The following is a 67,869-nucleotide window of genomic DNA, read 5'->3' on the forward strand; positions in this document are numbered from 1 at the left end:
TGCTGGGCAGCGCGCGCTCTGCCGGCCCCGTCCCGCACATCCGTACTGCCCCGCACGCCCTGCCCTGCCCTGCCCTGCCCTGCCCTGCCCGGGGGCACCGCCTGGCGCTCCCTGCTGCTGCCTCCTCTTGCCCTTCACCACCTGCCGCTGCCGGCCCTGCCCCTGCTCACACGTGCGCGCACACGTGTACAACACACGTGTACCTCAGGCCCTGGGCTTGCGGATGCTCAGTGTGAGCGGGCAGGACTGGGCTGGGGTCCCTACTGGGACACGGGGGTGCAGGCAGGGTGGGCACTGGCACTGCCACGGACCAGGGGTTGACAAATCCTTTATGGACATTCAGTGGTTTGGAATCTGCCCTCCAAGGCACAAGCACTGCTGCCTGCCCTCTGGGGAAACTGAGGCACGGGACAGGTAACTGCAACAGCCCTCCCAATGAAGGACACAGAGGTTGCACACAGGGGAGGTCGCTGGGGGCTCTCCCCACTGTTGGAGGTCCTGGGGACCCCAGGGGGGTAGTCCCAGCACCAACAGCTGCTCTGGAAAGCCATGGCTGGGCTGCACGGACATACAGCAGTGGCACATGGGAGGATCTGCTGCAGCCCCGCGGGCTCAGTCAGCCGAGGCCACTTGTGAAACAAACCAGACCAACTCTGCAGGTTTGGTGAGAAGGCATTAAAATCCGCCACTGCCGAGAGGGGGGATTACACTGGCTGTTCGAGGATCAGCGCTTCTCCAAGAGGGTGCTTTTAACAGTAAACAAACACAAACACATCACTTGCTGCAATGTCAGAAGCTGTTTGTTCAGACACTTGAGCATCTTTCCTTGGCATTCATCACTAATCTGCTAATTAGTCAAGAAAAGCAGCCTCCTCCTTAGACATACGTGAGCAGCAACTGGGAGCAGCACCAAGGTAAAGCCGCTTAACTCTGCTCTGTCCCTTGCACCAGCACTAGAGGGGTCTGGTCATTTCCTGACCTCCTACTGAGCTCCAGGGACAATGGTGGGGCAGAGCATGAGACCACCAGAAGGCAAGAGGACTAGGCTTTTGGTGGGTGAGAGCTCCTACTGGTGCAAGGGCACCATGAGAGAAGCCTTTGTCTGTGCAGGCATTGGGTTGTGCAGGTAACCCACCATCTCTCCTGCTGTCTGGATTTAGGTAAAATCTCTTCTTTAAATGCTTATATTGTTTCTTGTTGACTTGAAAAGGTAGAGCATCAGGTCCTGCTGCAGCTTGCTAACAGAGTCAGTGACTGGGAAGAGAACAGGACAGGCAGTGCCAGGGACAGTGTGAGCAGGGGTTGTGCTGGTGGGAGCTCACCCTGTCACCTGAACACTCCATACTGCCCAGCACCACACTCCAGTGGGAAATTATAGTGTTGAAAAAGACCTGGTGTCTTTTTCTTTGCCTCACTCAGAGATGCTGGGCTGAGTCCTTCCAAAACTGCAGTTCCAGTCGGTTTAAAACAAAACAGCAAAAAGCTTCCCAGAAAAACAAGCCTATAGCGCTGACCTTTATTGGGTATTACAGGTGATCAGCAAAGCCAGGAAGAAAATCCCCCACTTCACATCCGTTCCCTGTCAGAGAGGAGCAGCGAGTCCTCTCTTCCTCTGGAAAGCTGGAGGAGCAGAAGCTCCAGCCAGCAGCCGCAGCACCGGCGCTGACAGGGTGACCTCCAGCGGGGTGAGGAAGACATGACAAATTTCACGTTGCATGAACAGGAAACTTTATTTCAAACCCACTCGTGCGTTATGAAGGAGCAGAAACGGGAAAGAACAGGGTTCTCTGGAGCCTACCAGCACCACCCCAGGCACTTGAGCAGGTACAGAATTTCAGGGTGATTACGACACGACCCGACCCCCTGCCACTCTGGCAGAAAGGGGGACAGAAAGGGAGCTATGTGCACACAGATGGAGCTGTATTCCTGCAGTCCGACATTCAAACTGCCCCACAAGCTCAGCACATGGACTCTGAGGCGGAGAAGCCCCGTGCTCCACTGTTTGGGAATGCACGTCAGGGCCATCTCTCCTCCACACCAGTGAGAGCTTCCTGACTGCACAAACAGTGCTTGGTGTGCACAGCTCCTGTTTGGGCCACTGGACCACCCCCTGTGAGAGACTGATGGCCATTGCTCATGCAGAGAGAACTCCCGTCTTCCCTGAACCTTGCTCAAGCAGAGACACCTCCTGTGATCCGTGAACTGCAGCTAACGTGTACAGCCTGGCAGCCCTTTGACAAGGGAACTTGTCAGAACAGTTTCAGACACCTACAGACATACCCTATTGAAACAGTGAATTCCTCCTGCCCTCCCCTGACCACTCTGCAAGCCCCCGTGTTCAGCAGCAGCTTTCCAGCAGCAGCAGCTGGTTTGTTTCCAACTCTCCCCCCAAACTACACCCAAGCTCAGTGCTGGTGTGTCAAGACTTGGCGCAGGGCTCTCGAGGTGCTCCTCCAGTGAAGGGAGGGTGCTTCCCAGTGCTGCCAGCTCTCCTGCCTCCACCCTGCTTCCTCTTCACCTGGCCCTGGGACTCTGCTTCAAGTGTCTCGATACAGAAGGCATCAAAAGAGCCCGGAGCCTGGTACCCCGGCTCCTGAGGATTGAGGGCGTCTTTGCTGAGTAGGACACATATGGCGGGAATGTTTCTCTTCACTGTCAAGGTATCGAGACCTGCCTCAGGCACAATGGGTTCCCAGATCTCTTCAATCTGTTTGAAGAGCACTTTGGTGATCTGGTGCAGTTCTTTGAGCCTCCTTTTCATGATTTCCACACACGTGATGGTCTTGCTGACGGCCTTGCCTGAGCCAGTGAAAAGAATCTGCCTCACCGAGTCCAGCTCCATCTTGCTGATGGCATAGCCCATCAGATTCCTGATTTTGCTCCCGTCTTTCACCTTCATTTCAATAATGTCAGGGGGCAAATTGGTGAAAGGATGAAGACAAGGTTTCTCCACAATTTTGGTCTTCTTATAGTTCTCCATTCTGCAGTGCTGAAAATGAAAACAGATCTGTTAATACAAACTCCCACTGAGAGGAACCTCATCACAATTAGCTACAACCTCTCCTCTAAAGGGCACTTCGAGCTGTCAGAGAGGGGGATCCTGAAAAGGCACATCCAAAAGATCAGCAGGAATACCATAATCATGCTGGGGAGCCACTTGTCTTCATCAGCACATACCTACAGCACAAACACTGCCAGAGGGCAGCCAGAGTCCTGACAGGCAGCTGGTGACAGGAACAGGGTTGTGGGCCTAACCTGGATGAAGGTACAGGCTATACCCCAGAGCAAAACAAGAGAACAAATGTGTGAGCCGAGACTACTAGGAACAGAAGCCAGGGGTAGACTGACCACGTCTGCACCCTGTGAGACACACCAGAACATGGGCACGATGAACCCAGGCATAGCTCAGCTGCACCAGCTCACTCCTATCGCAGAAACAGGGTCCTGGGGCTCTAAACCCCGTGGCTGGCCAGCCCAGGTGAAAGAGCAGGGACTGGATACTTGATAAAGCTATGCAGGGCAGACAGGCACAGGTCAGGGGCTGCAGGCAGAGACACGTCGCCAGCAAAAAACAAGGCAAAAGAAAATCAGATGATAAACAAAAAATGTGCTTTCTGAGGGAAAGACAGAAAGGTCCAGTCTTATAGCTCCCCTCCCTGCCAGACTGGGTCCCTCTACTGCCAACCCAACCAAAACCTGCCTGAGTAGAACATTCCCACCACAGAAAGCCCAATGTGCCAAAGCACACAGCACTAAGGTTTCAGGGTCATGAGCCCTGTTTCACCCACAACCAGCACGTTGTACCTCACCCCCTGTGGAAACAGGCCTGGCCAACGTCCCCTCTCTGTACATAGGAAGCACACACTCTCCACGAGGCTTTCACCCTTACGACGGCAGTGGGCTGACATCGGGGCTGGGGGATGGAGATGCAGGCTGCCAGAGGATGCCAGGGAAGGTCGCTTGGGTTAGGAAAGACAAGCCTGGAGAACCTACCGCTACTGGGACGTGGGGGCGGGTGGGGTAAGGGGCAGGCCGCTGTGCAGAGAACGCACACTGGGGGAGGAAGGAGGCCAGGCGGCTTCCACGGCTGCTGGAGGGGAGGCCAGGCCGCTGCTGCGGGGCATGAGGCGGGCGGGGAGGGTGGCAGGCCGCACCATGAGGGGCTGCGGGAGGCCGGGCGCCTCTGTGGGGTCCCGGTCGGAGGTCGGGCTGCACCAGAAGCGCCCATGGGGAGGCCGATCGAGCCCGGTGGGCGGACGGACGGACCATGGCAGCGGGACGGGGTGCGGGAACGCGCCTCACCTGCGGACGCCTCAGGGTGCGCCTCACCACAAGATGGCGGCCGTGCGCAGGCGCGGGACGAGCGGAAGGAGGCAGGCGGGGCGCCGCTTCCCGCCTCTTGCAACGTCACCGCGGTGGGCGGGGCGACGGGGTGGGTGCGTGTCTGCCCCCTGCCGGCCCGGGGGTCGAAGATCCCGCCCGCACCGGAGGCCGGGTGCGCACCCGCCGGGAGCGGCCCGCGGTGAGCGTGGGTCCGCCGGGGAGCAGGCTCCAGGGCAAGCTCCAGCCGGGTGCGGCGCACAGGGTCAGCCGAGCTCCTCCGTGCTGGGGTCCTGCACCATCCCTGCTCACACGCAGCTGGTGCGCGTCCCACCGAGGGTGAGGGTTTGGGACCCTTCTAAAAGCGAGACTCGGGAAGAGCTTTGTGGGAGAAGAAACTCCAGGTGATGGCCAGAGCAGGCCAGGCACAGCTCACACCCCTCTCTAAAGGGGAAAGAGCCCACTGTGAGCTCCAGCTTGCAGCAGCAGCTGGGTGAGCAGAGGCAGGGTTAAAGCAAGAGCCACTGCCTGCTCTCAGCTCAGGGATAGGAGGGCCCAAGGGAAGAGCCCCATCAGGCCAGATCCCCCTGGGCACTGGCACTCTCATGAAAGGGGAGAAAGCCGTAAGAGCTTGTGCCACAGCCTGGGGAGGGCTGCAGGGCTGGAAGGGATTTACCTTGGCCCAAGGCTGAGTGAAAGCACTGGCAATTTGCAGGCTGCCACAGGACCTCTGCAGTTCAGAGCCTTGGAAATCCAGGTGGTGGGGGACCGCGGCAGCAGGACGAGTGCTTAGAATCACAGAATCAACCAGGTTAGAAATGACCTTGAAGATCAAGTCCAACCATTACCCCAGCTCTGCCAAGTCCAGCACTAAACCATGTCACTGAGGGCCTCACCTACATGGTTTCTGAACACTTCCAGAGATGGCGATTCCATCACTGCCCTGGGCACCCTGTTCCAGTGCCTGAGCACCCTCTCTGGGGCAGGGATTGTTCCTAATATGAAATCTAAACCTCCTCTGCTGCAGCTTGAAGCCATTACCTCTTGTCCTATCACTTGTTAACTTGGGAAAAAGAGAATGACCCCCATGTCTTTGCACCCAGGGAGGACAAGAACCCAGTCAGTGTTTCAGTACTTTACTACAATTCACAGTACAGCAGAAAGGGATTTTAAAGTATGTTAAAAAACAAAAGGTGTTTCAGGGAAGACTTGCGAACTGTGATATTAGCGTGGCTCATGTTGGAGCTGACAGAGCTTGGCCACAGAGCCGGGGTGACCCTGTGCGCCTGCAGTGTCATTGACAGCATGCTCACACCAAGTGGGAAGAGGCAGATATCTGTGGGGTGGAAGCAGTGCTGCAGCCTCTCCAGAGAGACCAAAGGCCAGCAGGGTCCCCTGGGTTCTCAGTGCTCCTGGGATGCCCATTACTCTGCCACGGGTTTGGCTTCCTTGGCAGTTTCCAGCTGAGTCAGTATTTCATTCCACTGGACAAACTGCTTGGAGAGAAGCAGGGTCTGGATGCAACTCTTTAAGGAAAAAGATGTGGGAATTGGAGGGAAGAAACCAAGCTCAGAGCACCCCAACAGTCCCGGTACAATCCTGATTCCTTGGGTGAAGAAAAGCCTGGGACACCAAGCTGCAGAAAGCCTGCATGGACTCAAACCACCCAGGCACTTACCCACTGCCGAGCACCAAACAACAATGGGAGCTCAGGAGGCACTTCTGAACACTGCATTCTGAGGGTCTTTCTACAGAAAAGAGCAGAGCCTCCCTGTGCTCCGTGGTTTTAGGATGTGTCTCAGAACTGGGATTCTACGCAGATAAGAACAGCCACTGTTTAGCTCATGCAGGTTGCGGAGACCAGCAGTCATCTGGCAGAGATGTCAGCACACTGTGAGCGATCCAGCACAGGAACTCTCGCTCACAGTGGCACCCTGCCTTTCTCTTCTCAGAGACCAGCAGTTTTGGCCCTTAGCTCTGCTCCTGAGAAGGGTATGACAAGGACATGGGGTCACCACATCAGAAAGGACACTGGCCATTGAACCCAGGGGTGTGGATCCAACAACATCTGATGGCGGGAGTCAGCCCAGGAGACAGGCTGACACAGCAGTTCAGCTGTGCATGGCTCAAGGCTCAAAGGATACCATCTTGTTGTAGTCTTCAAGGAGTGTCTTGACACTATCAGTGAGGTGGTGACGCTGTTCCTGCAAAGAGGGGAGCTGCGGTCAGTGAACAACAAATAAACTGAAGGACATCTGCCTGCCCAGTCCCTGCCAACACCCATCCAAGGCCAGGACTGAGATTGCAGCTCAGGCCCTGACTGTGGCCACTCATTACAGCTAGAAGGATTTAAACATCCAAGAGAAAAGTTACGAACACCCATGACTACAACGCAGCAAAGCCCCTGGGCTTGCACTACTGCCTGCCTCTCCTCAGCATCCATGCCTTGCTTTCCCCAGAATGGAAACTTACAGCTAAATGCTCAAAGGGGTGTTAGGCACTACCCAAGCTACTCAGTGCCAGCTTCAGGAGTGCTCAAACGGGGAAGGAAAGGGTGAAGTGACAAGGTGACAGAAGTCAACAGCCTTCCAGAACAAAGACACTGGAAGACTGCAATGCTTTACCTTAGCGCCCCAGTGAAAGGGGAAATGCCAGATGGTTAAACCCACTGCCACTTACTGTCACTCAAACCTCTGGTTTGAGCAATTACAGTAGGCAAAGTGCTTTTCCAGCTCAGACTCAGTTGTTAGAAATCATAAGTACTTCCCCCCCAGGTACTTAAACTTAAGACTGCAGTATGAATATCCTGGGACTGAAAAAAACCTGCTATATATTCAAGCAATTGCACATACAGGAGTGTCAGTACAGCTACTGACAAATGGTTACTCTCCCTGATAGTCAGGACTGTGAAGAACGTTCATGCTACCTGCTGCTGTATGTGGATTTGAGACAGTCGCTGTAGTTTGGCTGCATGGTCAGGAACCGCTGAGAGCACAGAAGAGAAATCCATTTAGTTTGTTTCACAGCACATGGGATTAGTTCTCAAAATAAGACCATTCCTTCTCCACCAGAGCATCACAGTAGAACTCTAGTCACTGAATGCAAGTGCCACACACCACAAACACAACTTTTATGTGATTGAAAAGCACCACTGGCTACCCTCTATATTAAATACCAAGTTTATCTGCTAACTCTTCTGGATGGCATGAGTTTGGGGATGCTTGCAAGTTGAGGGTTAATCAAGAACTGCATCAGAGTAAACTACTTGGATGAATGTTATGGCAAGCAATTAAAAAGGCATCTCCATCTATTCCAGGAACAGGGATAGGTTCACAGGTAGGAATTCCCTGCTTGTCTTCATCCTCTCTGCATGACGCTGTCTCTAACCTGCTTCCTGACCTATTCTATCAGATCCCTGACCTTGCCTGGGATGTCACAGCAGCGTGAGAGAGGAAAAGACATCCTACTAAGTTTATGCCTATTCTACTCACTCTGGATTTTGTGCTTTGCTGTCCTCTAGTTTGAGGCTCATGGAAGAAAAGAAACACAACAACCACAAAACAAAACAGGAGAGGCAACAGCCTGGGGGTGGCATCTGCAGCTCAAACTTGCAGAATATGCGTACCTTGGATACTGGTACTGTCCAAGACGGGCTGAAGGTTCTTCACCTGCTCCAGAAGGGCTGCTCTGGAAGGAATCAGCTGCTCCTCTAGGTGGGAAGGGACAATAAGCAACATCAGTAAGTACAAGATGCTGCTTTGGTTTTTCACAGATACTGGTGAGGTAACTTTTCCAGGTGACCTAGCTGTACATAATGGGGGTGTTTATGATTTTGTTTAGACTTTTGTGTTGTTTATCTCTGGATCTTGGTTCACACCAACTTAAGGCAGGAGAATCTCTACCAAGTTTCATTCGCAGACTTATACCAAGACAAGGCTGAAGCATATTCTTTGGGGCAAAAGAGGACAAGCTTAGAAGGTGTTTAAAATACATCCAAAGGTCCTCCGCTTTTGTTAAAGCCTACAGAGTGCTGGAAGTGAGGTGAGAAAACCTGATCTAGTTACAGTTTTTCCTTCCAACCTTTTATTAATTCACTGTTAAATTGATCAATACTAAAAAGATCCAAACTGATAAAACTGCAGCATGGGAGCACTGTGGGTGACAGACATGCTTGTACAAACCATCTCTCTAACAGCTGTAAAGGGGGTGCCTTACCAGATCTTTAAAACTAAAGAAAAGACATCTATCCCAATCCAGCTTAGGTAAAAGACAACTTTTATAGCACCGAAAAGACTCCCCTGTCTCATTTCACGCCATACCTGCCAAGATGAACTGCAGCTTTATGGTGTCTGGAATAGCCATACGATCAATGTACTGAGGGTCAAGGTATTTTATTACATCTTCAACTAGAGTGAAAAATAGGTTTGGAGACAAAAAGTAGCAGAGATGTTACCGCGTTTACAAGTACAATTTTCCCCCATGCTATGCATCAGGTTACTGTCTACACACAGCACATTTAGGGTCAGGGCTTTTCAGATTACTTTTTATAGCACTTGAAAATAATGTGACTTTGGAGTGCTGTGACCAAGAACTAACAAATGGTTCAAGTCATGTAACTGCTTCATGATGGACACCTGCGACACTTATTTTCATTTGGATTATGACAAATGCCCATAAAGGCAAGTGAAATCTGCTTCTTCCTGCCCTTGAAACACAACCAGCCATTACCCCTTCATCCTGGTCCTCAAAATCATCTACGCATGCACAGTTTACATTTTTATACTGAATGTCCACCACAGCCTTGGCCCACAGTGATCCTCCCTAAGCAGCCTGCTCCTGCTGCGACACCACACAGCAAACCTTGGCCAAGAGACAGATTTCTGGGTCAAAGCACCACTCTGACGTCTGCTCCTGACATCCCCCAGTTCGGAGGCAGGTCCCAGTATCCATCCACCAGTGGCTGTGTGTGACCCTTATTCCTCCCACCACACACAGGAGGGACGGTGTGCCCAGGAAGTCCAAGTGTGCAAGAAGTCATTTCAGGAACTCATGCTCCAACAACCCTCAAAAACTGCACTTCAGGTGGTGCACATCACTGTGCCCATACAGGCAGATATCATGCAAATAACAGGTTGTACAGCCTACAGGGATGCCAGAGAGGGACTGTTCATCAAGGACTGTAGTGACAGGACAAGGGGGAATGATTTTAAACTGAAAGAAGAGAAGCTCAGATTAGATATAAGGAAGAAATTCTTTACTGAGTGGGTGGTGAGGCACTGGACCAGGCTGCCCACAGAAGTGACAAATGCCCCATCTCTGGCAGTGTTCAAGGCAAGGCTGAACAGTGCCTTGAGTGACATGGTCTACTGTGAGGTGTTCCTGCCCATGGCAGGGGGGTTGGAACTCGATGATCTTAAGGTCCTTTCCAACCCATGATTCTGACTTCCCACACCCAACAGCTAAGCTGGAGAATCACAGGCAGAAAGACCCTTATTTCTCCACAAAATATGTGAAACAAGAACCCCGCATCAAAGGCGCCCACATGGGAAGCCATTTTTGTTTAGAGGAGCAGATCGCCACACAGGGGTTTCGAGCTCCTCCACCCCTCTGACTGCTCCCGATACCCCCGTCCAACTCCACTCACTTTTCTTAAACAGGATTTTGATCCTCTCCCTCTTGCTGGCGATATTGTTCAGCGCCACCTGCACCTTCACCAGCTCATCCGCCACCTGCAGAGGCACCGCAAGGGGACGGGCCTGTCACACCTCGCCGGGCCCAGACCTCGACATGGCCCCGGCGGGCAGACAGAGCCATCCCCTGACCAACGGAGGCCCTCCCCCAAGCCCCGGCACCTTGCGCGTTCCGGAAGCCCCATCGCCGACACCGATGCGCTGCTCCACCTCCTCCAAGCGCCACTGCAGCCGCTGCAACTCCACCGCCCCTGCCGCCATCTTGCCGCCGGCCGGAAGCACTCGCGCGTCGCTTCCGCTCCGCACCGCTGCACGGAGGTGCGTTGCTAGGGCCGCCGTTGCCACGGAGACGGGAAGGGAGGGGAGGGGAGGGGAGGGGAGGGGAGGGGAGGGGAGGGGAGGGGAGGGGAGGGGAGGGGAGGGGAGGGAGGGGAGGGGAACAAAGGGAAGGGAGGGGAACGAAAGGGAAGGGAAGGGAAGGGAAGGCAAGGCAAAGGCAAAGGCAAAGGCAAAGGCAAAGGCAAAGGCAAAGGCAAGGCAAGGCAAGGCAAGGCAAGGCAAGGCAAGGCAAGGCAAGGCAAGGCAAGGCAAGGCAAGGCAAGGCAAGGCAAGGAAAGGAAAGGAAAGGAAAGGGGGGAAGGGAGAAGGAGGAGAAAAGGAAAGGAAAAGGAGGGGAGAGAAGGGAAGGGAGAAGGAGGGGAGAGAAGGGAAGGGAAGGGAAGGGAAGGGAAGGGAAGGGAAGGGAAGGGAAGGGAAGGGAAGGGAAGGGAAGGGAAGGGAAGGGAAGGGAAGGGAAGGGAAGGGAAGGGAAGGGAAGGGAAGGGGAAGGGAAGGGAAGGGAAGGGAGGGGAAGGGGAAAGGGGAAAGGGAAAGGAAAGGGAAGGGGAAGGGGAAAGGAAAGGGAAGGGGAAGGGGAAAGGAAAGGGAAGGGGAAGGGGAAAGGGGGAAAGGGAAAGGGAAGGGGAAGGGGAAAGGGAAAGGGAAGGGGAAGGGGAAAGGGAAAGGAAAGGAAGGGAAGGGGAAAGGGAAAGGAAAGGAAGGGAAGGGAGGGGAAGGGGAAAGGGAAGGGGGAAGGAAGGGAAGTGAATGGAAGGGCAAGGAGGGAAGGGGAAGAAGGGAAGGGGATGGCGGGAAGGGGAAGGGGGAAGGAGGGGGAGCGGAAAGGGAAGGGAAAAGAGGGAAGGGGAAGGGGGGAGAAGAGGTAGGGGGAGGGGGAAGGGAAAGGAAGGGAAGGGAAGGAGAAGGGAAGGGAAGGGGAAGGGTGCGAGGCCCCTTTCGGTGTGGAAGAGGGGTGGCTGCGGTTGGTCGATGGTGATTTGCACTGCAGAGGGAGGCACGGCGGCTGCTGGCGGTCGATGTCTGCTTCATTCCGGAGTGGTCCTCCAGGAAAGAGACACTTGGATATATTAAAAGAAATTGATAATAGTGATCTATGGGCAAGTGGAATCAAGGGCCTTTGAAATCCAGGAGTCTGCTGCGGGCTTTCCCCCAGGCCTCAGCCTGCCCGGGTTCACCTTTATCCTATCGACCAGTGCAGGGATGCTCATAAGAAGGGATGTGCTAATGAAGGCAGCAGCCAGCCCCAGTCCCACCGCTGCCTGCAACCAGCACTTGCAATGACAGGGCTCTCTCAGAGACATGGGATGAATTCATGGTGCCAGCATCCACCACAGAGGAAAACCCGGAGCCTTTCCAAACTGCAGAGGAAGAAGCTTGTGAGCCTTCAGAACACCTTCAAAGTGATGTTCCCTGCACACGAGGGCTCAGCTTGACCGTGTAGCTTTAGCCCTGCACTAGGCTGGAGTGTTGAGTCTCTGTTCCTTGTGGCTGTGAGCATGGAGCTGGGTGTTGCATTTGCCATGCCACAGGGAGCACCCAGCCTAAGTCCCAAGCCAGGTTATTTGGTCAAAACCATCTGCTAACAGCAAATGCTTTGTTAGTATGGCTGACAATGAAAGGCTGGATGGCTTTGGGGACCCTTTCAGTGCCCTTTGCTGAGAACAAAACCCACTGTGCCTTACAAATGCTTTGTCCTAAGTGTGTTCCTACAGGGAGCTGTACAGGGCTGGCAGGTTGTAGGAGGGAGCTGTGGGGTGGCCCAGGGCCCCAGCAACACCTATGGCCTCCCAAATCTCCCTGGGGGAGCTGTGGGGAGCACTCAGGCAGCAGGAGCAGGCAGAGGCTCTGTGCACTCCACCTTTTTTCCCAGGAATCAATAGCTGGGCTGTTGAAGTGGGATCTTCAGAGAGGAAGAGCTGTGCTTTGTTCCACAAAAGTGACAAATAGAAACAGCTTCATTAGCAGAAGTGACTGCGGGCTGCACAAAGGGCTGAGAGCTGCTTACATAGTGCTGGTCTGTGTTTAGAGGTACTGGATGTGCCCAGCATGATGGACAGTGCCCACAGATACACAGTTGACCATTATAGAGGGTCTCAGATCACCCACTTCCTCAAGGTGGGAAATTCAGGCAGCCCTTACCTGGGACTTGGGCACTGGGGGTATTTGGGATTGGAGGACATCCAACCTTTAGAGTCCTATCCAGCCTGTGAGGAGCCTTGAAATGGGGCTGAAAGCACAGCACTGACTGCCCACAGCCCAGGACAGTCCACAGATCTGCCCCACGCTCCTTGGGGCTGGGAGAAGGAATTCAACCCTGTCTCTATCCCTACAGTGATACTGATACCACAGCCACCTGCCCCCAACCCAGCTCTGAAGCCAGATCCAGCACTCCTGCTAATCTGGATCATCCCTGCATCCTCCGTCTCTTGCTTCCCGCTCAATTACAGTCCCTGCGGGACATGGGATGCGGGCATCAATCAGGGCTGGTTACTCAGGTGACAGCAGCTGTGTCTCCGAGCCCCCCAGGGAGAGTGGCAATACACATCGCCCCCTGAGCTGTGTAATGAGTGGAGATGCGGGCCTTCGTGTGCCCTCCAGGCTCCCCAGGGCCCTGGCGCTCGATGAGCTGTGGCCAGCACTGCCTGCCAGTGACAGGGGACATGAGACCCCAATTAAGGCTGCATCGATTCCACTCCGGCTCTGCTCCCCGTGCTGTGCCAGGCTGTGCCGTGGCTGCAGGAGCTCTGTGCCAGCTCTTAGCTGTCTCACAGCCCTACAGCAAACACCCTGGGACCAGCCTGGGGCACGCACAGACACACAAATACACACACACAGAGGGGAACCCCACTGCAGCCCCGTGTACACTCAAACACACACACTCTGCTGTTCACAGACCCCCTCACCTTCATACCCATCTACAGGGCTCCTCTGGAAGACCCGGAAAGGGGCAGGCATAGGATCCTCTTCAGGGGTCCCGTGTCCCCATCCGTGTTCCCATCAGTGTCCCCTTCCGTGTCCCCAAGTGCCGCTACCCCGAGGTCCGGGGCGGGCAGCGCCGCTGCAGCACCATGGACAGCGCCCGCACCACCCTGTGGGGCCCGGGGGTGTCCTCACAGGTATTGGGGGGTGTCCCTGAGTGTCTGGGGGGTCTCCCCAGGGGTGACCCGTGAACCAGGAGGTTTTGTCCCCTTGGGTGATAGGAACCTGGCTTCATGGCTGCCAGGTATGGCTGGGATTGGCAGAGTCCTCATGGGAGCCCCCCACTGTGCTCCTTGAAATACAAAGGTGCACGTGTGAGCCTGTGCATTTCCACACAGATGTGCAAGTATGAATCTGTGTATGCCGCTGAATCTGTATGAGTGTGGTGACTTATAACGTCTCCACGCTTTCCCATGTGCACCCATATATGCACCCATGAGCACCCATGTGTGTGAGTCCATGTCTTCCAGCTCCAGCTGGGTCACCCATGCCCTTTGTGGGCACTACCCATGTGCCAGGCTGGCCCACCGCGGCTTGCATCTCACCTGGTGCCACCTCACAGACCCATGGCGATGGCTTGAGCAGCCCCAAAGCCATGCTCCTTATCTCACACAGGCAGCCTAATGGTGATCCCTCCCACGGGTGAGCTGCCTCTGGGCAGCTTATGGGGCCAAGAAGCCCCACAGCCTGACTAGCATGGCTGGGGTTGGTGCTCAGTCTGATCCAGCCCATGCTTGAGGGCTCTGGTGGCACCTTTTCCCAACTCAAAGCCCCAGAAACAGAGGCAACCCTCTGCTGGAGGCAAAGGTGATGTGGGCTGTGAAGCCTCAGGCACTATAGCTGGGCTGTGCGGGTGTCCTGCACCCCCAAACTGTCCCCATCCTGTGCTCTGGACCTTGGCGGGTAGCACCATGTCATGCATATGCATACCATCACGTCCACACTGGTTTGGTTCAGCAGTTCATTTCCTTTAATAGATACACAGAGTCGCGTGGCTGCGGTGGGAGTGCCGTGGGGAGCCCGGCGGCACCAAGCACCGGCCCCCCGCGCTGAGGTAGAGGTGAACGTTGCTCCACGCTCGCCTGCTTTGGCACCCAGGGGTGCGAGAGGGTGGAGGAGGCGCCCGCCTGGCCCCAACGAGGTAGTTCGGAGTGCCCTCTGTCTCCTCGCCCCCCAACTGGGGACCCCAGCAACTGGGTGGTCTTTGGTGGTGGGGGGCACTTCTGGGCCTCCCTGCCCTGTCTGTTCCCCCCAACAAGCTCCTTCCAGTGCACAATCCCCACTCCCACTCCAATAATCCCCATTTCCACCTGTCACATCTCACCACCACCAGTCCCACCGGTTTCCCCAGGATCTGCCCCCCAAGGTGAACCCTTAGCTGAGGGAGGACTTGGGGGGCTGAGATGCTACCACCCTGGGGTGGCCAGCGGGCACCCAGGGCCCTGGGGGTGCCTCAGGATGAGGGCAGCAAGTCCAGGCAGCGCAGGAGGGCTGGGTAGGAGGGTCTGCAGAGGGTAAGGGGTGGAGTATATAGGGGATGCAGTATATAAGGGATGCAGTGTATAGGGGATGCAATGTATAGGGGATGCAGAGTATAGGGGATGAAGCGTTTGCACCGAGGTTGTGCACGGATGAGGTAATACGGGCACCAAGGGTGCATATAGGGGATGCAGTGTGGGCACCAAGGGTGCATACAGGGGATGCAGTGTGTGCACTGGGAATGTGTGTAGGGGATCTAATGTACAGGTGATGCAGTGTATGCATCAAGGGTGTGTATAATGAACACAGTGTGCATAGAGATGTGTGTAACAGAGACAGTATATAAGAGATGCCCTAAGTGTGGCAACATGGAGGATGCAGTGTACCCATTAAGACATGTACAGAGGCTGCAGCTGCATGCAGTGATGTGGGCACAGGGGCTGCAGTGTGTAGGGGATGCAGCATGCGGGGCCTGGGGTGCCCCAGGCAGCAGGGAAGGCAGGAGCTGTATGGGGTGTGTTACCTGGGGGCAGCACTAAGGAAGGAAGATGCGTATGTCCAAGGGCATGCGCATGGGAGGGACCCCAATCATGGGGATAAGGGACAAAAGGGACCATGTGGGTGCTCACGGCCTTGCACGGACACAGCTCAGTACTGCAGCAAGAGGCACCTTTGGGTCCCCCATCCCACCTTGGTGTCCCAGCTGGTTCCCACAGCTCAGCCCCCAACAAGGCTCTGGGGACCCCCCATTGGGTGAGGGGCATCTCTCCTTATGGTGAGGTGCTGCTGGGAGTGTGGTTGTGCGAGGGGGCTTGGAGCAGTGGGTTCGGGGCAGACATGGGGTTCGGTCGGGTCTGGGTGCTCCCTCCAACGGGTGCTGGGGGTGCTGGGGGCCGGCGGGCAAACAGGACGCCTGCAGAGCAAGAGCAAGGGGTTAGGGCAAGCCATGGGTTGGAGGCCCTGCTCTCCTGGTCCCCAGCATCCCTGGGGTCTCCATTCCTCCCATCACCTTTGGTGTCTATCCCATCCCAGCCACCCTCACCCACATGGGGCAGCCTGTGGGGTGGCGCAGGGCCGTTTGGCTGGCAGCCCTACATGCTGATGAGACCCTGGCCTTTCAGCCCCTTAAATATTTAAGTCCTGAAGGAAAAGCCATAGATTTTAGTTGGGGGTGCTTCAGCTGGGCAGGCAGGGAGCAGGCTGGTATGGGATAAACTGCCTACCCAGGTAGGTGCACAATGTTGCCCCAAAGCCTCCGTGCTGGCAAAGCACCCCGACATCTTCCCCTGCACCCAACACCATGCTCTACAACCAGTCAACCCCTGCACCCAGTCACTCTCTGTGCATACCAGCATTTGGTGACCCCAAATCCAAGCCCTGCCTGCAGGACCCCACAGTCGGGGTGCCTTTTTTGTACTTTAACAGCCAAGTACATACATCCGTTCATCCATCCATCTGTTCATCCATCCATTCATCCACCCATCCATCCATCCATCCATCCATCCATCCATCCATCCATCCACTCATCCATCCATTCCCCAGTTTCACCTTCCATTGCTAGCCCCTGCTGGGGGCCAATTTCCATCCTCACTGACCCCCTCCTTCTCCTGCCCCCTCTCCCCAGGCCCCACCACTTCATTACAATGGATTTTATAGTAAAGACATCAGATTGAAGGAAGGACTTGCTGGCCAGGCAGTGGCTATAAGTTATTGGATTTCCCGGCCGCAATTACACAGGCCAAGCGGCCCTTCTATTTACCTGTGTAGACAACTCCATTTATTTCTATTGACATGTTGATACTGCTAATGCCGTTGGTGGACAGGTTCAATGCGGTCTCCTGTCTGTCATCTGGGGAAAGGAAATACCAATATGAGTGTTAAGAGAAACAGAAACAAGAACCTGCCCAAGAGAGAGAAGAGGGGCTCTGGCCCCTTCAGGCATCCATGCTCCCCTTCAGCCTCTGCTGCTCCCCGCAGGGATGCCAGGGGATGGGGTGACCCAAGCTGAGGTGTTGCACCTCGCTACCTCGGTTGGAGATCTTGATGTTCATGGGGAACTGGGAAGCCACGGCCAGGAGGTTGTGCTGCAGCGCGTGCTGCACCAGCCGCTGCTGCTCCTCCACTGTCAGGGCCACCTTCTTCTCCGGAGGCTCCCCCGTCTCCAGCTTCTCCCGTAGCTGCTCCAGCACCACTGCCTGTGAGGCAGCTGCTGCTTGGGCTGCTGCGAGGTGGTGGCCGGACAGTCCCACCGGGATAGCGATGCGCCCCGGCACTGCTGCTGCCAACATGCCGTCCTCTGCAATGACCAAGAGACCTCAGTGCGTCCCACACATCCACCCCATTCACCGTCCCCGCTGGTACCACCTCCATCCCTTTAACATGGGGCAAGCAGGCCACCACTCTGGGCTTGGTCCTTCTCCAAAGACAGGAAAAATATAAACCCTTCTCAGTCCCAGAAAGGGATTTATGTTTTCTCCAAGCAATAACAGCAAGAGCAGACATGGCACATCCCTGCTGCTGGAGTTGTGTCCATCCCTGGAGAGAGATATGTGCCAGGGGGAATATGTGCTCCTCACCTACCTTTCTTAACTGCATGCAGTTGGCCAAGCTGGCCACAGCTGTGTGTGGAGATGCTAAGAGCTGGCAGAGGCAATTTTGGGGAGCCCAGCAGGGTTGGGGTGCTGACTGGTGAGTAGTTGAAGAGTGCTGTGCCGAAAGTCTGCCTCCGTCCCTCCCGACGGTTGCTGTCAATGGCAGCTTGGAGCTCACCCGGAGAGCTGAGCGCTCGCTTCTCACATTCATAGGGGTACAGGTACTTCATGTATCTGCATGAGGAGAGAGCCAGGATGAGACCCACACCATGCGCCTCCCAGCCAGCCCTAGGGTGAGCAGGGACCATGGTGGTGGTGGCACCTGCTAAGGGTCAGAGCCCTTCATCCGCTTTTGGGACACCCCATGAAGGACCCCACTTGGGGCTGTGGGACACTGGAGGCAGTAGGTGCCCCTGCGTGGGTGCTCACTGTGTGCGGAGGGTGAAGGCAGCGCTGGTGATGGAGGTAGGTAGGTTGAGGCCCTTGGTGATCTCCCGCCAGATCTTCTTGTTGATGACTTCGACCAGGCCACCCTTGTCCGTCACCAGCTGGTACAGCGTGTACAGGTCCAACACTTGCTTGGCCATGATGGGGATGCGGTTCACAGGCGTCCCTTACAGCCGCACATAGAAGAGAGGAAAGGGTCTTGGGTGAGCCTACGGGGACCCATACTCCCTGGGGACATGGTCCCCACCTTGTCCCCACTGCTAGTGTGGGTATCAGCTGCCCCACAAGGGGAGACACATATGAGGGTGAGCACCCATAAGCATGGAGAGAAGCACCATGTCCATAAGCAGGGCAGACCCCAGCATGCTGGCACATGGTCCCTATTGATGAAGCTGCTGGTGGGGATGGGTACACTCTCATCTGGAAAGTGTGGGATGAGTAAGTGCCTCTTCCAGAGCCCCTTAGAGAGAGTTATCCTCTACAAATCTTAGAGCTCCCAATAGAGCATCTCCCCCAAATACCTCTCAGAGCATCCTAGAAGGACTGTCTCTGTATCCCTTTCAGAGCCACATAAAGAGAGACTCCATCAAATTTTATACAGGGTCTCTGAAGAGAGACTGCTCCCCTCCCTTCTGGAGGGACTCATCCCGTAATCGCCCTATAGAGAGGTTTTCTCTCTTAAAACTCCTCTCCAAGCTCCATTGAGAGGGAGTTCCCTAAGAGTCCAGAGGGGGTCCCCACCTACAGATCCTTCCCCAAAAGCCTCCCCGACTGCTTAAAGGCCTTCAGTGCCCTGCCTCAAGAGACCTGACCCCAAATCCCCTTTAGATGCCCTCAGTAGAGATCATGATCCTGGTCCCTCAACATCACCCCCCTCCCTGAGGCCATGGGGCAAAGGGACATTAGGTTACCAGGGCTCTGTGAATCCAGCATTGGGCCAGAATGGTCCACATAGCCATCATGTCTGGTTACACCTCCTTCACCCCCCACTTTCCCAGCACCCTCAAATAGTCCCATAGCCTTACTCTACCCCACTGCACCTCAGGGCAATGGTCCAGGCAGCGGTTCAGGGCTGCAGTAGGGTAGAGGAAGGATAAGCATCCCATCCCATCCTGTCCCATCCCACCCCATATTTATTCCTCCTGCGGGGTGTCGGGGCTCAGGCAATATCGGAAAGCCATCCATTTGGCCAGGGGAGGCTGTCACGGCTGTGCTTCGCCCCTCAAACGAAACCGTCACTCACCGCCATCCTCCAGCATCCCTAATTTATGGCCTCGATATTGGCTTGGCTTCTTCACATAAGCCTGAAAAATGAGCTCTTTTTATTCCTTTACTGAGTTCATTTAACTTATTTTTTTGTGTGTGTGTGTCTCTGTTGTTCGGCTGCTCAGGAAGAGGGAGAGGAGTTTATCCCCCTGGGAAAGAGGCAGAGATATTGACTTGATACCTGCCAGCACTCTGTTGCCAGCCCTGCCTGGGGGCTGCTCGCACCATCCCCATCACCTCATGGGGGCTCCACTTGAGGGCTCCCCATCACCCCAACATGCCAACGAGTGTGCTGGGTCTCACCCCAATCGATGGATTTCTTCCTTCTTCCCCCATCCCCACGCATGGTGGCTATCCAAAGGAGCTCATCATTAATCTCAGCGCTGCACGGGGCGGGCGGCCGGTGCCCATCCCGCTGACAAAGGGACCTGTCTGCATCCCTGGAGAGTGATGGCCCCAGCCCCGGCCGGGGAGAGCGGCACAAAAGCTCAGGGAGGTGATGCGGCCATTGTGGTGCTGCAATTAATTCCTTGATTGATTAATGGCCCCGTGTTATCAGCAGGGCCCTCAGCTTGGCAAGGAGATGGCGGACCCTTGCTGAGCAAATGCAGGATTATTCCCTCCATTTCCCAGTTGGCCATTTCTGGAGGGCCACAGGGGCTGGGGCATGGGGATGAGGTGCTCTGCAGCCTATATCCCATGTCTGGTGGGGGTGATACCATCACCTCCCTGTGCCACTGGGGCTGGGTGTCCCTGCCTTGAGCCATGAAGTCCCCACTCATCAGGGCTGTCCCTAACCCATTTTTCAGCCCCTCTGACAAATACCAGTGCCAAAAATGCCCTGTCAGACATCAGGGGGACATGGCCCATTTCATTAGGGCTCACCCTGTGGTCATTATTCCCATTGTCCCACTGCCACCTTTGGGATGCAGTCTGGGGGGTGACAGCTGCCTTCCCATGCACCCCTGTGTGCTCCTGCAAGCACTTACGCTGGTATCATGGGTGCTGCTTCTCATCCCGCTCCTGATGACCCCTGTGATGCTCTCCCTGCCCTGCTGCCCTCTGTCCCTTTTCTCTTTGCTACCTGGCTGTAAAATCCAGCCCTCTAACACATGCATTCACACTTGCCTGCCTTTCTGAGGGGGAGGTCACCCCCTCGGAGGAGATGCAGGACAGATAAGACAGGAGCAGGACAGCCGGACACACAGGGATGAGGAGCCGGGAAGCATCGGGCTTCCTCCCTCCTCCCCGCACCACCATGCGGTTGCTTAATTAGCCCCAGCCCCAGTGGTGAGGGAGTTAATTAGCTCTGGAGAGAGAGATAATGAAGCCACAGAACAGCCTATGAATCTTGTGTCTGATGGATGCTGGGAGGGGGGCAAGGCAGTGCCGATGCTCCCACTTGCTCCCCAAAGCCCTGCACTAGGGCCAGAGCGACTTGGGAGGCACTCATGGGGTAGTACCCATATCCCCATCCTCACCTCCAGTGTAAGCCCCATGGCTGTGCCAGCCCTGAGTGAAACGAATTTGTGGGGTCTCTGCGTGACCCACAAGTTGACCACTGCTGCCCCCCCAAGCGGGCAGATGTCCTCACTACCCTCCCCATGCGCACTGATTGGGGACAACAGCCCCTTTCAGCTCACCCTTGTCCCACACACAGCCAGCCCCACTGCTTCCACACAACCCCCCCAAGCCTTCCCCCGTTAATTAGCCCGGCATTAACCTCTGCCTGGGGTTTACTGGCTATTGAGCGGCATGTTCATTAATCCACACACCAGCAAAAGGCTCTAATTAATACGGCTGGCCACACGCCCGCGCTCGGCAACTTTTAATTGTCACAGGCCCGGACGGGGAGGGCGAAGGTTAAAGCATTTATCGAGTCCCCAGGAGCCAGCTCGGCCCCCCAAGCCGATAGCAAAGATTTCCAATGCGGCAGGGATGAATGGTGAGCCCTTAACCCCTAGGTGCCTGGCGCTGCCAGGAACACTGCCTGCACTCCTGCAGTGCAGCTTTGTGGGCATCCCTAAGGATGCTGGTGATGAGCATCCTCACTGGGCACTGCTGATGGGCATCACCAATGGGCACTGCCTAGTGCATCCCCAGCAGGCAGCACTAAAATGTCCTACTAATGGGCATCTTTAGCTTCTGATGGGGACAAGGTAGTGCTGATGCTCCCACTTGCTCCCCATAGCCCTGCACTAGGACTAGGGGGACTCGGGGAACATTCACAAGGTGATGTCCAGATCCCCATCCTCACCTCCAGCCCACCTCAATGGGTGTTGCTAATGGTTGTCACCAAGGGGTATCCCTGTTGGGCATTGCTAACAGGCATTGCTATCAGGCATCTGCATTGGCATTACCACCATCCCCAGCCCTGGGGCCCAAGGGAGAACCTTTTGCCAGCAGGCACCCCATGGTGGGTGCTGCCTATAGAAACGGGGCCAAATCTGGTGGGTATTAGCTAACACATGTGCATGTGTAGATGAGGATGGGAGGCACTGCCGGACCTACCTGAGGGGCTCGCAGAGACTGGGAGTGGATCAGAGCACTGCGAGCCCCCCCAAGCAGCCAAGGCAGGGGTGCCAGTGGTGCCCACCCCTGCCACCCACCTTTACCTCTCTTCTGCATGAAGCTGAAGAGGTCATCCAGGAATTCCTTGCGCTTCGGGTCCTCATCCAGTTCATAGAGCTGGGGGCAGGAAAGAGAGCAGTCAGTGCTGCTGGTACCAGGACCAGGCATCACCCCTGGCCCTGCCAGACTCCTCTGCCAGCAATAAGAGACAATCCTTTATCATGGACAGGACACCCCAGTGCACCCTGCATGCTTGCAGCACTGTATTCTCCCTGTGCCTGGCATGGGCAGCCCACACACCACTGATTATTCTAGACCCTTGCTGCAGAGATGCTGCATCTGTGCCTCAGTTTCCCCTGCCCTCACTTCCCTAGGTGGAGGGATGACTGTTTCCCCCTGGGAAGATGATGCCAGTATAGACAGGACAGCAGCAAATCCCAGGTTCTCCCCAGGCAGGTCCCTGGGACTTGGACACTCAGCCCTGCTCTGGGCTCAGCATCCTGATGGCACCGTCCAGTGCTTGCGCTCACTATGTCCCACATGGGATCAGCATCCTCACTGAAGGGACACAGTGCACCTGCACAGTGGGGATGCTGGACCCATCCCAGGGTGAGCCAGCAGGACCATGTCATGGGTGCCAGTGTGGGAGCTGCCAGCACTAAAGGCTGCCATACTGAACCGGGGTGACAGGGCTATTGACAACATGATTAGCACAGCCTGGGCTGTGTCACCCTGATGCGGGGCCTGATCGATGGCCAAGGACAGCAATAGGTGCCTCTTCAAAGGGCCATGATGCCAAATCCTCCTCCTTTTCTTGGGCATGGGGACCCCAAACCCATCTTCCTCAGCTGTGCATGGGGACCATGGTGTGAGCATGGCAGTGACACGTCCCCACAAAGCACACGGACTTCCTGCAGTGTGTGTGTGTGTGCAAAGCCAGATGTGTGTGCACTGTTTGCCAGTGCATGAGCATGAAGTGATGAGCGCAGCACCAGCACTGGTGCTTGTGTGTGTCCCATCAACTTTGTGGGTGCGCTGATGTGTGTGCAAGCTACTGTGTGTGCACATGGTTACACAGATGCACACATTCAGCTGTGAGGATGCTTATGGGTATTGGATGGATGCGGGTCCGGAAACACAGACACAGACCACAAGGCTGGGCTGATGGAGGACACCGCAGAGGCAAGTGAAGCCCTTACATCAGGGACATGAAGCACCGGCTCCGTGCAGAAGCCAGTGCTCGCCTGATTCCAGCACAGTGCCTAGGTGACCATGACAAATTGGAGCCCGCCAGATCGATGGCCCAGCAGTAAAAGTCAGAGCACATGAAGGAAAAATTAGCACCAATCGAAGGCGCTATAGACACCAATTCCTCCCAGCAAGCCCGGTAAGAATTTAAAGCCATTGAAAAGAAACAAAACTCAGCAGTCCAGAATGGATTTCCAAAACATATACAAAGAAATGCAAGCTGGAAAACAAAGTCAGGCACAAAATTGAGTCGTTTAAAAAACAATTGTGCTGGAAAAGGCCGTTAAAAACCAATAGAGCAGGAGCACTCCCCCCCTCCACACAGCACATCATTCACTGGACAGATAAAGGGAGCTTTGCTGTGGGGATGTCAGGCTATAAGGATGTGGGGATGTGAGGGGGGGGGGGGTATGCAGAGACATGGTGGGGACACGTGAATGCGAGGATTTGGGGATGCAGGGGCATGGGAAGGTAGGGAGGTGAGAATGCAGGGACCTGGAGGACTTGGGGGGACACAGATGCAGGGATGCTCCTACACACACCCCACAGTTCCCATCACTGAACAGACACATCTAACACAGACCCCCATCTAACCCATGGGGATAGGTGTTAAATGTCTGTCCCTAACTTAGTCTAATGCCATTCTCCTACCAGGCCCATGGGTGCTGATGGTCTGGCTCTGAGTCCCTCTCTGCCCCTTCCTCACCCTCTGGGTGCTGTTCATCTGTGCCCCCTCCTTGCAGCAGAGTGCTCTCAGGATGCCCTGACCCCTGAGTGCTATCACCCTGTGCCTCCCCTGCACCGTGGTCCTCCCTGCTCTGCTCTGTGCCCACTCCTCATTGCCTGCCCTTTCCCCGGAGCTCCTCAAGCCATCGATTACAGTAACTAGGTCAGGCTCAGAGAAGAGCTCCAGGGGGGCTCCTTTGATTTCTGCCCAGGGAGGCTGTGTGAGCCAGGCTTTGCATGCATCTCCCTGCCTGCAGCAGGGCTCTTACCCCCAAGGCTCCACAAGAACCCTGTTTCCATCCCTGAAGTCTCCTGGCTTGTCAAAGCAGGAGCAAACACCCCAAACCAGCAACCACTCCCTATCCCATAGCAGGGAGAAGCCACTGACTTCAACCCAGCCGGTGGCCCCCTACATCCTTGTCACTTGTGTTTCTCCTCTCACCACAAAAGGCAGGATCCCACCCGTGCTGCCGCTGCCTCCAACCCGCAAAACGTGTGATTTCTAAGTGTGGAATCTATTTTTACACCATTTATTAACCTCTAACCTTTTATCTGCAGAGTACAGGGATGCAAAGACACATTACATCAAACAGGGAGCAAAGGTCGGCTTTTAAGTGGAGATGAGAGCAGACCTAAGTAGCAGGGAGCAGCCAGCAGCCTTTGGTGTGCCGGGGATGCACTGGGCATCCCATCGGGTTTGGGGATGCTCAGGTGGAAGAGGAGGTGGTTTGGGGGAATTCTTGCTGATGAGGGGTGGGCTGGGTCCCAGTTAAGGCTGGCTATGGGATCCAAGCACCACTTTGAAGAATTGGCACATGGGTGGTGGCATGGGTAGTGGTCTGCTGGTCTGCTACAGCTATCAGGCCAGGAGGGACCCCAAAAGAGCCCCAACCCCTTGGAAGAAGCCAACTCCATCCCATACCCAGGGCTCTGAGCCCTGCCACTCACCCTGCTTCTTCTCCTGCAGGGTGAGTACTGTGGTTCCCTCCTGCCTGACTTGGGGACTGACCATCTAAGGGGCACATCACAACTGCCCAGCCTCACACACAAGTTTGCATGGGCATGTACAAACCTCCACAAGCATGCACAGCCCTGCATGGGCACACAGAACATCACACGAGTGTGCACAACCATGTATATACATACGCAACCTGCACAGGTACAAATCCATACACAGGAATTTGGCTATTCACAGCCTCCTATGGGCAGGTACAACCCCAGGTGGGCAGGCACAAGCCTGGGTGAGCATACAAAGCCTTTCATAGGTGCACACAACTCTGCATGAACATCCACAGCATCAGATGTGCATGCACAGCCCTGCATGGGCACGCACCCCAGATGTGCATGCACAGCCCTGCATAGGCATGCACCCCAGATGTGCATGCACAACCTTGGATGGACACACACGACCTCAGACAAGCACTCACAACCCCAGCTGGGTACTCACAATGCCATGGGCATGTACAACCCCACACATGCATGCACAACTCTAGACAGGCAGGCACAACCCTGGATGGGCACGCACAGCCCCAGATGTGGCATGCACAACCCCAAACAGGCAAACCCCCCGAGACAGACACCCCAAACCCTGCATGCAGGGGCACACATCATCTGAGAGCCCCCCCTGCACCTCAGAGCAGTCCAGCAGGCCTTGCCCCAGAGCAGTTGTGCAACATGAGCAGTGGCTCCTGCCTGCGGTGACCTATGAGCAAGGACCCTTTTAATCATGTTTGTATTGATATAATTAGTAACTCATTTAACGCCATCGATGTAACTATATTCCTCTATAAACAGAAGTATTAAACTGTCAAGCCGTGGGATCAATATACCACCGATGCGCACCACGGCTCTGCTCTGCTGACCTCGGGGACCCCAAACACAGTGCTTCGCACCCCCAAAAACCACAGCACCCCCAGCACTATCCTACTTCCACCCAACACCACCGCTTGGTTGCTGGTGCAGGACCAGAGGGGGATGTCCTCATACCCATACTCAGGTCCAGGGACCCCGCTCCCTCCCATCATCCCATTGCCATGGCGACATCTTTATTCCTTAAGGGATGGGGATAACGGGGCTTGTCAGGCAGGTTAGAGGTCAGCGGGTCGAACATGCTTTATTAAAGGGATACGAATAGACCTTGTTCCTGCCCCTCCTCCTCGCTGCGATTAAATAACATCATTAGCACCTCTCACTCACTCACCCAGAAGATGCCTCTCATGGAGCTGGGACCCCATAGCCCAGCTGATCCCTTAGAGAAAGGATGCAGTGAGGTGATAACGCACCCTCAAGCCTCTCAGGGCTGCCCTGTCCCCCTGGACCCTCAGCACCCTGCCACCAAGGAGAGCAATAGCAGCGGGACCCCCCGCAGCTCCTGCTCAGCTGCCACCTCCCGCTGGCAACAGGGGCTCAGATCGGCAGCCAGGATTTAATCCACTTAATACGAGCTGTATCGATCCCCGACCCTGCTTGGTTCCCCCCCTGCTTTGCATCCCTCCCCCCCCCCCCCAGCCCTGAGCCGCTTAATATGCACCACATTGATTAGCGTGCTGCTAATTTTTCTATCTGGCTGCTGTTCACGCAGGGAGCTCAGTTGATGCTCATCCCCCCCCACACCTCACCACACCATGACTGGTTTGGGGTCCTTGCACCCCTCCTGAGCACCACTGTCACCTCTGAGCTGGGGTCCCTGGCTCCTATCCCACGGAGATGGCGCACAGCCAGACATTGGGGTGTCCTCTCTGTCTTGATAGCATAGAATCATGGAATGGTCAGGGTTGGAAAGTACCTTAAAACCCGCTGCCATGGGCAGGGACACCTCACACCTTGTCACCAAGGCTTTGTCCAATCTGAAGGCTGGACACAGAGGGAGACAGGAAAGCCACCCATGCCTCAGTTTACCCTTCATGCTTACAATCACAAGAACTGGCTATTCCCAATGCATGCCCAGCCCTGTGCACGCTGCGGTGCAGGGACCCCCAACAGTGTCCACAGTCAGAGCCCCCCCCAGCCACGGGACACACACAAAGGAGCCGAGGGTTTGTGGATGCCCTCCCTCCTCTCCCCAGTACTAGAGCTGGGGGGCAGTTCATTCCCCGCCGGGCACAAACCACCCCCTGACCTTGTGAGCCACCACTCGCCTCCGCCACCAGTCGTTAATAAGTTAATGGTTATGGGATGGCTTTGCTGGGACACCGGCTGCATTCGAAGGTGCTGCCAGCTCCAGGGGAAGGGGGCTGCTCTCCTGATCCCACAGCCCTGATGGGTCCAGGGGTGCTTGCTCACCCCAACAACCCCAGCCTCAGCAGTCAACCCCACTGCTGTGGCTGGACCACTCCATCCAGAGCCCTGTCCCAGCGCCGCGGCTCTCCCTCAAAGCCTTTCATCATGCTTAATATTTAACGGCGCTTTATAGAGCAGCAGGTTTAATCAGCACTGATAATGTGGCGGATCCAGCAGGTCATTAAAACCCCCCTTCCCCACCGCAGCGGGCATTGCCGCTGCTGGGAGAGCTGCCTGCTGCAAACATTAACCCGGCTTCGCTCAAGGCTGGGGACTGTTTGATGGCAGCGTTGGCCTTGGGACAGCAGTCCCCGTACCTACAGCCTGGCCCAGGGGTGAAGGAGGAGCTCGCAGGGTCCCTAATCTTCTCCTCAACACACTTTGCAGGAGGGGAAACCGAGGCACGGGGCACTGGCATTGCTTCCCTAAGGGCCGGAGCCAGAGGAAACACACCGCATGGTGCCACCGCAGGTACCATCGGGCCCACATCGGTCTGTCTGGGGGCTGTGGCACAGGGGAGGGAGGGTCCTGCCTCCCAGCGAGCTTCTGTCCCCCGCGATCGGCCCCTTGTTACTCGTTCATGGCTGAGCAGGCAGGGAGTCAATGAGGGGATTTGTTCGGGTTAACCTCGCTGACCCGTGGTGCTTGCCATGCCACCGCCTCCTCCTCCACCCTTGCTTTCCCCTCCATCCCTGCCTCTCCCTCCTCATCCTTCCTCAATCCATCCCAGGGTGACCAAGGACGGGGACACCCCCCAGCACCAGCACCCCACACAGACATAGATGTGCTCTTTCTCTTCATAGAGACTCCTGTGCACACTTATGCACCACTTACTTCTCCTGCACATACACATTTATCCTGTGCACATTCCCACAACATGTGCACCCACACACACCTTTTATACACCCCCCCCCCACCCTGTGCACACTCACACATCCCCTATACACTCTATGCACACATACACACCTCCAGTGCATGCTCACACATCCCCTGTATATGTTCCTCCTGTGCACAGGTCACCGTGTACATGCTCATACATCTCCTATGCATTCCCCCGTACATCCTTCGCACACTCATGCAGCCCCTGAGCACACCTTCCCAGCACACACTCACCCCTGTGCATGTTCATGCGTTCCTTATACACTCTCTCCCTGTTGCACACTCATGCACCTCTATGCACATGTACCCCACACACAGCTGAGCTTGCTCCCATACCCTCATGAACCTGCAAAAATCCATGGGCAGTGTTGTGGGGCCAGATCCCATGTCCCCACCACAGTGCTTAAGGCACAGGGTATTTACCTCCAGTATTAACCCAATCAGTGGATTAGCAGAGGCAAAGTCAGTGAAGGGGTGCCTCTCCCCAGGTTCCTCACATCCGATTCTGGGGCAGTAGCTGGGAGGCAGCCACGGTGGAGCTTCTGTCAATGCTCCTCTCTCTGGTTAGTTTTTACACTTCCTATTTGGAGGTCCCAAGAGCTTGGGATTGAGACCGTTTGGGAGATGGTGTCGCAGCAGCCAGTGAGGTACTCAGCATCCCCAGGGCTGCAGTGGGGCTGGGAACAGCCCTGGGGGCACCCACCAGGACTGCTCAGCACTGTGGGCTGGGGCAGGGGGCATAGGGATGGCCTTGAAGGGGCCATCAGCCCCCAAACCCTGACTCAAACACCCATGGATCCACATGCGGAGACACTGGTCCATGCACATACAGGAGTGCCCACACACACTGGGACACTACATGTGTCCCTGTACATACACACAGGTATGCTCAGACATGCATGCACACACCATATGCATGTGGGCACATGCATGGTGCATACATACCCCTTCATGCACACACATAGAACACCTCCATATGCACCCCCAGCCATACACCAGCAGCTCCTGCCTTGTGCCCCTGCACTCACTGCGCTGCCAGCGCTGCCGGAGCTGCCGCTGCAGGGGATTAGCACACTGACCCTTGCCGCCTCCACCACCTCCCCGATGCAGGTGGTCCCAGAGCTCTGCCTGCACGTTTGCTGGTGAGAAACCTCCGGGGAGACACAGACAAGAGCAAACACCACGTCCATCATCCCCCAGCTCTGCGCTGTAACCAGAGACCCTCTAATTTAGCTCTGGGAGTCCTTCGGTTGTTAACTGCTGCAGCTGGGTTGAAGATGCACTGGCGGGGGTGGGGGTCTGGAGCAGGGAGACCACCTCCCTCTCCCAGGATCCCCCTCCTGAGCCACCTCCATTTCCTGCAGGCAGGGACAGCCCTACAGGAGAAAGGAATGGGGACAGAGGCAGGATGGTGTGGAACGCACCCTGCCACCCCATTTTGGGATGGCCCCAAAGCATAGGGCTGAGGTCTGTGGCACAAGGAGGGCTGCAGCCAACTCAAAGCACTTTCCTCCAGGCTTTGAAAGGCACAGCCAATGAGCCTCACTAAATATATATAAAGGGTGAGTGGGTGCAAGAGATGACTGCCAGCATCGGGGGCAGACAGGCCAGGAGCAGCACCATGGCAAGAGGAGGAGCAGCCACACCAGGGCTGGCAGAAGATGTTGGCAAACCGCTGCGTCTCTGTATTAAACACTGAGGCTACCCAAAGCACTGGCTGGGGCTCCTCCCCGTCCCCCTCCTGCTCCCAAACAGGGAGGAAGGAGCTCCAGGGGGGTACTGATGCACCCCAACTGCAACCAGATGGGTCTGAATGTGCCGGAGGGGCTCTGGCAGGGATGGCACCCTCCTGCCAGCAAACACTCTGCTGCCAGAAAGATGGACACAAACCCAGATGTCTGAGATGCTCCTGCCCTGAGCCTTCCCGCAGTGCTACCTCTGGGAAGAGCAGGGGGATAAAAAAAGGAAGAGCTGGGTGCTGCTGTTCCATCACTTGGAGGAAAACAGGGCACACATCCCTATGTATGTGCATGATTTCCAGTGAGAAAAGCTGAATATATGGGGCTGAGCTGGCACCAGCAGTGCCAGTCTCTTCCTGGTGCCCTCCGAGTCAAACATGATGCAGCACGGCAGCATCCCCATCCCCATGGAAGGGGTATTCATGGGTAGTGCACAGTCAGACCCCATTCGGTCCTGGGGACAGGTCTGCCTTGTAGCCTGAGTGCAGACCTCCTGGACCTTTGCCCAGGGCTCTACCCATATGTCCTTATCAAGTGTACATAGCCCGGCGCCGGGGGCTGTTGCAAGAGGCAGGGGTGAGGGGGTCTTACAACCCCCTAATATCACAGCAGCCCTCCCAGATCAGAGCAAAGGTCTTGCCAGTCCCCCCAAACCGGCGCCACAGGAAATATATAACACAAGGGCAAACACAAGGGATATTTCCCCAAAATGCTCCTCTGGGTTGAAGCCGTGTTTGCCTATTAACCCTCAATGGGTTTCTGCGCTGCAACCTTACCCTCTGCTCCCATTTTTAGCACCACCGCACTGCGTGTAAAACCCTGAGCAGCTGGTCCTGCACCAACCTCCCACCCTATCCTCATCACAGCCCCCTCCTTGCTGCGGAGAACCCACCCTCTGCAAACCAGCCTGCATTTGGTGGTCCCCATTCCCTTAACTGTTGCCCCCCAGCAGATGACAGACCCCAGACCCATCCCAGGTGATGCCAGCAGTGCCATCCAGGGTGTCCCTGTGGGAAACACAGCCCCATGCCCACACTATCTGTGCCTCGTAAGCTTGTGACGGGGCATGTGCTGCCCTCCGTGCCCCACACATCACAGCCCCTGCGAAAGCTGGGCGCGGACACCCTCCCAACACAGCCCCTGCGGAGAGCAGAGAACCTGTTCCCCAGGCTGGGCAAGGCACAGCCCTGCAGCCTGGGGGAAGCCAGGGGAGACACACGTCCCTCCCAGGCAGGGGTATGTCCCCTCCCAGATGATCACAGGGCAGAGATAGGAGTGACAGACACCCTGCAGACCCCAAGGCAAGCCAGCACCGGAGCCTGATCCAAACTGCTGCTCCAGACGAGGCAGCCCCACGCAAAGGCAAGGAAGGGCTGGTCCTAGAAACTCCTTTCCCCTCTCTCTGTCCCATCCCATATAAGCCATCCAGAGGCACTCGGGCCTCTTGTCCCTAGAGTATTGAACATAAGGGACATCCCACTGTCACCTGCGATACACCACCATGTAGGAAGCCCACAGTGTGGGTCTTTGGGATACAGATACATCACTTTGCCAAGCAGGGTTGGAGAAAAAGTAGAGCAAGCAATGAAGAAGCCAGCTCTCACCCTGGGAAGTGAGGGCAGGGTTTATCCCCTGCCATCCACCTCCCGATATTCACACCGCACTGCCGGCTTTGCTCCTGCCCCGCATGGAGAGCCAGGGCAGCCCCCGCCAGGGCCAGGGCGTGAGGCTTAGGGACGAGAAATGCCGGGGATGCTTTCACCTCGTAAAGCCGGGGAGGGAGGAGCCGCTTCCCACCTCCGGGCTGACCCGGGAACCGGACAGTCCGCCTTTCTCGGTGCGGCGGGGTGTAACGCAGCACTTCCCGGACGAGATACTGGGGCTGGGAGGCTCACACAGCCCGCACCTCCCCGGCTTGATTGCGGGGAAACGGCTTACCCCTAGCACAGCTACAGGGCACATGCTGCCCATGCCCTGCCTGCACCCCTGCCTGCTGCCTCGCAGCACAGCGGAATGAGCCCTGGCCCCTCTGAATAACACAATAGGCAGCGGCATGGACCCGAAGCACCCCCCGAAAGTCGGGTCCCTGCTGCTGTCTTCATCCCTTCCTGCCAGAAACACTGTGGATGAGCCAGGAAGTCCCCTCACCTCACTGCCCTCTGAGAGCGCCATCCTAAAAAGCCACACATCAGCTGCTCAGGGACATCTCTGTCACTGCTCTCTCCCTCCACAACCAAGCTGAGCACACGGGAAGCGTAAACCCGACCTGGTGCCGTGCTGTCCACACTCACACCCTGTACAGAGAAGCACCCACTGCATGCAAACCAGGGCAGCACGGATGGGATAAACACACATTAAATACAGACAGGCCTTTCCTTCACCCTATATGCAAGTCCCCAGAGCCTTTTCCCTGCACCAGATCTCAATGGCACGGGAGCCTTCCCTACACCCACCATGAGTGAGGTGACAGGGTCGACACACGGCTTCCTCCAGCCAATATGAGAAATCAATGTGCCACACTGACCAACCGTAATATACCCTGGTCCTCTCAGAAACACAGAGGAACTTGGCTCATTGGCCCGCCAGCTTCTTGGGGTAACCATGCATTAGAGCCTTTGCCCTTGTTTGTCTCTGAAAAACCTCCATGAACAGGGAACACTGTTTTACCCATTACAAAAAGCACCAGGGATGGAGCCTGCATGGGTCAGAGTGGGCACAGGGTACCAGGGGGCTGGACACTGGGCACACTGTCACGCTGTGGGGCATGGGGACAGGCACAGGGGACACCAAAGAGATGGAGGACATGAAGTACGCGTGAGATGGAGGAGACGGTGGCAGGGAGATGGAGAGCACATGAAGATGACTGTTGGATAGGGACACGGCTCAGGGACAGGGGTAATGAGGAATATCATGCGGGTACCCATGTGGGGCAGAAAAGGGCTCTGGGACAGGGATGCTGGGTTTCACTGATGTACTTGCCTGGGATGAGAACTGGGGGGTAGTGGAGGGAGACTGGGTGGTTCACATTTAGGGTGGCAAACGTCTGAGGAAACAGATGCCTGGGGTGGGACAGGGATGAAGCTTGCGACAGTGGGGTTGCACATTTAGGGTGGGACACAAACAGGGGGTAGTGGGGGGTATAAGCAGCATCCATTCAGGGAGGGCTGAACCCTGAGCTCGTGGGAGACACCAGGGATGCCTGCCTGGAGCAGCCTATGCTGGGGTGGCAGATGCCTCCTACCTGCTTGAACTGCTCCTCGTAGGTCCACTCGTGGTGTGGGGGAGGCGGAGGCTCCCGGGGCTCCCCTTCTTCCTCCTCCTCCTCTTCTTCTTCCTCCTCCTCCTCTTCCTCCTCCTCCTCCCCAGCAGCGGCGGGCGGCGGGCGCTGGTCGGGGGCCGGGCGGCGGCGAGGGGCGGCAGGCAGCAGCCCGGGGCCAGGACCGGGCTCAGCGGGAGGCCGTCGGGGAGCGCCGTCGGGGCCGCGGGCCAGGCGGGCCGCCTGCTGCCGCTGAAGGCTCTCCATCACCGCCGCCAAGCGCAGCCCCCCCGCCGGCCCCGGCCCCCGCGGAGGGGCGGCCGGCTGCGGGCACAGGGCACGGCCTCAGCGCTGCCGCCGCCGCCGGAGGAGGAGGAGGAGGGAAGGGAGGAAGCACCCCCCACTCCACCCGCTCTTCCCCCACGCTCCCGGGGGCCCTGCCCAAAAGTTGGCGGCGGAGCCGCCGGCGCACCGGGCGCGGTACCCGCAGCCGGAGGGGCTGCCCGTCCCGCCGGGACCGCCCGGCACTCTGCCCTACTGGGGACCCGGTCCTCCGGGACCCCATCCCCGCTCGGCGGGGGGGACACCCTCCCCGCTCCCACAGGGAATAGTTCCGACGCGGGACCCCCGTCGCTGTCTTGCGGGGAGCCCCCCTCCGCGTTCCGCATGGGAACCCGTGCTCTGCTGGTACCCCCCGCCGCGGTTCCACCGAGGACCGAGTCTTACCGGGGACTCCCCCCCCGGTCCCAATGGAGACCTCCGCCCCGACGGTCCCACCGGGAACCGTCTCCTGTCGAGCGCGCGCAGCCCCGGCCCCTCCGGGAACCCCGTCCCGCTCCCACCGGAGATTCTCCCCTCGGTGCCCTCTCCTCCCGGGACCCTCCTCTCGCTCCGTCCGGGGACCCCGCTCCCCGTTCAACCGGGGGTGCCCCCACCCCGCTCCCACCTCGCACCCCCGCGCTACCGGGGCCCCTCCGCTGGGTCCCGTCCCTCACCAGGGCGGGTTTGGCCGCCAGGCTGGGGTTTTCCACCATGCCGCCGGCTCCGAGCGCCGCCCGGGGCTCGCCCCGCCGTCCCGGGGGGCACGGCCGGCTGCTCCGCCCGGTCCCGGCCCGCCGCTCACATGGCGCTGCGCCCGCCGATATTTCTTTTATTCCGCAGCAGATGAGGGTGGGTGGGATTTTTTCCTCTTTTCTTTCTTTCTCTCTTTCTTCCTTTTTTTTTTTTTTTTTCCTTTTTTTTTTTTTTTCTCTCTCTCTTTTGCAACAAGTGGCACGCAGGCAGCAACACCCCTCCCCGCTCCCATTTGCTAGCGCACGTCAAGGGAGTCATCCGGGGAGGGCTGGGCTTGCGGCAGCCCCGCGGGATCGCCTCGGGGACCGGTCTGCCGAGAGCCGCCGGGTCGGGCAGCCCTGACCGGGGCCGCGGGAGGGGCTGGGGCCGGGGGTGCAGGGGGCTGAGTGGAAGCGGTTTGTGTATGCGAGGGGAGTTCATAGTGGGGTGCTCGGAGGTGAATATATGGGGAGAGCGGAGAGCATAGGGGGGGTGTGCGGGGTGTCCAAGGGTGTATACATGTATGCATGGGGAGAGGGAAGTGCATTTGGGGTGTGTAGGGTGTCCAGGGGTGCATGCATGTATGTATGGGGAGAGAGGATTGTGTAAGGTCTTGTGCAAGGGATCTGTAGATGCGTATACAAGAGCTGAACCCATTGCACACATACACAGAGGGTTTGTCTGTGTGTGGATACCTGTGAGTGCTGGGAGAAAATAGTGCAGTGTGTGTGTTTGTGCAGCCAGTATATGCTTGCATAGGTAAATGTGTGCACACTGGGCAGCCCAGCATGACCACATGCGTGTGTGCAGACTGTCTGAGCTTGCATGTGTCCGTGTATGCTGGGAGAGGTGAACATTATGGATATGTGTCTGCAGGGGAACCTGTGCACATGCACCAGGAGCGTGCAGTGCTTGTGTGTCTGTACATGTTGTCTATGTGTCCAGGTATCTACAGAGGCATCCTTCCCCCCAAAGGGCTGCATTATGGTCACTTTTCCTGAGTAACAAGTGATGGGACAAGAGGAAATGGCCTCAAGCTGTGCCAGGGGAGGTTTGGACTGGATATTAGGAGCAATTTCTTCACCGAGAGGGTGCTCAGGCATTGGAACAGGCTGCCCAGGGCAGTGGTGGGGTCACCGTCTCTGGAAGTGTTCACTAAAGGTGTAGATGAGGCCCTCGGTGACATGGGTTAGTGGTGGACTTGACAGTGCTGAGGTGACAATTAGGCTTCATGATCTTAAAGGTCTTTCCCAAAGTAGTTGATTCTATAATTCTATGATCTGTACAGCTATGTGCATTGTCAGAGGGGACGAACGCATGCAGTGTGTGCATGTGCATGTATGCATGCTGTTGAGACAGCAATAAGTGCTTGTACGAACACACAGATCATGGCAGCACACCCCATGCTGGGGCTTCTGAGGGGTCCTCCTGAGGGGTGCTGTGTGTGCCTGTACCTTGGTTGGGGTCAGACTGCAAAAGAAAACAGTGTCCCAGAGCCCTGGCCCCTGCCTGGCATGGCCAGGATGAGGCCATGCATCTCCTCTGGCACTGGAGAGGCTGAGTGCTGCTGTTTTGCCCTTGCAGCGGGGTAAACTGAGGCACCAGGTACCATCAAGCATGCCTCCAGACATCAGATGAGGGTGTAAGCTGGGATGAGCATGGGATGAGCCTGACCACTGATGCACCCACAGCACCTCACAGCCCCAGGAGGGCCAAAGCCCCTGGGTAAGCACAGGGCTTTAGCCACAGTCACATCCCCATGGTGTCCCCACACTCTGTTTCCACCTGCCTGCCTCCCAGTTTTCTCCTGACCCCTTTTTCTATGCAGGCAACTTTGGCAGAGGGTAAAGGAGCTGCCTGTTCTTCCCTGAGCTTTTTATGCGAGTGCAGCTGTAGGACTTGCATAGATCCCTGTGGATGAGCATCATCATCATCATCCTGCAACACTGGGACACAAGGGACAGAAGCTTTAGCCCTTTCCCACCATCAGCTTGACACCAAGACCTCATGCTGCTGTGCTGGGTGTTAGAGGCATAGGGTGATGGAGGCTTTGGGTGCCAAGAGCTGCTGGCTCTGTCCCCACTGGGACCACTTGCATGCTGCAGGGGCAGCTGGTGAGCTGAGTCCTTCGTTTTCCTTGGGACATCTTATGGAAACAGCCGCTGGCCACAGCTACAGCAGGAGCTGGCTTTGCTCTTGGGGTCCACAGCCCGGGATGAGCCTCAGCCCCATTCACTGCACCCCTCTGTGGGGAAAGGTCGTGGCTTTTGAACATCTGTGGAGAAGCTGCCCCTCATCCTGCCATGGTGCCGGTGACTCCTGGTGCTCCTTGAGCTCATGGCAATGCAGCAGCACCAGGCATGGAGCAGCATCCTCGCCAGAGAGGCTCTTGTGGAAAAATGAGCCTCTTTCCTGGGACTCAGTGCAGCTCCCGGCCCCGCGGGGCCCCTGGGCTCTGTTTATCTTTGTGCAGGAGATAAATTAGCTGTCAGCCATCCCATTTCGGGGCTGGGCAGCTGTAGTTCGCACTGGCCCATCTCGTTTAGGCAGGGCTAAGGACCTCCCAGTGCTTGGCAGCCCCTCTGAGCGTGTTTGCTGGTGGCTGGACAACCTTCCTGCTGAGTTGCCCCTGGGAAGATAGGACCTGGCCCTGCTTCAGAGGACCAGCTGCTCCCTGGCTCCCCAGAATTTTCCCAGGGGATCCCATCACACCTGGCTCCAGTGTTGCTGTGTTGCCCCTCAGGGTGCTGTCATCCCCTTCTCTGCCCCATCCCTTGCACAATGGGGTGAGGAGGGAGCTGGGGCCGGAAGCTGAGCAGGTTGAGTCAAGTGTGGTGATGGTGATGGGACTTCCATGGTCCAACAGGAACCCAGGCATCTGGGGGATCTCCCCTTCTCCAAGGCAGAGGGGTTTGGATGCTTGGATCAATGTGGAGGATGTGGCTAGGCTGGCTAGTGACAGCACTGGGGTCTGCATAGCGTACAGTCTGTCCCATTGCCATGTGCACGGCCACCAAGGGAGCTGGCAATGCTGGACCAGCATGACTTGCTTCCTCCCTAGAGCATCCAGAGTGACAGCAGTGGCTTTGGGGCTCTGGATGTGTGCCATGAAGTGTGTCCATGCTCAGGCTCTGCCTTGGGAAGCAAGCAGGACCATCCGTATTCTCTCCACTCTTCGCTCAGCGTCTTTGTACCACTGTGATCTGGTGATGCTCCTGGCTGGAAAGAAAGAGAAATCCCCCAAATGGCTATCAGTGGCTGTGGTGGAGATGGCACAGATAGATACTGGAGGCATAGACAGGCACAGCAAACAGCAGAGCAGAGAGATACTAGGAGCAGAGAGATACTGCAGGAGGAACTGGGAGATAGATCCTGTGGGCTGATCAATACCCACTGCATGTGGAGGGACAGCAAGATAGAGTGAGCTGCAGGAGGAAAGTGTTTGCTGGGCAGTGATGTGCATTTGTCCTGATGATGGCTCCAGGAAGATGCCACTCATGGTCACTTCAGCAGTGGCTGGGACAGAAGTGGACCCATGGTGCAGGTGCCTGTGGCTATATCCCTACCCATTTGGTATCCCCTGAGGTGCCTTGGGGTCACACCTGTGTGCCAAAGGATGCGTATCTCCCACCAACCTGGTCACATCCTCTGGTCCAGCAGGGATGCTCCTGCCATCTGTGGGCATCTTGGAGGGTGCTGGGTACCTGTGTGTCAACAGCAGGGAGCTGGGTCAGTCCAGCATGGATGAGATGGAATGGGGAGAAAGGGCCAGAGATAGCAAAAGCCTGCTGTGTTAAAGACCCATTTATCTGCTAGTCACTGGGCTGTCTTACACGATCCTTTACAAGCTGCAATCACCCACCCTGAAGGGAAAGGCTGCTTTTTGGGACCTTTGGTTACACTGTTCCTGCTTGGTGCTGGGATGGGGACAACCCCTCCTGCTGCAGCAAAGCAGCTGGGACTCCTGCATCCCAGCCCAGCTTCACCCTCGTAGCACTTGCCAGAGCCACCCCATGCCAGCTGGTTTCTCTGCTGTGCACATCCCAGCTTAGCTGGGGATGGTGAGGTATCCCTGGAGAAGCCCTCTGCCTGGACAGCTGCCCTCGCAGCCAGGCTGGGGGGGATCCCCCACCAGTGATGGAGTTATTGACACGGGCGCTACAGAAAACACAGCTGAGATTGTTCACACTAATGTTATTTAGCAGCAATATTTCCGTAATAAAAGAAATCAATGGGCAAGAGAAAAGACCTGTCCAGACCTTTGATTTTCTCATTTTAATGGCATACTTATTTACTCCCACCAGCGTGCCCATCGGATTTTCATTACGCGGCCTTCGCTGTAAGTGGAGCAGTATTGATACGAGCTGCTGAGTTAGCTCCTTCCTGTGTGGGCCAGAGTGGGATTGCTTGTGTTCCTCGACAGTGCCCTGCTAAACCCTGGGAATGGGCATGGCATGGGGCTAGGGGTCCTTGCAGCCCATGGGAACACACATACGTGTGCACATGGAGCCTGCCCAAACGCACGTGTGCACACACGGTTTGCTCATGGAGACACACGTGCACACACGTATGTCCTTACAGTCTGTATGCTGTGGGCCCTGTGCGTACACGTGTGCACTCACTTGTATCACCTGCATGGGCACACATGCATGCACATGACTGTTCTGCCCACACACATGTGCACACACAATTGTCCTACACACTTGTACCCAAGCACTCACACACGTGCAACTGATTTGACTGTATGGACAGATGCCCAATTCTTCTACATATGTACACACATGGGCAATCCCCACCTGTCCTACCTATACGCATAACACACACTTGTGCATGCCCAATACACATGCACACACAAAATCATCCTGCTTGCACCTATACACACACGTGCAAGTGTGACCTGTCTGCATGTATGTACGCATACACACACACACACACACATATAGCCTATATACCCTGTGTTTTCCTCACATGCACCCCTCATGCTGGGAGGTGGTGAACCCCTGTAGGTGTCTACATACACCCCTTGGAACCGCCAACCTGCCAAATGTGGCTCCATCCACCCCTACGGCCACATGCCCAGTACTGGAGCAGGATGGAACCCCCCTACTCTGGGGTCCCCCATGGAAGCAGAGGCCTGGCAACCTTGCAGGCTTTTGATCCCCAGCAATTCCAGTGGAGAGAGGAGTAACAGCACCATCTCCTGCCAGTCTCTGGGAGCAGAGATGGGGTTGATCCTGCCCAACACCATACCCCCAGCTCCCAGGACCCCAGGTGGGATGCTGATGGCTTCCCCACGCACACCCAGCAGGACCCCCGTTGAGCTGACAGCTGGCTGCTATTCCCCATGGCAGGGGCTCAGCGCACTCCACACACTATCTCAGGGACCCAAGCAATTGGGATGAACAATTTTATTACTGATACTTCTTTCCAGGTGGCAAATTAAATGTAGCCCGTGTGGAGGGCTGCAAGTCAGCAGGACAGGGACAGTCTGGGGAGCAGGAAGAGTGACATGCTACAGGACTGGTGGCCAGAGACACACACGTGTTTGGCAACAGCATGGAGGTGAAAGCCCTCCGCCAAGCAGTGAACCTACACAGGTCTGGCTGCAGGGCTGCAATCAGGGTCTGCAGACAGACTTGGTCAGGGACTGCAGCGTTCCCTTGGCTGGGACCCCACAACAGCAGCCAATAGGGGTGGCTGTCCCAGGAGGGTCTCACAGACAGGGGAAGCATTTTGAGGGTCAAAATCCTATCCTGAGCAACGACAGGTTTGGGCACATGCAGACACTAGGTATGTGCATAGCCCCGAGGCCACACAGAATGGGCTCTCCATTAAGGCGACAGACGGTGGCTTTCCACCTTGGGAGGGGGACTGCAGGGAGGGGACTATGGGAAGGGGACCCCCTTCCAGCTCTGGCTATCCCCTGGGACAGGTAACACACAAAAGCCCAGGAGGGACCTCCAGCACAGAGGCTGGGCATCCCCCCCACTGCTGAAGGGTCTCAGTGCAGATCCTGCCCCGTGCCAGAGTGACACTGTGTGCTGCCAACCTACATCAGCAGGGATGGAGCCATGGGGGATGCTGCCAGCTGGACACAGCATCCTGTGCTACCCGCAGCCCCGGCAGACTGCCAGGGAGATGGGAACTTCTCAGCTGACCTTTACAGTGGGTGCTCCGGATCACCTGGTGCACCCTGTCCTGAGGGTGGCATCCTCCTCCTGATATCTCAGGAGCAGCAACCTTGTGGAACCTGGGGACAGCCAGCTCCAGCCCCATGCCAAGGGCACACAGGGGTGTTTGCATCCCACAAGGCCACTCCAGCTGCAAGAGATGGAAAAGCAGGACACAGCTCCAATTGAAAGGAGGGGAAGAGGTGGGTAGTGAGGAGAACTGGTGGTCTGTATTGCTGTGACCACCACAGTCCCTCTGTCCTGGCGTCCAGCTGGCCCACGGGGAACAACAGAGCAATGTAGGGAAGGCACAGGGGGGGTCTCCTGCTGCCTCTGTTAGAGCCTGGGCTCAGGGAGGAAGAGGAGGAGAGGAAGGTTGGGAGGAGAGGAGCCAGCTGTGCACAGCAGGGCACCCTGGCAGCTGAGCTCAGCAGCCCATGGTGCTGAAGAAGGCACTGGCTTCCAGGAGCAGGCCCTTGGCGTAGACACGCAGGGTGTAGAAGAGGGTGACGAAGTCCTGAGTGCTGAAGAGGGTGTCAGCCAGGGCGAAGGCAAGCGTGGAGGGGATGAAGCCCCGGCCATACTCCACCATCCAGGTGCCTGCGCTCCACTGCACCGACGTGGCCTCTCCTGCCTGGTGCACGATGGTGTCCCCTGCCAACACACAAAATCAGCACGGCTCCCAGCAGCTCCCCTGCATCATGCCCAAAGAGGAGATGTCTTGGATCACGACCTGCAGGGCTGAGCACCCCAACCTCTCCCCAGTCTTGTTTTTCTCTTACTGGCACTCACTGAGATGCTGGGATGTGCCTCTGGGGACATAAACTGCCCCATCCTGAGCTCTTGGCTTATGCCGGCTGGAAGGAAGAGGCTCAGTGACAGTGGAGTTGCTGTTCCCCAGGATGTGGATGCTGCTCAGAGGGCTGCTGCACTTACCTGGATAGTAGATCTCACTTCTGGTGGTCCCCTCCTTCCACTGCCGAAAGGTCCCCGAGATGACAGTGTCAGAGATATCTGCCCAGTACCGACCTGCAGGAGGACAGACAGCACTGGCTCAGTGCATCCATGCCTGGGACAGCTTCAGAGCCCAGGGCTGAACTACAGAGCAGCCCTCCAGGGAGAAGGATGCCCAGGGCCTTGACTTAGTGAGGAGTACAGCTGGGTCTGGTACCCAGGCTGCCTGTCTGACTGGTCACATACCACCAGCTCAGGCTGTTTGCTGTCCTTAAGCCCCACCATTTCCAGTGTTTGGCATTTCCTTCCCGCTGAAGTGCTGGGAGATGTAATGCCTGCCCCTGCTTGCCAGCTGGATGCGGAGAGTCCTGGCCAGCCAGCATGACATGGACAGGCACCTGCACGTGCTGCAGGACACCACGGGGGATGGTCTCCATATAAAGAGTGTTTTCCAGCATCCGCACCCCATAGAAGGACCAGTGGGCTCCATGCACTGGGTACCCCATGGCCAAGGCAGATGTATCTGAATAAGTGGAGAGAGCTCAGAGAAACCCCTTGCCCACCATCCCTGTCCCCCTGCTTACCTGAGTGGCCCCCGGTGTCAACAGCCGTTCCGAAGAGCAGCACATACTCAGTGAGAGAGGCGTGCAGGAGACACATGGAGCCCATCCACCCACCCGCGTTCACAAACACCCACTGCAAGTCCTCGTCTGGCAGGATGTGGCCTGGGTGCTTCTTCCGTAGCTCTACGATGATCTTTGAGAAAGCCAGCTCATGGTCCAGCCCTGCAGCACCCGGGGTCACCGTGAGTGTCTGGCACAGAGCTCTACCAGCACCCCCCCTCACTCCCCTCCATAGCCACAGGGTCCCAACACATCCTTAGAGGGGTCTGCCTAGGGAAGATATCCCTGTGGCTGCTCCCTAGGCAGTGATGGAGGACATGCAGTACAAAGCGCTCCAGTCCTATGGCCCACCCCAGGTACTGGGCAACATGGGGAACCCAAGCAAGGTGACAGTGGCCCTGCCCTGGTGACATGCAGCCCCACCGCTGCCACTGTACACCTAGTGTCCTACGGGGTCAGCCCTCTCCTCCTAGTTGGAGATGAGTCCTGCCCCAGCACCGAGAGCCCCTTTACCCGCGATCCCCCCCTGTCCAGGGTGAGTGATGCTGCGAACCTCCAGTCCCTATTCCCCCACCCCACTCTCTGTCCCTGTGCCCCGGTACTGATTCCTTCCCAATACCCATGCTGCTGCCCCAGCCCCAGCCCCTCTCTGATTCCGGTCCCATCCCCGCCATGATCCCAGTCCCCCCGCACCGGAACCTCCTCAATCCCCGTCCGCTCTACACCTCCCTTCCCCAGCGCCGCCACGTTCCCCCGCACTCCCGGTGCCGCTCCCCGCTCCCCGCTCCCCCTCCACGGCCGATGGGCCCCGTCGAGGGGCGGCGCGTACCCGCGTGGTGCCGTGCGAGCTGCGCGATCTCGGCGGGGGTGAACTCGTACCGCTTGGAGGCCAACCAGCCCCGCAGCCCCTGCAGCAACAGCGCCAGCGCGCCCAGCGCCAGCCCGGCCCGCAGCGCCCGCCGCCCCGCCGCCGCCACCACCATGCTGCCCGCTCCGCTCCGCTCCGCCCCGCCGGCAGCGGGACGGGCACCGGCACCGGCACCGCCCCCACGCCATGGCCGGGCACCAGCGGCCCTGCGCCGGCGCGCCGGGGCGGAGCGCAGCGGGGCCGATGCGGAGGGAAGGGGCCGGGGCCGAGGGGCGGTGCTGCCGTCGGGGCTTCCGGGAGCGCTGAGGCATGGACCCGTCGGCGGCGGGGGAGGAGGAGGAGAAGAAGGGGGGTGGCAGCTTCAGTGCCAGCGGTACGGACGGGGCCGGCGCATCCGGACCCCAGCGCATCCTCGGGAGGCGGGGCTGGGGGTACCCTCCCTGCGCTGGGGTGGCAGCGGGGACCCCCCCCGGACTGAGAGAGGGAGGAAGGGGTGAAGCTGATGGGGGCATAACGCGGGGTGCAGACCCACTTGGTTGGGGGGAGGGGGGGGGTGCACCCTGAGTTTCTCCTTCCCTGGCGCCGCACTGGTGTCTCCCCGCAGAGCACCAGCACGCTCGTTACAACCCCCTGCGGGATGACTGGGTGCTGGTATCGGCCCACCGGGTGAAGCGGCCGTGGCAGGGGCAGCTGGAGAAGCCGCCCCCCGAGGATGTGCCCCGCTGGGACCCCAACAACCCTCTGTGCCCTGGGGCGACGCGGGCCAATGGCGAGGTACCACCAAACACCCAGGCATCCGGGCTCCCCCCACTTACCTGGCCCTCTCTAATCCCATCTCTTGCCCTGGCAGGTGAACCCCCAGTACGAGGGCACCTTCGTGTTCCCAAATGACTTTCCAGCCCTACAGCCTGATGCTCCAGAGCCTGGTAAATTCTGGGGGGAGAGCAGGTTGATGGAGACCCCCAGGCTGAGATCCCTGTGGGAGGGCTCTGGGGTGGCCTGGAGGGACACGGGTGCTCCTTCAGCATCTTCTCCTTCCCCGCTCTCTGTCCTTCCCCAGGTGACAGTGATCATCCCTTGTTTCGAGCTGCAGCAGCCCGGGGGGTGTGGTAAGTACCTCTGAGGGGTCCGGTCTGTGATGTCAGCCAGGATCAATGGGTTGAAGTTGTAGTGAGCTTCTTCCTCTCCTTGTGCTGCCTGTTCTGCACACACCTGCATTTTGGGGGTCTCATCCCTGTCCCTGGTTCCACTGCACCCAACAGGACTGTGGGGATCCCCAGAGATGCCCCGCAGTCCCAGCCGTGTGTGTGTTTCCTCTGCAGCAAGGTGATGTGCTTCCACCCCTGGTCGGACCTGACACTGCCTCTCATGTCCCTGGCAGAGATCCGGGCTGTCATCGATGCATGGGCAGAGCTGGCGGCCGAGCTGGGTGCCTCCTACCCCTGGGTCCAGGTCCGGGGTTGGTGGGGGCTGCCCTTCTCTCCCTGCCCTGGGTGGCTTGGGTGGAGGCAGGGGGCCAGCAATGGGTGCTCTGGCAGTATTTGAGGTTGGGACAATCCCTATCCCTGCCTTGTGCCTTTTTGGATGAATGTGAGTCTCCGCTCTCCTTTGGGATGCTCTCCTGGTGTGCGGGGACACTATGGACCCTGGGGCTGGGACCTGCTGGCTGCACCTCTTCTTCCACAGATCTTCGAGAACAAGGGAGCGATGATGGGGTGCTCCAACCCTCACCCCCACTGCCAGGTGAGCCTGTCGCACCCTGACCTGCCTTAACTGCGAGTACCTGCAGGCCGCCCTACAATAAACCAAAGGACAAGATGTGAACGAGAATCCCCCCGCGCTGGTCCCAGGGCTTTTTGCAGGATACCCTCATACCTGTCTTGTCACCTTCCCTCCTTATGACTGTCCCTTGTTGGTACCACATGTCAGACTCTCCACCTGGTGGCAGCACGGACCAGCAGATGGGCAGCGTGTCTGGGGCACCCTTGTAAATGCAGGGTGCAGGTAACCTGTGTCCCCATGTACCCCCTAGGTATGGGCCAGCAGCTTCCTCCCGAATGAGGCGCGCCTGGAGGACCGGACCCAGCAGCAGCACCTGAGCCAGCACGGTGTGCCCATGCTGCTGGAGTATGCTGAGCAGGAGGCTCGTCGGAAGGTGAGGATGTGCCTGTTGTCCGTATCCCTTCCCTGGGAGCTGGATACGTGCTGGAGTAGGACCCTGGAAGTGCCCATCCCTGGGGCTTTGGGGCTGCCTGTGTCCCCATGGAGTTCCATGTCCTGCAGGAGCGGCTGGTGGTGGAGAACAGGGACTGGCTGGTGGTGGTGCCGTACTGGGCTACCTGGCCTTACCAGACCCTGCTGCTGCCGCGTCGCCATGTCTGCCGCCTCCAGGACCTCCACGAGGGCGAGAGGGACAGTGAGTGGTTCTTATCCCCTATCCCATGTCCTTTGGGATTGGCCTTCATTAGGAGGCAGCTTTGGGGTCCATGTAACCTCTAGCTGCTGGGTTTGGCTTGGGGGTAGAACTGGCACCCCCGTCTTGCTAGGATAAGGGTCGGGTATCCAGGTGCAGCCAATACTGGTGGAGGGACTAGTTTGCTGTTGGGGGAGATGAAGCACATGGTGCTCCCTACTTTTGGGGCAGTGGCTGTTGAGGATTGGGGACTCCCACCATGTTGCTTGGGTTGTCTGCATGGATGGAGAGGGGCGGAACTGCCAAGTGCATCCCTTTCTCTTGTCACCAATGTCCGCTATGGTGAGGGGTGCTGAGGCTGACCCCTGCAGCCTGGTGTGCTGTCTGCCCTTGGAGGGGGCTGGCCAGCTTGGGTTGTGATTCCCCAGCACTCCTTTGCAGGCCTGGCTTCCATCATGAAGAGGCTGCTCACCAAATATGACAACCTCTTTGAAGTCTCCTTCCCCTACTCGATGGGCTGGCACGGTGAGTGACATGGTTGGGGACCCCCACAATCCTCTTATCCACGGGGCTTATCCATGGGGCTCATGGAGTGGCTGCATCCCTGCCAGGAGCTCCCACAGGTCCCTACCTGAAGGAGGACTGCAGGCACTGGCAGCTCCATGCCCACTACTACCCCCCTCTGCTCCGCTCTGCCACTGTCCGCAAGTTCATGGTGGGCTATGAGATGCTGGCACAGGCACAGCGGGATCTCACCCCGGAGCAGGTGAGCACAGCTCGGGGGGGATTGTGGGGAACAGGGGGTCCTCTGACAGGGCCAGCCTCAGGACCCTTGTGTTGTGTCTCACAGGCAGCTGAGCGCCTGAGGAGCCTCCCCGAGGTGCACTACAAGCAGAGGGCTGAGGAGAGGTCATGATGGGGAGCAGCAGAGTCAGCCCTCACTGTGCATGATGAGGCCAGGAGGAGGAATCAGCTGAGGGTGGTGAGAGTTGAGGCCTGGCAACTCATGTCACTTGTGAGCCCTCTGATCTCCAGCTTCTCCTGAGCCTTGTCATGGCTTGTCCTCACTTAGGAACTGGTTTTGCCTGTTGGGATGCTCCAGTCCTAATCTTGTGGCATCATCACACAGGTGGTGCTGTTCTGTCTCTTTCCCTATCTCTTCTGCCTCCACAGCATGCTCCTACCACCACTAAAGGTCTTTCCCTCCTTATTATTCCACTCTTACTGGTGGGACTGGGAGTGCTGCCTGTCTGTGGAGGAGCACAGATCCCCCTAGTCAATAAAACCTGGAAGCAAAGTGCCTCTGCCTGTACCCTTGTGGCTCTTGGCCTTAGGTGGGAAGTTTGGGGGTCTCTGGTAGGGACCGCAAGTGCTGGGGGATATAACACTGGGGCTGCAGGGGATGTGCTGGCAGCCCCATTCTGCTTGCCGCTGTCCTTATCTCTGCGTTGCCTCCTCTTCCTCCCTGGGGGGAGCTCTCAGCCTGTCTCTGAGCACTGCAGGCTTGGGTGGAGTGGGAAGCAGGGAGGAATTGATGCTGCCAAGGCTTAACCAGCTTCTGGAGAGGGCTGAGGCCTGGCAGACTTGCTGCATGGATGCTTCTGGGGAGAATGCTTGGCTCCAGAGCTGCTCCTCTTCCTCCTCCCTGCCTGAGGCTGCCGGGGTTCAGCCCTTGTCCTGCCTGCTGCAGGTTCTGTGGCTGCTGTGCAGCGCTGTGGGGATGCAGCAAGGAGCTGTCCTCTTTTCCCTTCCCTGTGCCCACCAGTGGTGTGGGACAGCAGCAGCCTCGTCCCTAGACTGAGCTGAGGGATGCTGCAACCAGCTCTGTGCTGTCCCCCACTGCGGCCCCTTCCCCTAGGGAAGCCCCAGGACTGTCCTGGGGTAGGTCCTGGACAGCAATGCCCCACAGCTGATGTTGGGGGATGCACAGTGCCATTTGCCATCGTTTTCTTTGCAGAAATAATCTTTTATTTGTCACTAAAGAGCCATTCTCATAACTCTTTAATGAAGCCTTGTCAAATCTGTGAGTGGGCTCCTGGGGGCTGGAAGTACCTTACAAAGAGAGAAACGCTTTCTGCCTCCCCACAATGTGACAATTTTTGGGGAGGGCCCCTTGCTCTATCTGTGCATCATTTCCCCATCCCTACACATGGGGCGGGGGCAGAAAAAAGGGTTGGGCCAGTGTGGGGGTCAGAGCCGGGCTGGATGTGTCCTTCCTGCATGCTGGCCTCATCCTCTTCCCCAGTCACCCTGTCCCAGAGCCCATAAGCCATCTCACCACTCAGCCTCCCCACGTGCCCAAGGGGTTTGGGGAGGGGATGGTGGGTTTTGGGGAGACCCTTGATCTTGGAGCCATCACTGTACACAACGTACCCCCTGCATAGCATGGTGGGGTGCCCAGCTCAGAGTCTGGGCTCTTGCAAACAGTTTTCTTCCCTCCTGCTATAAGCAGAGTTGGTCTGGGCTCTGCAGCCATCCCCATCACAGCTCTCAGCCTTTCTCATCACAACAAGTGCCTTCACTCCAACCTCCGAACTTCCGCGTTTTTCCCCAGGGCCCTGGAAAAGCGGCAACGAATTGACTTAAATGTGTGAATCCAGATTGGGATAATTAGCCGCTGAACCAGTTGTAACGAAGCTAGTCATCTCCTTGCATGCACAGTTAGCTGTGATTTAATAGCCCACCGGCTCTGAGCCTTGGCTGCATCGCCTCGGCCCGGGGCCGTAAATGAAACTCGCAGTAAGTCAAGCGGTATTAAACTTTACAGTCGCCATCTTTTAAAAACGAGACTCTCTCTCTCTAATAAATCAGAGCAAGTGGGATTGTAAATATCGAGGCAGGATCCATATTGCTTAATTAAACAGCGCCTAATGAACAGCCTGTTTGTTGTGTTGTGATTTAGGATGGAGGCTGGGGATGTGGCGCGTGCCGAGGAGCGCTGCTACCCGTGCTGGGATGCTCTCCCCAGCAGGTAGCGGCTGCTGGAGTTCAGCTGCTGCTGAAATAAGATTGGAGGTGGACTGAGAATTAATTACCTCTTTTATTTTTTGATAAAAATTAGATTTCCCCCTCCTCAAAAAGCATCTGAAACATCCAGGGTGCACTCGGCAGCAGGTGAAGGAGGAGCAGAGATACATCAGGGGCGGTGTGGGAACGGGACCCTGGCTATGCTGAGTTCCCCATTCCTCATGATGGATCCACCCTGTCCTGCCCCAGTGTTTTCAGCTTCTGGGAGGGGTGTGAAAGGCTGGAAGGGAGCAATGAGCCTTCCCTGTGGCATGGGGAGGCATTGGATTGGTGTGAACAGGGCAGGTGTGAATGGAGCCACTGGGAATGTAAAGTCATTGCAATCCGTAGACCTGTCCTCGCATGCTGTAAAGCCCTGAAGCCTTTTATGTTTTAGTACTTGAAGTCCAGTTATCATCAAAAAAGTTATTTATGATAAGGACATCAAAAACATCTACCTGGGTGTGGGATGGTGATATAGAGGGACTGGTGTACCCAGGTGTTGCTCCTGACTTGTCAGCATCAAAGGGAAACTGAGGCCTGTTGGGACGTACCTTGATGTTTAACTTTTGCCTGGGAGCTGTTGGAAATCCCAGGAAAAGTGTCCCTGCAATGGGATCACCCTTGTTCTGAGCTCCAGTTCCTCAGCATCAGGGTGAATACATCCTTCACAATCCATGTCCTGAGCTGTTTTGAAAGGATGAGCAGAACAGCCAATAAGGGGAGTGAGAGGAGCTGTGTTTAAGCTTAAGTGTGGAATTACTACATTAAAAATGCACTGAGATCCAATGGAGGCGTTTGCTCCCTCTATGGGGTGTTAATAGGGATATGAGTAATCAGCAAAGGGCTGTGGTGCTTCTGCTCCAGGCTGGCACGTCCTGTGCTCCTCAAGGAGCCAGTGACAAGCCCAGTGGGAGAGGAGGAGATTTACAGATGCCTTAGGGGAGATGGCCAGGATTTTAGCCTTATTTCCATCCTTTTTTCTGATGCCACTGAAAAAAAAAAGGGTCAGTCTTCCAAGGGATGTGGTTTTCCCAGTGTTGCTGGGGCTTTGGCTCAAGTGAGACAAACCAGTATGCTCGACTGTGTTGTATCAGTGCCTGTCTCCATCACTGCCCCTGTCCTGAATGCCTGGGAGACACAGAGCATCTCCAGCTCTGACACTGACTCCTTCTGCAGCCATTGCCAAGTCTTGGGATGCTACTCTGGGATGCTGCCCTGTTGCACAGAGACTGTTGGTGTGATCATCATTGTTGGTGTGGTGGTGTGCCATCATTACTGGTGGTATTCAATGATGGAGGGTAACTGCTGGAGGTGCGTTCATCACCTTTGATTATGTGTCCATGTCCTAGGCAGCTACCAATGGCTGCAGAGCTGCATGCAGACCTGCTGCAGATCCCCAGTCCCCAATCCTTCCCACCCCTCTTCCTCTCTTCCCTGCCTCTCAGTGCAGGTGAGACAATAAATATTGAGCAAAGGAAGTTAATCTGTGACCAGAGTGTTTTAATCAGGAAAAAAAAAGTTATTAGTGCAGGCCTGCTGGCTCCTGCCAAACTGCAGTTTTACTGTCCCTCCTGGTACTGGGTTTATGGTGTCATTTCATTCCAGTTTTACTGTTGTTTTTGCCCTTATAGTTGAGTTTCTCCTTGCCTGCTGCCGCCTTTAACTGAATGGGGCTTTTAGGAATGTAATAAGGAAGAAATTAGTAAATTTTTAGGGAGGGAGAACAGAAGCAAGTGAGGGAGGCAGGGAGGAAGGGTGGATGAAAAGGAAGGAAGAAATGGAGGAAGAGAGGGAGGAAGGAGGAGAAGGAGGGAAGCAGGGAGGGAGGGATGGCTAAATCCCTCCCGTTTCTATCTAAAAAGACAGCATCAGGCACTGAACATGAAAACAATTAGAAATGTTAAGCAGATGCTAAACACCCTGGTGCCCTGCAGCAGACGGCTCCATGCTGCGGGGAGATCTGCTATGCCACGAGAATGAGAAACAAAACCCAAACCCCTTCTAGTTCTTGGCTTAGACACACACACAGGAGCATGGGAGCAGATCCTTGGCCAGCAAACAGCACCCGGTTTGCCCTGGGCTGCTCGGAGCATCTCCTCGGAGCTTGGCAGCTGCTTTGGAAGGGGCTTTCCAAAAGGCTGAGAGCAGCAGGAAGCAATTTTGGAGGTGACTTACCCATGCCTCTGCCAGCTGCTGTTTTCTTCCTCTGCTGATGGTCACTGAGACCTCCCTGCAAGGCATTTTCAGAGCTCTCAGGACCATGTTTCGTGAGAGGGCTGCTGATCCCTGGTGGACACAGTGGGATGCCTGGATGCTTCCTGCCAGCACCAGAGAGCCGTGGGCTCCGCATGGGCTTTAGGAAGGGTGGAATTTAATTTGTTTATTGTTTGGATCATGAAATATCATCACGCTGCAGCGTCCATGTGGTCATGGAGCGGTGGATTCCCTCAGCTCCAGCTTAATTTTCTGCACTCCCAATGCTGTGAAGGCTTGGCTCCCAGCAATGGAGACCTGCCATTGCATGTGATTTTGAGCCTCTCTCCTATCATGGGACCCCACCGTGGGGCTAGAGTCTCTGTTTAAAGCAAGAGAAATTCCAGAAGGGTCTGGATTCCTGCTGGATTCGCCTAAAATTCTACTCTGCCCTGGTGAGACCGCATTTGGAATATTGTGTCCAGTTCTGGGCCCCTCAGTTTAAGAAGATGGAGAGAGTCCAGCGCAGGGCAGCTAAGATGATTAAGGGAGTGGAGCATCTCCCTTATGAGGAAAGACTGAGGGAGCTGGGTCTCTATAGTTTGGAGAAGAGGAGACTGAGGGGTGACCTTATTAGTGTATATAAATATATAAAGGGGGAGTGTCACGAGGATGGAGCCAGGCTCTTCTCAGTGGCAAGCAATGATAGGACAAGGGGAAATGGGTACAAACTGGAACACAAGAGGTTCCACTTAAACTTGAGAAGAAACTTCTTCTCAGTGAGGGTGACGGAACACTGGAACAGGCTGCCCAGGGAGGTTGTGGAGTCTCCTTCTCTGGAGACATTCAAAACCCGCCTGGACACGTTCCTGTGTAACCTTGTCTAGGTGCTCCTGCTCCGGCAGGGGGATTGGACTAGATGATCTTTTGAGGTCCCTTCCAATCTCTAACATACTGTGATACTGTGTGATACTGTGAAAACCCAGGGGAGGGAGGGAGGGAGGGAAGCAGGTATAGATGGGAGGGCAGGGGGCTGCACAGCTGACATAATGAGGGTTATCCCTCAGTAGGAAAGATGCTGGGAGAAGGCAGGAGCCCTTGCAGGACCCAGAATCATTGTCAAATCCAGTTGGATCCTGGCATGGGCTGTATCAGGCATCCCAGCTGTCCCTGGTACCCCCTGCTGCTGGAGCCAGCTGTGAGAGCTCACAGACATCTGCGCCTGCCCAGTGGCCACTGGGAAGGGGAATCCCCTTCATCCTGATGTTCCAGAGAAGGAAACTGTATGTGTTTGCTAGTTATCTTCAGCAATGCTGAGGAGTCAGTAACAAAGACCTGGGAGCAGCGAGACATGGCAATGTCAGCATGGATGGTGCAAAGTCACCCCCTGAGCTTTACCTGGGCACAAGTTGACTCCTGGCAGAGCCCTTGGGAGAGTGGAGGGGGTGGTCGTATTCTAATTAGATGCTAATGAGAAAGCAATTAGTAGGTTTTCAGCATGCCCAGTGCCCTCAGGCTCCTTTGCTCAGCTCCAAGCCAAACCACCCGCTTCAGTGCACCCAAACTGGATTAAGCCTGCAGGGTATGACTGGAGCTGGGATGAACCAGCTGCTGCTCCCCACGCTCAATTGCAATAAATCCTCATAAATTACCCCCACAAAACAAAATGTGACAGATAAAAAACAAAAGTGCATTTGCAGCCTGTTTGCTTTTGGTGTTTAAACCCTTGCTTATTTTGCTCACAATCGTCTATAACTCATGGCAGCTTGTCTGCTCCCTCTGGGTTATATGCTTGGGCTGGAAGGCAGTAATCCTCTGGGTGGCTTTGTTGTCCCTGTGGGCAAGTTAATGCCCTTCCCTATGCTTCAGTTTCCCTAGGGCTCAAATAGGATCAATAACACAGAGGACAGATCGTGTCCACCTCGGCTGACAGGGCAGTAGGAACCCTTGTGCCAGCTCTGCAGATGCTCCTGGGCTGTATGAGGACCTGTGACACCCCTGATTTGGGACTCTTGTGGTACCTCTGGCTTGGACCTGACTCCATACCACCTGGCATGGGTTGTGAGGATATGAGGAAAACCTTTTCCAGCCCTTGGTCTGGCTGCTGCCCTGAAACTGTGCTGTCTTGCAAACTACTGGGTTTGTGCACCCGAACTGCCACTGCAATACTTAATTCACACAATGTCCTGCACAAAATCCTTGTCTCTAAACTGGAGAGACATGGATTCCAGTGGACCGCACAGTGGATTGGCTGAACGTTTGCATACAGAGCACTGTGGTCAATGGCTTGCAGTCCAGGTGGAGACACCAAGCTGTGTAGCGGAGTCACAACGTGGAAGGAAGGGATGCCATCCAGAGGGATCTGGACAGGCTTGAGATGTGGGTCAGTACAAGACTCATGAAGTTCAAGAAACCCAAGTGCAAGGTCCTGCACGTGGGTCAGGACAATCCCAAACACAACTACACGCTGGGTGCAGAATGAGAGCAGCCCTGAGGAGAAGGACTTGGGGATGTTGGTTGATAAAAAGCTGTACACGACTATGCAGTGTGCGCTTGGAGCCCAGAAAGCCAACTGCATCCTGGGCTGCATCAAAAGGAGTGTGACCAGGTCATCCCTGCTCTTGTGAGAGCAGACCTGCAGTCCTGTGTCCATCTCTGGAGCTACCAACGTCAGAAGAATGTGGACCTATTGGAACGAGTCAGAGAAGGCCATGGAGATGCTCCAAGAGCTGGAGCACCTCTCTTATGGAGACAGGTTGAAAGAGCTGGGCTTCTTCAGCCTGGAGAAGAGAAGGCTCTGGGGAGATCTTAGAGTAGCTCCAGTGCCTAAAAGGGGATGACAAGAAATCTGGAGAGGGGCTTTGGACAAGAGCCCATAGTGACAGGACAAGGGGACAGGCTTTAACCTGTCAGAGGGGAGATTTAGCTTGGATATAAGGCAGAAGTTCTTTCCTGTGAGGGTGCTGAGGTGCTGGCACAGGGTGCCCAGAGAAGCTGTGGCTGCCCCATCCCTGGCAGTGCTCGAGGACAGGTTGGACACAGGGGCTTGGAGCAACCTGGTCTAGTGGAAGGTGTCCCTGCTCATGGCAGGGATTGGAAATGGATGAGCTTTAAGGTCCCTTCCAACCCAAACCGTTCTGTGATTCTATGATTCTAAAATTCTATGACTGAATGATTTAAATTAAATAAAATCAAATAATTAAAAAAAATATTTTGAATTCTCACATGAACAATAAACAGAGCAAGAGTGAAGCCAGAATGGATGCCCAGCATGTCACCTTGCTTTTTAACCCTTCCTGCTTTTGAATTCCCCGGAGGATCAGAGATGCTCGGAAAGCACCTGGCTGGCTCCAGCTGCTTCCACCATGCTTCTGTAACAGCAGAACCCTGCTCCATCACACTCCCAGCAGGCACCCTCAGAAGTAGCCAATACATTGGCACTAGAGAAAAGAAATGACCCTCAGCCCCTGCGAGGGTCTAAAATTCTGCCCCCTGAGGACTAGCTGATGCATTGGGGACTGGGGATGATTATGATAAAACCTGTGGGACACCAAGGGCATCGCTATGATTTGTGCTGTCTAAACGTTAATCAGAATAATAATGCCTATTGAGACAGCTGTTTTAAAAGGCTGTGATGTCGGAGTAAAAATTCCAATAAAACTCTATTAGCCCTTCCTCGTTACACTAATGGTGCCTGCTGCTAAAAGCCCCCTGCTATAGACACCCGTATTAATGGGCTTATTACAGGAAATAAAATCCGAGGCTGAACATTACAGTGAAGCCTGATTAATTCAGCAAGGTAATCTTTTTTTTTTTTACCTTCCCCCTCCTCTCTCCCTTTTCTTTTCCTCCACCTCTCCCTCTCCCCTTTATTTAATGAACACGCTTCTTGAAGTACCAACTTCGGAGCTTCGTTTGGAGTTTGGTGATGATTTTGAACTGATTCTGTTCATGAAAGGATGAATCTCTGTGCTGGCTCCTGGTGCAAATGACGGGAAAGGCTTCTCAGATGTCTCCATCAAACCAGGGATGACAGGAAAAGCCGTCAGGCCAGGAGTGAAGATACTAGGGAGGGAGGGATAGTCAATATTCTATGGATGGTGCTGCTGTGGTGGCTCTCAGGCTGGAACAGCCTGTTGCTTGTCCCCATTCAGGGCACATTGGCCAAGACAAAGCTGCTGAGAGGCAAGCAGCCACCGTTAGCTGCTCCTTCACACCCTTTTTTCTCCAGATTTCTCCTATTTTGATCCCCTTAGGAAGGGCTGGACAGGGCTTTCCCTTTCAGGTTTGCTGGTGCTGTCCTAAACCAAGCATGGTGGTACCCGGCAAGGCTGGCACCCCTTGATCATCCCAACCTCAGCACAGGATGAGATGTAGAAACCCACCGACACGCACACTGCTATTCACCCAGGCTATAAATAACTCCCATAAAAATCCTCTTCCCAGCCTTTTTTTGTGCTCTGCCAAACCCTGCCAATGGGAAAGGAGACGGCTTCTGTTTTATGGGCGGCTGGAAGCCGGCTTTGCATTTTTCTGGCTCACGTAATCCCACAGGTACCCTTGTTTCTTTTCTTTTTTAACAGCATTTGATTCACATTCTTCCCAGCCAAGTTTAATTACAGCTTCAGCTCCTGCTGCCCAGGGATAGGGAGGGTAGAGGGCAGCTCTGCCTGCCTGCAAGCATGGGGCATGGGGTGAGAGGGAAGGAAGGAGGGAAGAGAGGAAAGAGGGATGCGGAGTAAAAGTAAGGAGCTGGCAGGCAGTAGTAAAGGAGGAAGGAAAAGGAAGAGGAAGATGAAGAAAGAGGGAGGGGGAAAGAGAGAGGGATAAGGAGAGAGACAGGGAGAAGGAAAGGAGAACAAAATGGAAAAGGAAAAGGAAAAAAAAAGAAGGAAAGTGCAGCACAGGTCTATGCCCATCCTGGGAAGCCCAGAGTAATGTCCAGGTCCTAGTTTGGGTAGCGGCTGTGTTTATCAGCCTAATTTTGTTTTAATTAACCACAGCAAGAAGCTGTGAACACTGAGTTTTCAGAGTGTTCTGGGGGTACTGAGCAATGGGCTAGCAAACCCTGATCTTCCTTGCTCTTGATTTCTTGAGGACCTGTTGCAGTCATAGACTTCAAGTTAAACACCCAGCTCATGGGGCCAATGTGCTACGGGCTTGTAAATCGAATTATAGTGTAGGGAAGTTGAACTGCACTGGAAAGAAAAAGATGGTGGGATTGCACAAACTCTACCAAGCAATCCTTGGGGATCTGCAGGTAGAGCTGGGGCTGGGGTTTCCCTTTGGCTACCTGTGGGCACATTGCCTTGGAAAATGCAGTGTGCTTGGACTGGCTTTGGCTGGAGCTCCCCACCCAGCCTGTGCCCACCATGCCTGCCAATGTGAACACTCTTTACACATAACCATCATGATTTCTGGTCTCCCTGGATAGGTTCTTGCTGTGATTGCCTCCCCATCACATCCTTACTGTCACCAGTGAAGGTGAGGGTCCCTGTGTGAAACCCTGTGATAAGGGAGGACAGTCTGGTGAGAAGGAAGAGGGGGGGAAAATACAGACGAAAGAAAAAAAAGAAAAGGTGAAGAAATCAATTTAGTTACAATAAAGCCTCTTACTGTATTAACTGCTAATCCATAAATACACAAACACACAGAGGGAGTCCTTGGAATAAAGGCATTTATTTAAGCTATTTGCTCAAAGCTGGCTCTGAAAGGTCTGGCACGATGGAGGAATGGGCACAGAGGGACCCTGGGGAGATGCTTTCTGCAGCCACTGTTGACCTTCCCCCTTCCATCAAGTGCTGTCCCCTCCACAGGGATACGTCTCCCCCACCACCAACATCTGGATCTCTCTGAGGTTCCCTTTGCCAGCTGAGGGGTATGTCTTGGCTCTCCATGGATCTGATGGGTTGCTCTCCAGCTGGGGTGGGAACTGTTGGCATCGTGGTGCTGTTTGCTCTTTCCTCCTTTCCTTTTCCTCGCAGGGAGGAGGCCGGGGGGGGGGGAAGCGGGGGGGTTATAACTCTTCTCTCCTTTCATTTGATCTGCCAACGGGCTCAGCGGGGGGAAGACCCCGTCTCGGCAGGCTGCCCACGAGATAAAAGGCAGCGAAGGCCCAGCCAAGACATTTTTTCCACTGTTCCCCCCACCCCTTCGCCCCTTGCTCCATCCCCCTGGTTTTCTTGGCAAAGGACGAAACAGGAAAATGAGTGTACTCCTTTCAAAGCCCTTCTTCTTTCAATATTGAACCGGGCCTGGATTCCCTTCTGGATGCCTGATTGCTGGCATTCCCGCTCCCCACGCAGCCTAAACTGTAACAGCTGAGGGCTGGGGATGGTGTCGGGGGGCTGCGAGCACGTATGGGGAGGCTGGAACAGAAACACCAGCCCCCTGCTTCCCACCTGGGCATCCCTGCTGCTCTGCACCCCTGGCAAGACCCATCCCACTGGAGTGCCCTGCTCCCATCACCACCAGCAGCCTATGAAGCAATGCTGCTCTGACATGTCATGAGTTGTGGGATCCCTGCTCCTGGCAAGCACATGGGTTGAAAGCTGTTTGTCCGTGTCTCTATGTCCCACAAACCCGTGACAGGGTGGGGAACCAGACTCACTGTCCTGGGGTTCTTGTCAAGACTTGGGAGTCCTGTCCTGCCTTGAGATGGGATGAAAGCCACCCCAGGGAACCTGGCAGAGTGCAGCCCAGCTTCCGCTCGCTGCGTTTGACTGAGCCGAGTGTTTCACTTAACTTTTTCCAGAGATTTTCTTTTGATTTCATCCTTTTCTGTTTGATTTTTTTTCTTTTTTTTTGAAGAGCGATAACGATCTTCCATTTCCAAATGAAAAGTCATTTGGCACCTGGGAGGGGTGGGGGGGGAGAAGATTTATTTTTCATTTAAAGCTGTTGAAACAGGATAGTTAAACCATTACATGTCTTTCTCTTTTTTCTTTTTTCTTTTTTTTTCCCCAGAAGGTTTTTGGAAAAAGAAATTCCTCAGAAGTGACCTTTTCTTAGGAAGTGTTTTGATGAACTGGCATTTTCTGGATGAAAAAGCATATCTGTCCAAAGTTCCTGGCCCTTCCCAAGGGAAAGGGCAGGAGTGGAGGGGTTGTGGGAGCTGTGGGTGGAGGGAATTTGATTTTGGTATTTCTCCAGGGCTCTGGTGTGGTGGGTCTCTGATGGGCTGAAGAGAAGGAGAAGTGAGATGGGGCAGCCCACATCTCTGGCAGAGCGTTCCCCCATTTCTCCTTATCTCCCTTATCATTTAGTATCTCTCATGTATTTAGTATGTCATGTAACTCTCTGAGAAGGAGGGGAGCCCACTGGTCTGAGTGTGAAGCTTCAATAGCAGCTGCTTCTGATTACTGCTTGAGATCCTCTGAAGTGGGGGATTTGGGTCTGTGAAGGGGCAGTGGGGATGGAGGGCTGCTGGGTGCAATCCACTGTGCTCTTCCTGGAAGGGTCTCAGATCAGCACATCCTCCCCCAAACCCCTGTCCTGGCAATGCACTCTCACTGGGGTTGGAGACAGTTTGCCTTTGCTTTGGCATGATCCTGCTTTATATCCAGGGATGCAATAAACTTCTCAGCTCTAAGAGCCCAAGGGCTGAGCTGAACATCCTATGGGGCAGCATCCAGATGTTCCTCAGAGCTGCTGCCTCCAGCCAGGGCACCCGCCCTGTCAATGCAGCCCATGCTGTCCCCTCTCACAGGAGACTTGCATCTTCTTTCTTGCATTCCATGTGCCCATGTGACGGACAGGACTTGGGGAGGCCCCAGGAAATGCTCTCTTTGGGGCTGCTTCTCTTTAATCCCATTTGGGTGTCCTCATTTGCTGTTTTTTTCCGCACATCTCATGTGCCATGTTGATTCGCTATTGCTCTGGCTTATTAATCAGAGTGTCAGGCAGGGGCAGATCAAATGGCTTACAAGAGCCTAAGCACATTACAGCAACGCTATTATCTCTCTCCACCAAATTTGTAATCTCCATGAAAAATTAGAGCAAGCTGCTCTGATGAGCCCCATTCTCCATATGCCCCATGAGTGGGACCCTAATTATTTTACCTCTCTTTAACTCTTTATTAATCCCATCGTCCACCAGACGTCTGTTATTTTGCCTGGGACTGATGCAGTAACAAAGAAGATTGGCTTCACACATGCTTTTAAATCCCTGTGCTCACAAGCTGCTGATGGGGAACCGCTCTCCTTGCATTGTGTTATCTGCCGTAGAGGTAGGCAGCTGCTTTTGGGGGGTCCTGAACACTTTTTGGGGTAACCTTGCCTTTAAGGGTGGCAGTGGCTGGCGATCCTTCCTGCGATACCCAGCAGGTGGTGGTGATGTATAACTAATTTGTCCCAGCCTTTTCTTATCGGAGGCTTTTAATGTTTTATTCGGCTGGTTGGCATTATCCATTGCTCAAGAGTTCAGTGGGGTTTTGCCCTGCAATGAGACTTTTCTCTTCATGTTTGCTGAGCTGGGCACAGGCATGGATGGCATCCTTTGGTGTTCATTTCCCTTTTCTGGCCCTCGAGGCCATGCCATGTGCAGGCTATGGTATGGAGGGTAAACAAGTAAAACCTCTTATCACTCCTGCAAGTCTAGTTGACACAGGCTTTCTGCTCTTTGATTGTACTTAATACCTTTCAATTCACATCTTTCAGCACTTTACAATAGGAACATAAAATATGTGTCTATAATAATACTTGTTTTGAAGGGACAAGACGAGGTGATAGGGTCTGGGTGAAGACAGCAGGGAGAGGCTGGACATGGGGCATGGAAAATGCCAGGGAGGAAGGTGGTGGCAGAAGGCTTGCTGCCCAGGGGTTGGCTTGCCCCTGCCTGGGATTGCTATCACTGAGCAATGGGGACTTGAGCTTCATCTGAAATGTTGCTCTCCAGGACTCCAATGCAACCAGTCAGGACACTGATGTCACTAAGGGGGCTGCTGTTGCTGCATCCGCGCTGCTGCTGCATCCCTGCTGCCAACCTGGGGTCATGGATGAAGACCGGAGGCCGTGAGGCTGAGATGAGTGGAGGATGTAGACAACATCTCTGCTGCTGGCTGCTGGTATGGTTTTGGGATGCACCAGTGTTTGGAAGACTGAAAAGTTTAGCTGTGAGGGGTGATGCTGTGGGCATACTTGGCCAGAGAAGAGCATGGTGAAGCTGGAGGGCCCTTGTCCACTCTCTGGGGATGACAAACAGCCCCATAGCTCTCACCCAGCACCTTCCAGGCAGCTATTGGGCCAGCTGTTGGTCTCTGGGGAAGAAACTGTGACAGACCTTGGGAAAACTCGTTATTTCTCCCCACAAGAACGGCAGCTGAGCTGAACAGTAAAGAAACCAGAGGGACATGACAGGCTGGAGGACATGGAGCCAGCACATGGTTGAAGCCTGGCTGGATGTTGACAAAGGGCTGGGACTGCAAGGGCTGGGTTCGGCTCAGTGCTGCTGGGTTTACAACCAGCAACTCCATTTCATCCTGGGGATACTCAGGCTCCAGCTGCACCCCAAGGCTGTCAGAACAGACAAACTGACACATCTGTGAGGGACAGTGCTCCATCCGACTGCCCCTTCAGTGTGGAAATGCCTGCAGATACCGCTTCCCAAGAGAGGCCAAAGGATTTCCCAAATTCAGCAGCCACTGAACCCAGTGACATTGCTCTTCATGGAAAGTAGCTGATTCCTCTCTGCTTTTCACTCCTTGCTGCATTTACATCCAGGTGTTTAACTCTGAACTTGGATCAATTTGGAGTTATCCATTTTTCCATGACAAGGGCCTCTGAGATGATGAAAAATCGACATGGTGTAATAGCAGAGAAGTGCCTCTGGATCTGCAGACAATCTCTCCTGCAGTGTGGAAATAAAGCCCTTTGAACACTGCAGAATATGTGAGCAAATCCAATAGTGTCCCATTTTTATATGGGTATATATATGCGTATGTACATGTGCGTAGCTTTAAACACGTGCGTATTAATATTCTCCACCCATTTCATTGCAGCATCTGGCCATCAGAAGTAGACTCTCAGTGCTGGGTGCTAATGGGATATGTTTTTATTTGTCCTTGTTATAAAATAGGTACCTTCATATTAACTTTGCAGGGCATTATATTGATGTAGGGCAGTAAACTTTATGGCAAATTTCACAACCCTGTTAAGTGTACCATCTTAGACTGTAATATCTATCTGGGAAGACAAGTGAGACCCTTGCAAGAAATACATTGTTAGGAAAGTGGTGTGAAGCTGGAGGAGGAGAGTATAAATGATGCTGGATACCTGCAGAATCCTAGAGTGAGCAGAACACTCCCCACATCCTAGGGAAAGTGGTTTGGTCCCTGTTGTTTGGCTGTTCCCAAAGTCTCCCAAAGCTGTGTCTGCCAGCAGTGATTGCATCCCTCAGGTTTCTGTCTGGCTGCTCTGAAGGCTGTTTGCTCTCCTGTCCCTCTGCCTTCTACATCCCCAGTAAATCTCATGTGATGCACACTGTGGCCGCTGGTCACAGATAACTGCTTAGCTTAAATCCTGCTTGAATTCCCTCGACTTATCTGCTAAATGGGATCATGGTCATAAATAGTGTCCTGCGGACATGTAGGGCTATTTGGGCAGGGGCTTGTTTGACAAGGACTTTTACAGAAGTTTGAGCAAATTGCTGGGGAGAAGCTGAGAGATAATAACAAGGAAAATGATATTAAACTGACTTCTCTGCTCCCTCCTTATCCCTCGGCTGTTAGCAGCCCATCAGATGAGTGCACCTCTCGAGCACACCAGATGACACAAGTCTCTGAAGCTCTTATCCAGTGACTGCAGAGGTGAAATGCTGTCTTGGAGCCAGGAAAAGGAGGGGAAGGTTTCCCCATGTACTGTTCTCAGTGATGGAGAGAAGGTCTGGGTCCAGGCAATGTGAAAGTGAGCTGTATGACCACTGAGGTACTGATGCTGCAGGCATGCTGCCTTTCCTCCCCCAGCTCTGGTGGCTGGCTGCCACTGCTGCCAGCTAATTGGGATGCTGATAATTATTACTGTTTCATGATTTAATTTTCTCCTCATTACACCCTCAGCCTTAGTGGGGCTGAGTGCATTGCTGTAAAGGCTTCAGGAGATGGAGGGAGTGATCCTTGTCTTGCAGGTGAAAAAAGATAGATACAAACTGTTTGGAGAGACTGGGTCAAAACCGCATTGCTTTGGAGATGCTTGGAGCCACAGCAAGGACCAGGCTGGGCAATAGGTTAACAAAGCTGAGTCTGCAATGGGAGAATTAAGGAAAAGTCTCTGAGTTACAGGTTCAGCAGCTGCAAAAGGCAGCCAGTCAGAGGGGCTGTGTGGTACCAGAGGTGTGTACAGGAGAAAACCCCTGTTGGTGCTGTGTCTTTCAAATCACAGCATCATCATCATGGCTTGACTTTGCAAATGAAGATTTGGGGAGGGCTTTACCCACGCTTACTACAAGCGCGCTGATGACTAAGAAGGCCAATGTGGGATAGGCAAATCCGGCTACAAAAAGCACAGCAGAAGGTCTCCTTGGGTGGTACAGGTGGGGTGCGATTCTTTCTGCGTTGTCTTTTCTCCTCAAGACTAGCTCTTCGTGAGCTCTCAAAGGAGTCAATGGCATTATGTATGGTGTGCCTCCAAGTCTCCCGATTGGAGGCCAAGGTGGACCACTGATGGTAGTCAATATGGCCAAGGCTAAGGTATTGTTTCAGGGAGTCCTTATATCTCTTCTTTGGGGCACCTCTCTTGTGGCTACCGGTGGCAAGTTCACCGTAAAACACGATCTTGGGGAGGTGGTGATCCTTCATTCTAGAGACGTGCCCTGCCCAGCGCAGCTGCAATTTCAGCAATGTGGCCTCGATGCTGGTGACCCCTGCCTGTTCGAGGACAGTGACATTAGACACATAGTCAGTCCAATGGATGTTTAGAATTGTACGGAGGCAGCGCTGATGAAAGCGTTCCAGGAGTCACAGGTGATGACGGTAGATGACCCATGATTCAGACCCATATAAAAGAGTAGACAATACAATGGCTCTGTAGACACTGATCTTTGTACTTTTCTTCAGGTGTTTATTGCACCAGACTCTTTTATGGAGTTTTCCAAAGGCTCTATATGCCTTTGCTATTCTGTTGTCTATCTCTTTGTCGATTGTGGCATCCGAGGAAATGATGCTTCCCAGATAGCTGAACTGCTGAACTGTCTTAAGCTCTGACTCGCCGATGGTAATATGGGGATGGCGATAATCTTCTTGCGGTGCAGGTTGGTAGAGGACTACTGTCTTCTTCAAGCTGACTTCCAGCCCCAAAACCTCAGCCGCCTCCGCAAAGCAAGATGTTAAACGCTGCAGAGCTGCTTCTGTGTGGGCAACAAGGGCGGCATCATCAGCAAAAAGCAGTTCACGGACAAGATGATTTAGGGTCTTAGTGTGGGCCTTCAGTCGCCTTAGATTGAATAGGCTACCATCGGTACGATATCGAATATAAATGCCGTCTTGTTCGTCGAGGTCTGCTGTAGCCCTTTGGAGCATCATGCTGAAGAAGATTGTGAATAAGGTCGGTGCGAGAACGCAACCTTGTTTCACACCATTGGTTATTGGGAAAGGCTCAGAGAGTGCATCGCCATACCTGACTTGGCCTTGCTGATCCTCATGTAACAGAATAATCATTTTGAGGAACTTGGGGGGACAACCTAATCGTTCTAAGATCAGCCACAAGCCTTTCCTGCTCACAGTGTCAAAAGCTTTGGTGAGGTCAACGAAAGTTACGTATAACCCCTTATTCTGTTCTCTACACTTTTCTTGCAGTTGTCTGAGAACAAATACCATGTCTGTGGTACTTCTATTAGCCCTGAAACCACACTGACTTTCAGGTAGAAGTTCTTCTGCGATAGCAGGTACTAGTCTGTTCAATAGTATTCTTGCAAGAATTTTACCAGCAATGGAGAGCAGAGTTATACCACAGTAGCTTGAGCAGTCTGACTTGACACCTTTTTTCTTATACAGAGTGATGATGATTGCATTACGAAAGTCTGACGGTATTTTGCCTTGTTCCCAACAGCACACAACTAGCTCATGAAATTTAGCATGAAGTGCTTGGCCTCCATGCTTCCATATTTCAGGTGGGACTCCGTCAACCCCAGCTGCCTTGCCAGTTTTCACCTGCTGTATGGCCTTAAGAGTCTCTCCCATGGTAGGGGCTAAATCCAATTCATTTTTCACCGGATGTTGCAGAATGTGCTGGATTCCTTCACCTTGGACTACACGATTAGCACTAAAGAGGGTTTGAAAATGTTCAGACCAACGATTCAGGATGGAGATTTTATCTGTAAGAAGCGTTTGGCCATCTGCACCAAGTAAGGGGCTTTGAACCTGGAATGTGGGTCCATACACTGCCTTCAGAGTCTCATAGAATCCTCTGTGGTCACCCAAATCTGCACATAGTTGAGTCTTTTCTGCTAGGTTGAGCCACCACTTGTTCTGGATGTCTCTAAGTTTCTGTTGGAGTTTGCTACATGCAAGACGAAAGGCTGCTTTTCTTACATGGCAGAGTGGCTGAGCGAGGTGTGCTTGATGAGCAGATCTCTTTTTTGTCAGCAATTCCTGGACCTCCTGGTTGCTATCGTCAAACCAGTCTTTGTTTCTCTTTGAGGAGAACCCAATGGATTCTACGGAGGACTGCAGGATGCTATTTTTGATATGTTGCCAAAGCGCTTCAGGAGAAGAATCTATAAGTTGGTCTTCAAGCCTAGTTTGAAGGTTAGCCTGAAAGCTGTCCCTCACTGCAGCTATTTGGAGATTATTAACATTGAGCCTCCTCCTCGGAATGCCGCCCCTCTTAGGTTTGGGCTTGAAGTGGAAATTAAGTTTGCAACGCACAAGGCGGTGGTCTGTTTGGCATTCTGCACTAGGCATCACTCTGGTCTGGCAGACATCACGAATATTTCTCTGGCGCACTAAAACATAATCAATAAGGTGCCAATGTTTAGATCGAGGATGCATCCAGGTTGTCTTCCAGCTGTCTTTCTTCTGGAAGATAGTGTTGGTGATGGTAAGCTGTTGCTCTGCACAGAACTCTAGTAAGAGACGACCGTTATCATTGCAGCTGCCAACACCGTGCTTGCCTAGTACTCCTTTCCAGGCTTCAAAGTTCTTTCCTACTCGGGCGTTGAAGTCACCAAGGATTATGATCTTATCTTCTATAGGAACTTTCTGAGTGAGGTGACGCAGGTCGGAGTAGAATTTTTCTTTTTCTGCAGGGTCAGCTTGCAGAGTTGGAGCATATATGCTGAAAAGAACAACATGTTGCTTATTGTGTAGTGGAAGACGTAAGGAGATAATACGGTCGGAATGACCTATCGGCAAATTTTCAAGTTTAGAGATGATGGAGTTTTTAATCATGAAGCCAACTCCAGAAAGATGACTTTCAGTTTTGGGTTTGCCTGACCAGTAGAGTGTATAGCCAGCACCATGTTCTTTGAGGCTACCTTCCTCATGAAGGCAAACTTCACTGAGTGCAGCGATATCGATGTTAAGACGTGACAATTCATGGGCAATTAGCGCAGAACGGCGCTCAGGACACCCACTGTTCACTGTATCAAGCATGGTTCTGATGTTCCAACATGCGAGTGTCAATCTGGACACACCTTTGGAGGCAGGTGTATGCCTTTGTCTCTTTGTCTTTAATTGACCACAATAGAAGATGCCCGTTGGCCGCGGCTAGCCAACCAGGTGGAGGGGGAGATGAGCTTTGGTTAGGCCACCTTTTCTAGGCCTCTCTCCATATGGAGCAAGCAGTGCTGTCCTTGAAAAAGGCTGCTTGGTCATTCAGGATGCTGCCGAACAAGACTGTCATCTCCTGGGTCAGACTTGAGCGACCAATGTCCTGAACTGCCTGCATGCAGGGTTGGGTCTGCGACTTCCAGTGCACCTTATCACCTGCCGTTTCGTCCCTCGCCTGTCGCTGCAGGGCTTTGCAAGTGTGGGTAAACCCTTCGGGCCTGCGCAGTGGATTTATTTTAGGTGAGGCACAGCGTGTGCAGAACTGGCCTCACCCTTTACACCTGAGGTTTATCTGCCAGGGCCTAGCGAGCTTGGACGGTGACAGCAAAGTCCTCAGGTCATAGGTTTGATTAGAGTATCCTTCTCTTAGATGGATGGCCTTAGAGGGCTACACGAGCTCCATCTGCCCGGGTTTGAAGTTGGAGTTGTCCTTCTTCTAGGATGGTTGCCCAAAGGTTAGTGAGCCCATCCTGCCCATGGACACACTTTGTCTGACCCTTCATTTGAGACCTGACTGGCATGGGAGACCCTACTGGAAGCATAAGCCACCACCAGCATAGCTCCCAACTTCACAAGGGCATGCAAGCTCTTTCCCCACGACAAGGGGGTGTCTGTGAAAGAGAAATCACAGCACAGACAGTGTTAAAGGAAAAAAAACAGGCCAAGAAATTAATCCACATGGATTTTGGCATAGGGCAAACCTTGCCTGGGGAAATCAATTCACTGGACAGGAGAGCTTGTCACTGTCTGGTGGTGACTGGAATTTCCATCACAAGGGTTCTTGGTGCTGTGTCTTCAGCTGAGCCAGGAGAGACTTTGCAAAGCATTATCTTACTCAGTTCTTGCAATCTTTCTGGTGTGATCCCACTTGAGCCCCCAGGACATGCATAATTCAGTGCCATGTACATGGCAAACATCTCTTCAATACATTGACTACACACAGAGGACCATCCTACAGGACCATTCCTATTGACAGCTTACAAAAGTCTCACCCCTGCACAGGACAGTCACTGCTTCAGCAAGGACACTTTAAGACCTGTCACCCAGGACAAAGATCAGCACATTCACAAACACAGATAATAGATCGATAGGATAGGATAGGATAGGATAGGATAGGATAGGATAGGATAGGATAGGATATAGGTCCATCTGAAATTCTGACCTGAAGGGATGCCTCAACAGACATCAGATACTTAACTGTGAAGCTTTCATAGGGACGTTTGCATCCAGCATGGGTTGTAGGGACTTTCTCCATCCTTTTGCTGGCAAAGCTGTTTTCTTCTTTCCCCTGTCTGGCAAATGGACCTCAGCAGGGAACAGGCAGATTTTCCTGGAGACTTGGAGCTTCAGGGTGCTGGATGGAAAGGATGTTTGAGCATACATTGCTGGCTGGAAGTCAACACCAAGACTCTTTTTTCCCTGCTGAGCAATGCATGGTCAGGGCTCTGTTGCTAAATGAGCTTTGGCTTGGGGCAGATTTTCCCCATGGCCAGAGGGGATGGGTAGAAGAGGGACTTGGTGGCAGGGAACCTGAGCTAGTGCTTTGAAGGAAGCTAAGGGCTCAGCGAGTGAGAGTCCAGGTTGATGCCAGTACTGAGGTCACCTTGTCCCTGGGCTTGTCTTGGGGACGTGGCGCGGTGTAAATGGGAAATGAGAGAGGCAGCTTAACAGAGGGCAATTTGGGTAAAACAGCATCAAGAGTGTCAAAGTAGATTTGTTTCCAATATGGAAAACACCTCTGCTGGGAGCATAGGGGAGACTTAGGAGTTGTTACTTTTGGACGAGAGAGGCAGTGAATTTGATCTGTGAACAAACGGGAACTGGCAAAGCTGACAGCTTTTGCTCTGATTGCTTTGCTTCCTCTGTGCCGGGCTATGTCTTTCTCTTTTTTTATTCTCCTTTAATTCTTTTTTCCTTTTAATTTATTGAAATGGTCTGGATCCCGATTCACTTTCTTCACTTTTTATTTCTTATTGCTTTGGCTGAAACATTAAATCCCCAGTATGACTTGGGATCAGGGCAAGAATAAAAATAACCCATGGAAAAACAAACCGACCCAAGGACATGAAAACAAGCTGCAGTGTTTCTGCTGTTCAGTTTTGGTAGCAGAGGATGGGTGACTCCTGGGAGCTGGACAGGCACATGAGGATGACAGCCTCTGGCATGGAGGGCTGTTACTTATCTCTGCACAGTGGGGTGACTGAAGTGAATCTGTGAGCTACCCTCTGGCTGTAAAGGAGCAGGGTGTCTGCTAAATCAGCTGTACGACTTGATGGGCAGAATAAAGGAGAAATCTCCATGCCAAGGGGTGAGGCCGGAGGTTTTTCCTGCAGCTAAGGAAGTGCCAAGAAGGAAGCTTTGCCTTGTGAAAAGGCCTTGGGGAGCTGCAGGGGCATGGAGAAGTTGCTGCCAACTGACTTCCTTGTCTGATCCTGCTTTTCCAGAAACGAGCATCCTTTGTCACAGGAGGAAACTGAGGACCAGGGCAATGACATGATACCAGTAGGTGGGGAAGGCTTGGAGCGTCACCCTGCATTCCTGGGCATCAGCCACTTTCCCTCTGTGCAGGCATCTTGTGTAGTCAATGTGTCATGTTACCCTCCTTTCATCAGCCTGAAATTACCATTTGTAAAAAAGGAGAAAGAAATCCAGATCTTCAAGAAGCCATTCAGGCTGTTGTTTGATTTTTATTACTTTTTTTTTTTTTTGAATCAAAGAAGCAGATTTTTTTTTTTTTTATATTAAAAGGGGTACAGGGCTGGATTCTGCTCTTGCTTTCAGCACCAAGAAACTGGGGCAAAGCATCCATGTCCCCAGTGGGGACAGGCACTCCTCTGTATCATGGGCAGTGCCTGGCTCCCAAAGTTTCAGGAGAGGGGTTTTCCCCCTTTCGTGGCACCTTGCTATTAATAAGATCAGTCACAGATGCATTTACGGGCTGCCTGCTGTGGTGTTGCTCTGGGAATATTTCTCCTTCCTGATTGCTATTGTGTCTACCTCAAAACGGGGCCGCTGC

The 67,869-nt window shown here is 54.7% G+C and overlaps 5 protein-coding genes across 8 annotated transcripts; 1 reads left to right on the top strand and 4 right to left on the bottom strand.

Annotated features, from left to right (window-relative positions):
• Nucleotides 1–1,843: 1,843 nt before the first annotated feature.
• RPP25L (ribonuclease P/MRP subunit p25 like) lies at nt 1,844–5,017 on the bottom strand. Of its 3 annotated transcripts, none has more exons than XM_061376535.1 (2): nt 4,997–5,017; nt 1,844–2,989 (listed from the first exon to the last, which is right to left on the bottom strand). In XM_061376535.1, the coding sequence occupies exon 2, from the start codon at nt 2,978–2,980 to the stop codon at nt 2,420–2,422; it is 561 nt and encodes a 186-aa protein (XP_061232519.1). In that variant the 5' UTR covers nt 2,981–2,989; nt 4,997–5,017; the 3' UTR covers nt 1,844–2,419. The 3 variants fall into 3 exon arrangements, with proteins under 3 accessions (XP_061232519.1, XP_061232518.1, XP_061232517.1); XM_061376534.1 differs by lacking the exon at nt 4,997–5,017 and adding an exon at nt 4,303–4,423; XM_061376533.1 differs by lacking the exon at nt 4,997–5,017 and adding an exon at nt 3,805–3,877.
• Nucleotides 5,018–5,440: 423 nt separating this feature from the next.
• On the bottom strand, nt 5,441–10,315 carry DCTN3 (dynactin subunit 3). Its single transcript, XM_061376518.1, has 7 exons — nt 10,173–10,315; nt 9,965–10,049; nt 8,640–8,726; nt 7,946–8,029; nt 7,247–7,305; nt 6,465–6,524; nt 5,441–5,834 (listed from the first exon to the last, which is right to left on the bottom strand). Exons 1-7 carry the CDS (start codon nt 10,269–10,271, stop codon nt 5,745–5,747), a joined length of 564 nt encoding a protein of 187 aa, XP_061232502.1. The 5' UTR covers nt 10,272–10,315; the 3' UTR covers nt 5,441–5,744.
• A 3,965-nt stretch (nt 10,316–14,280) lies between these two features.
• On the bottom strand, nt 14,281–34,029 carry ARID3C (AT-rich interaction domain 3C). 2 transcript variants are annotated; one of them, XM_061376531.1, is made up of 8 exons: nt 33,805–34,029; nt 32,795–33,133; nt 21,727–21,799; nt 17,828–18,011; nt 17,388–17,632; nt 16,834–17,103; nt 16,567–16,656; nt 14,281–15,720 (listed from the first exon to the last, which is right to left on the bottom strand). In XM_061376531.1, the coding sequence occupies exons 1-8, from the start codon at nt 33,841–33,843 to the stop codon at nt 15,578–15,580; spliced, it is 1,383 nt and encodes a 460-aa protein (XP_061232515.1). In that variant the 5' UTR covers nt 33,844–34,029; the 3' UTR covers nt 14,281–15,577. The 2 variants fall into 2 exon arrangements, with proteins under 2 accessions (XP_061232515.1, XP_061232514.1); XM_061376530.1 differs by having other exon boundaries at nt 21,721–21,799.
• Nucleotides 34,030–39,255: 5,226 nt separating this feature from the next.
• SIGMAR1 (sigma non-opioid intracellular receptor 1) lies at nt 39,256–42,640 on the bottom strand. The gene is made up of 4 exons (XM_061376519.1): nt 42,439–42,640; nt 41,571–41,771; nt 40,969–41,061; nt 39,256–40,686 (listed from the first exon to the last, which is right to left on the bottom strand). Exons 1-4 carry the CDS (start codon nt 42,590–42,592, stop codon nt 40,460–40,462), a joined length of 675 nt encoding a protein of 224 aa, XP_061232503.1. The 5' UTR covers nt 42,593–42,640; the 3' UTR covers nt 39,256–40,459.
• A 146-nt stretch (nt 42,641–42,786) lies between these two features.
• On the top strand, nt 42,787–46,190 carry GALT (galactose-1-phosphate uridylyltransferase). The gene is made up of 11 exons (XM_061376516.1): nt 42,787–42,850; nt 43,043–43,251; nt 43,328–43,403; nt 43,538–43,586; nt 43,800–43,929; nt 44,164–44,220; nt 44,510–44,632; nt 44,761–44,893; nt 45,332–45,415; nt 45,502–45,656; nt 45,741–46,190. Exons 1-11 carry the CDS (start codon nt 42,787–42,789, stop codon nt 45,804–45,806), a joined length of 1,146 nt encoding a protein of 381 aa, XP_061232500.1. The 3' UTR covers nt 45,807–46,190.
• The last annotated feature ends 21,679 nt before the right edge of the window (nt 46,191–67,869 follow it).

This window comes from Neopsephotus bourkii, unplaced genomic scaffold (assembly GCF_033783945.1).
Source record: "Neopsephotus bourkii isolate Nb327-2 ecotype Australia unplaced genomic scaffold, CSIRO-AGI_Nbou_v1 NB_1721, whole genome shotgun sequence".
NCBI classification, from domain to species: Eukaryota; Metazoa; Chordata; class Aves; order Psittaciformes; family Psittacidae; genus Neopsephotus; species Neopsephotus bourkii.

What these genes read in the sequence shown, in the direction of transcription:
- RPP25L (XM_061376533.1), bottom strand. Translation starts at nt 3,852, where the DNA reads ATGTACAGAGAGGGGACGTTGGCCAGGCCTGTTTCCACAGGGGGTGAG. An exon ending in CTGTTTCCACAGGGGGTGAG is followed by an intron (nt 2,990 to 3,804) that starts GTACAACGTGCT and finishes TTTCATTTTCAG; the next exon opens with CACTGCAGAATGGAGAACTA.
- DCTN3 (XM_061376518.1), bottom strand. Translation starts at nt 10,271, where the DNA reads ATGGCGGCAGGGGCGGTGGAGTTGCAGCGGCTGCAGTGGCGCTTGGAG. An exon ending in GGGCTTCCGGAACGCGCAAG is followed by an intron (nt 10,050 to 10,172) that starts GTGCCGGGGCTT and finishes GTGCCTCTGCAG; the next exon opens with GTGGCGGATGAGCTGGTGAA. An exon ending in GGACAGTACCAGTATCCAAG is followed by an intron (nt 7,306 to 7,945) that starts GTACGCATATTC and finishes CTGTGCTCTCAG; the next exon opens with CGGTTCCTGACCATGCAGCC.
- ARID3C (XM_061376530.1), bottom strand. Translation starts at nt 33,843, where the DNA reads ATGGTGGAAAACCCCAGCCTGGCGGCCAAACCCGCCCTG. An exon ending in ACGAGGAGCAGTTCAAGCAG is followed by an intron (nt 21,800 to 32,794) that starts GTAGGAGGCATC and finishes TCCTGCCCCCAG; the next exon opens with CTCTATGAACTGGATGAGGA. An exon ending in GCCTTCACCCTCCGCACACA is followed by an intron (nt 17,633 to 17,827) that starts GTGAGCACCCAC and finishes CTCCTCATGCAG; the next exon opens with ATACATGAAGTACCTGTACC.
- SIGMAR1 (XM_061376519.1), bottom strand. Translation starts at nt 42,592, where the DNA reads ATGGTGGTGGCGGCGGCGGGGCGGCGGGCGCTGCGGGCCGGGCTGGCG. An exon ending in GCTCGCACGGCACCACGCGG is followed by an intron (nt 41,772 to 42,438) that starts GTACGCGCCGCC and finishes CGGGTGCTGCAG; the next exon opens with GGCTGGACCATGAGCTGGCT. An exon ending in AAGTGAGATCTACTATCCAG is followed by an intron (nt 40,687 to 40,968) that starts GTAAGTGCAGCA and finishes GTGTGTTGGCAG; the next exon opens with GGGACACCATCGTGCACCAG.
- GALT (XM_061376516.1), top strand. Translation starts at nt 42,787, where the DNA reads ATGGACCCGTCGGCGGCGGGGGAGGAGGAGGAGAAGAAGGGGGGTGGC. An exon ending in CCTCCTACCCCTGGGTCCAG is followed by an intron (nt 43,930 to 44,163) that starts GTCCGGGGTTGG and finishes CTTCTTCCACAG; the next exon opens with ATCTTCGAGAACAAGGGAGC. An exon ending in CTACTCGATGGGCTGGCACG is followed by an intron (nt 45,416 to 45,501) that starts GTGAGTGACATG and finishes CATCCCTGCCAG; the next exon opens with GAGCTCCCACAGGTCCCTAC.